Source organism: Patagioenas fasciata, chromosome Z, assembly GCF_037038585.1.
Source record: "Patagioenas fasciata isolate bPatFas1 chromosome Z, bPatFas1.hap1, whole genome shotgun sequence".
Classification (NCBI taxonomy): domain Eukaryota; kingdom Metazoa; phylum Chordata; class Aves; order Columbiformes; family Columbidae; genus Patagioenas; species Patagioenas fasciata.
Window position 1 is genome coordinate 34,706,039 of NC_092560.1, and position 72,089 is coordinate 34,778,127.

At 41.7% G+C, this 72,089-nt stretch overlaps 1 protein-coding gene and 1 long non-coding RNA gene across 17 annotated transcripts; one reads left to right on the forward strand and one right to left on the reverse strand.

Annotated features, from left to right (window-relative positions):
* Nucleotides 1-21,349: 21,349 nt before the first annotated feature.
* Nucleotides 21,350-50,370, reverse strand: LOC139826395 (uncharacterized). Of its 13 annotated transcripts, XR_011736421.1 has the most exons (9): nucleotides 50,016-50,370; nucleotides 46,756-47,113; nucleotides 46,396-46,429; nucleotides 46,193-46,277; nucleotides 43,930-44,041; nucleotides 37,416-37,477; nucleotides 37,144-37,264; nucleotides 29,787-31,934; nucleotides 21,350-24,046 (listed from the first exon to the last, which is right to left on the reverse strand). It is a non-coding gene; the product is annotated as an uncharacterized lncRNA (long non-coding RNA). The 13 variants fall into 13 exon arrangements; XR_011736414.1 differs by having other exon boundaries at nucleotides 46,193-46,429; XR_011736422.1 differs by adding an exon at nucleotides 40,746-40,867 and having other exon boundaries at nucleotides 46,193-47,113.
* A 9,702-nt stretch (nucleotides 50,371-60,072) lies between these two features.
* On the forward strand, nucleotides 60,073-70,941 carry S1PR3 (sphingosine-1-phosphate receptor 3). 4 transcript variants are annotated; one of them, XM_071802093.1, is made up of 3 exons: nucleotides 60,467-60,573; nucleotides 64,172-64,415; nucleotides 65,968-70,941. In XM_071802093.1, exon 3 carries the CDS (start codon nucleotides 66,146-66,148, stop codon nucleotides 67,289-67,291), a length of 1,146 nt encoding a protein of 381 aa, XP_071658194.1. In that variant the 5' UTR covers nucleotides 60,467-60,573; nucleotides 64,172-64,415; nucleotides 65,968-66,145; the 3' UTR covers nucleotides 67,292-70,941. The 4 variants fall into 4 exon arrangements, with proteins under 4 accessions (XP_065717278.1, XP_065717277.1, XP_065717276.1 ...); XM_065861206.2 differs by lacking the exons at nucleotides 60,467-60,573; nucleotides 64,172-64,415 and adding an exon at nucleotides 60,073-60,178; XM_065861205.2 differs by lacking the exons at nucleotides 60,467-60,573; nucleotides 64,172-64,415 and adding an exon at nucleotides 60,203-60,300.
* Nucleotides 70,942-72,089: the final 1,148 nt, after the last annotated feature.

Here is a 72,089-nt window from a genome sequence, read left to right on the forward strand (position 1 = left end):
ACAATCCTTCAGCCACAGGCAGAACTGCCATCGATCCCAAGCCAGGACAATTACTTCTGTACACAAAACGGCACATCCTTCCCAAACTGCTCCACTTGCAGGACTGCCAAGTGCTTTCTGTGGGATCTGCATGCAAGGGGGTTTCCTGCGTGATTGTGTCTATAACTGCACTCTGAAGGTTCAAAGGGAATTTGATTTTTTTCTAGAGTTTCTCCGTCTGAACTCAGTAATTGAGATGTTCCTTTGGCTGCAGTGGGACACACTACAGAGTATCATTAGGTTTATTCTTGTGTCGGAAATATAGGAAATTGAGCTGTTCAGGCCAACAGCCAGTGTAAACAAATATCGACATATGCTGCAGAAAGAGCCAAGCAATCAAGTTGCTTTCCTTCTAGGGAAATAACAGAAATATGTAAGAAACTACCCCAATCCCTTTAATGGACTTTTAAAAATTATTCCCTCAAGCTACATATGGGTGACTTTGAATCCATTGTTAACATCTTTAGAATGTGTTTGGTTTCCTGGTACAGGAAGTAATAACAGTAAAGCAAACAAATGCTTTAATTAAATCAGCACGTGAGAAGAGGCAAGGGTAACGTCATAGTATTGCATTCGATGGCACTAGTAATAGTAATGAAGCAATAGTCAGTAATAAGTAGTTTTAAGATGTGGCAACAACTCATATGTAATCAGCCAGGTTTTCTACTAGAAAAAGCACATTAAAAGGTAACACTGTAAAGTTCCCCAGCGTGTACAGGGCTCAGAGTGCCAGATGTCTTAGTTGAATAGCATGTTGGTAGAGGGACAGGGACATAAAAGAAATTCCTGCTCTGTGTGAAAAGTATAAAAGAAAAGACATGAGGGGTTTCCAGAGAAGTGAACTACTGACTGCTATGTATAGCTCTGCTGTGCTACTCTCTGTCATAGGAGCATGCACAAGGGATCAGGGGATAACATATTAATGTTGGTATGTTATACTGTCTATTATACCTTAGTATACACTGTATATATGCTATGCTGTCATACACAGAGTCTCTGACCTTGGCCCAAAGTGAGAAGTACTTCTTTTAGACTCAGCACTTTCTCAGTCATAAGCCATCCGTCAGTTTGTGACCATAGTTAAGAAACTGTCTGCAAAAACCAAACAACCAACCAAAACAAAAACATGCAAACAAACAAATTGGGGGAGAGAAGGAGGGGAGGCAAAATGAGATCAAATTCAGATTTCCGAAAGGAAGAGACAGCCATGTCCTAATGTCCTACTTAACATTTGTTTGGGCTATGACCTTCGGCACAGCTCCCTGGGTCCTGTGCCAGGCTTGTTTCACGGGCTGGATCTACTGTTGCCATGCTTGTTCCTACACAAACAATTGCAACAACATAAAACCACAATTCTTTTCATTACGCTGTGTAGAGATATACCACTTACTGTGGTTTTTTTCATAGCTGGTTGTCAGGACCTTAGGAAAATAGTCATTTGTGGGAATGTAACCTAAAAATGTAGCAGCAGCACTGAGAATGAGATCACAACAGGAGGCTGGCAGTTCCTCTCTCTCCCCACACTTTGGGAGGACGTGAATCGTGGAGCATCGCCTCGGGCAGCCACAGCCGCCGTCCCCTTGCTGCTGCCCTCCGCCCGCCCCTGCTGGGTTACAGGGGTGCAAGTCTGTTTTGGGCTGAAAGCATCACAGACAAAACCTGGAGTTTTATCTGGCCGTAGTGCTTGTTTCATGATGCAAGGGCAGCAGAAGTGTTTCCGTGTATTGAAACTGTTCCTCTGCTATGAAGGAAAGTAGGAAGTAATGTAAAAAAAGTGAATCTATCTAATGATATGGTGAATCTCTGTATGTTTCCTTGAATCAATGAGAAGTATAACAGATATGTTGGAGGAAACACTAGAGCTTGATCTATTTCCACATTTTTTGGATACTGTTCTCTATTTCAATTAAGCTTTATGTGTTAAGTTGAAAGAATATTTATTCTTATTGTTTGTATCTCTAATGGAAACTGGAACTTAATCAAAACTACATCACATTACATCTACACACACAGTCGATATTTCTCCCATAGCAGTCTGAAAAGTTCAGCAAAATATTTATTTTTTCTTTTTTTTTTTTCGGTTGGCTCTGGCCGTTAGAAGATCAGAAAGATGTGATAAAATGCAGATGCAGGCAACTTTGTTTTAATCCAGACCACATGAGCCACTAGCAGACAGCACCACATAGCTATTTCGAAATGTATGATTTGTAAGCAGCTTTAGAGACAATGTATACGAGATTGCACTATATGGCTGGCCATTTTTCTCTTGCTAAATGATACAGTTCTGAACTTGTCCTCTCTACTTAAACTAGGAATTATAGTGTGTACTTGCACTGTCTCAGTGGCTGGTGCAGCATTGGAGAAAAAAGGCTGGATCACTTGAGTTGCTCATTTTATTTTCTTTCTTCAATAGAAATTTTCTCTGACAGTTTGTCTCTTGAAATAGTTCTTCAAAATATGAAACAATATCCTCAAGGTTTTTTTATACACTCAGGTGGAGATCTTGCCATTGCAGAAATGCTATCAGCAAGAATATCACAAATCTTGGAAATACCATGGCTGTTGCCACTCTGATTTTTTTTTTTTTTTTCCATAATACAAGATCAGTTAGTGTTTTGCTACTGTTTTTTCACCTTAAAAGAAAGTTTAGGTCCAATTTTCAGAAGCAGACTTTGCACAGTTTTTCAAGCTCAGATACAGGTCAGAAATAACATCACAGGAATTTGCTGCCTATGTTTGTGTGTCTTTGTGCATACATAAGATGGCGAGAGTTGCATTATATGGCTGACCATTGATTTCAAGGTTGTAATGCAAGGCTTTAATTTCTTCTATGCTGAACAAATTGACTGGTAACAGCACTCGCAGATTCCATAAGTAGGAGCAAGACAGTCCTCCAAAGCAGTGCTGATTCATTTCAAGCAAAGCAAACACTACAATATAGCTTTTCTGTTCCTTCACACTGATGATATAAAAATGCAAGAAGAATAATAGTTGTTAGAATACAATTTTGAAAAGAAAAAAAAGGAAAAAAGGCTGAAAAAAATAGATGTTGTGTCCATAGAAGCAAGTGCTAAGACCTTTATTCTGGCAAAGAGCTTCCCAGAGCTGATGTATAGATATGAAAGAAAAGGAAATGGGAAAGTCCTGATGACGTTTACACCACTCAACTTCACTGGACTTGTTTTGAGTACATTGATAGAAACAAAAACTATGTGTTTCTCTGTGTAGACATGTCATATGCAAGAAAAAATATGCCAGTTAGAGTCTTTGGTAGACTGTAAGGTCTTTTGATCAAAGTAGGGGAAGAAATTCATGCCCTTAGATTTGAAGGTCTTCCAGTAGTGGATAACAAGGCAGTCGTCACTGCAGAATGCAGAACACTTTTTCAGTGGTTCAACACTCCCACCTCAAAATACATTTAAAGACAGTTTAAAGTAACCATCAGAATAGAAAGAGCTGTCAAAATGGCCAAAGGTGTCCTTGCTGTGATGTGACAAACTGGTACTTATTTAGGCCACAGAAGACTAGGGTTGTCCACCAGTTTATTGCTGTGTGTGTCTATGCCACGTGATGCAGAAACTTTAATCTCATGCGGTATGACACCAAACAAGGTCTTGTAGAAATGCTCTTTCATGATTATAGCAAATACAGAAGGATGCTGGTGGTACACTGTAATAATTTGGATTGATGTCACCACTGTGAGGACTCAGCTAAAGTGCTCTTGGGGAGAGTGCAGCAAAACTGAGCTTGCTGGACTGAGTGGTACATAGGGGATGGGGACTCCCTCTGCACTGCTTCTGGCTTCACACCAAGACTGCGCATCTTCTTCCCATTAATACCTCCATTACTAATCATCCCTTATCTATGCACTCGATACCTGCCAAAACCTTTTCACTCCAGTCACTGTACTGCTGAGGTCTGGCAGAGCCTTCTGTGTGGAGGGGAGGCATGAAATGGGTGCTCGGGCTGCACCATCAGGCTGGTGCATTTTCATTCTTTCACCAGAAGCTCTGCTTTAACTTTGACTGACAATGAGAGTAGTTCATTTATTCCTGCAGAACAAATGAGCATTTCTTCAGAGAGCCAGCGCAGCAATGCTGCTGGTGCTGACCGAAGGGAAGCGTCAAGCACCAGGGCAAGTTCAGCTGCCTCGCAGGGCTGGAGTGCGTCATCCCCCATGACGCACACTTCCTCTAGAGCCCACTCCACCTCGGAGCATCCTTTCAGAAAGGCTGTGTGAACTCCACCAACACAGGCAGGGGGCTGCCAGAAAAAAGCCACGAACTTCTCACTTAGGGACAGAAACGGCATCTGCGAAGTATGTTCTTGATTCTGAACACCGCAAGGTCTGCAGTTTTTCAACAACTGCTTTATTAGAGGAAGGGAAAAGTCTTCAAATCTTCTGGGAAATTTCTGGACAACTATTTCCATTAATATTCTTTTAGGAAGGCTTGAATCCCTCATTGACTAGGATAACACTCCCATAGTGTGTTCCAACTTCTGCATAAGCCATTAACACAGACTTCTTTGAGCAACACAGCTCTGTTGGCTAGAATACAACATCAACCATGCAGAGCTTTTAATTGACTCCATGTAACTTGAAAGTGTCATAGAAGAGCTGGAAAGGGATGGAAATATTTTACCATGCTCCACTTTACGTTTAGTTATGAGATCAATGTGGGATTTGTTTTAATACAAAAGGCTGTTTTCTTATCTCATATTTCTGCAAGTATCTCAAATGCTATAGACAAAGCAAAATCAAAACCAAAAAGAAAGTGTTGCATGTCCTGTATTCCCCACAGTGAAACAGCATATAGACAATATGCAATTAGAGCTGAGTCACAGCCTTTGCAGTACACAGGGTGTTAGGCAGGCAGTAGGTGGGCTTTCAAGTACTGCAGCCAGGTTTTCCTGAATCAGCTGTAATTTGGTGGCAAAAATTCTTAGACTATCACAGATACCTGAGAAAAATCAACCAGACACTGTAGTATCTAAAAGAAGGGGCCTACTTTTAAAAAAATCTGAGTGTGCTTGGTTGATTTTTCAAGCTATGATGGTATCAGAGTTGAGAAGGGAAAGGGATGATGTCGTCTCTCTGATCACCTCCACACCCTCACATCTTAGCAAGACAGGAAAGGCAGTAGAATAACACACAAGGGAGTTCTGGGACCATGTGAGCAACTGTTATTCTCGAAGGGCCCTGTCAGAGGGAAGGGAACAAAAATATACATGTTTCTATTTATAAACACACTATGAATGCTGCAATTGTTAAGAACTTTCCCTTACAACAAAAAATCATTGCCTTTGAAAATATTTTGTGTTACCTTAGATACATCAGTTGTTTCTGAAATTCAGTACAGATTTATTGGATTCCCAGGAGCCTCTGCAAGAAGTAACCCTGATGTAAATGTACTAAGGGGTATTACAAAGGCCTTTGATCTGGAGCTCCTCCATAGCAATGCCGCTCATCTGTGATTACCATCACTGCAGTGAACCTAACACTGCAACACACCATTTAACAGTGGTTTTTGACAAAGGCATGACTTAATTGACCCCACTAGAATCTACTCATTCTATCTTTTATAATGCCTTGGCTATTAAATGTATTACAGAGAGAGAGCAAACCCTTCAGTTTCCAGAGGGTAGAATTTGCCTGCTATCTACAATATGGAGGTACGGTATTTCAAAAAGTATTTTTGGTGCTCTAAACGCTGTTCCCATATTTGTTCTTAAACTCTGCACACTGATGCTGAATGTGCTGTGGAGTACACACAGCCTACCTATGTAACTTCATTCATTCCACCTGTATATATCTATAAACATGTAGGCTTTACTTAAACCAACTAGTCTGATGAAACTCATTAAAAAGAAATTAAACTGTTGTCAACTAGTTTACTTGCTTTTCCATTCCAAACATGCTAGTAAGAAAGGGACAAACTCAGATCAGATACAGTTTCCAGAGGGGTTTCCAAACCAGTTTTAAGAGCAACAGAAAATAAAAATATAAACAAGAATGGCATAAATAGTATTCATTTTGCTTGCTTCTTAATGATAAGATCTGATTCAGTCTGGGTCTCACATGCCTAAATCCAGAGAAGTTTTATTAAGTCAAAAAACTAGCAGAATTTTATTGTTCTTTCATCAGTTGTGCTTTAGAGTTGAACTGTTTCCTTTAAGTACAAAACAGCATAAATGTTATCAGTAAGCGCTTGCTTTGCACAAGCAGTGAGGATAATGTCTGGAGGTGCTCTTAAAGGCCACATTCGTCTCTTGGAGAAATTCATTTAGGTCATTAACATCAGTGTGTTGAAATCTATGAAACAATGAACTGGATATTCTGTATTCTCCAGCAGTCTGCAAAAAGATTGCATTTCCATGAAGGAATTATGTGCGGTGATTTAGCTTTCCACAAGTTATACTTTCAGGAGCAGTAATTTCTCAATTTCAGAGTAATGTAATATGTCATCAGCACTGTACTCACTTCGCACAGCTCTACTTCTTTCTGTTGCCCATCTCTGGTTAATTTCTGGACAGGGCTGCTGACAGTGTCTGACACATGCACCTCCACATTACCATGGATTTTATGCTTACAAAATATCTTCTTCTCTCTTGGGACAGGGAGGTACAAGCAGTGAACCACAAAATCTTCCAGGACTATTTCATGGACCATTCCTCTGAAAGGCTGTAATTCCAGAAAACTGCCAGTATGTGTGAAAAATTTGTGTGTATTCAAATATAGCGTGATTAGTCAGTCACAGTTTTAATCAAATCCTTCTGTCTCTACTCTGAACTGTTTCTCTTATAGGTGGTCTTGGTTTTTTGCTCTTCTAAACTTCTGTGAACTAGATTGGTAGGTGCTGCAACAGGCACAACTGGACACAAGACTGGTGGACACAAGTGGACATGAGACCACTTAAATATAAGAGCAGCTTGCCAAGAAAGGAACAGGTACAAGGTGAAGCTGTGGCTCATTTACCATGAAGAATACAACCAAGAGCAGTAATTTGTCCTGTAAGGCATCACTGATGAGCTCTAAGGGAGATTTTGGGACCTGGCCACGCTGGTGCTTTCACTGCTCTTTCTTCACAGCTACTGGAGAGAGAGGCAGAGCACCGAACTTCAGTGCCTCCTTGCCTTCTGGGATGACCTCTCTCCATGCATTACACTCTGAATTAAATGAAGGCACGGGCAAAAAAACCCATGTTTGCATCACATTGTTACATACAAGGAGGAAGCAAATTAGAAAGAAAAGATGACAAAAAAGTGTATGAGAGGGCTCTGGTTGGGAATTCCAGGTGTGCTGTCTGAAAGGCAAGATCATATATTTTAAAATTAAATATAGGCAATAACAGCTTAGATACAAGTGGTCAGGGAGAGAAAATGGACTACAGGTCCAGCCATATATTATGTTAACATCGATGGCCAGAATGAGGGAGAAGAAGCAAGGAATCAGAAAAATGTCAGGAGTTTTATGCAATTTATGCTAAGCATGATTTGATAGCTGGGTATTAAGGAAAACGAGTTAAACAGAGAGACCAAAATGGAGGGATGATGTCAAAGGTTATGAGTGAGGGGAAAAGGGAAAACTTGTGAGTCACTGATAGACACTAGGTAATCATGTAAGCAGACTAATCAATTCAAAGAAAGAAGGGGAAAGTCATGAATCTTAATGGGAAAAATATTAAAGGAGTGTCCAGAATATTGTGGGATTGGAACTAAATTATCTCTAATAATCCAAACCATTCTGTGTATAGATACTTCGTAGTTAGTTCACAGCAGAATCAAGAAGAGCCAAAAGAAGACTCATATTTAGAGTGAAAACTGTGCTGGAAGATGCCAGTGCTCCCTATCACATCCACTTGGGCAGACCATATTATCAAGTATGCAAAAAACCCACATGTCTTCCTGCCTCATTTATCTTGTACTTGTTTCCCCAAAACACTGCAAGTTTTGTCTGCTGGCAGCCCTATAGTGTTTGGTAGAAGTGGATTTTTTTCCACTGTATTCGTTGGTAGCTGAAAATGCTTGACAATTGTTGATATCAATGACAAAACGTTTATCAATGGAGTGGGGATAGTTCTGTCAACATGGAGGAGTGTTACAAGTCCAAGCTGATATATTTCTATTTCATTATCACAGAAACAGCAAACTGAATTATATTACTGGACTTTCCAAATCGTTCTGGCATGAAGAATATGAAGCAATACAACCCTACTGTGCTAGTTAGACTAACAGAACCATACAGACCTTGTAAGCTTTTCAGGGACAGATGATATATTTACATGCCTAGTGGGTCCCTGTCCCTTCTAATAGAGACCTGTGGTGTCTAAGGGAACAACTCAAAGCCTGTGAAAATCAAGATGAATCTTTCTGCTGGCTCTAACTCAAACCTTGGTTTCACCGATGAAAATGCAGCAGCTGGAAAGCATATGGAAACTCATGTAAATTTTCAAGGTTTGCAAGCTAGCTCACAAGAAACCCAGGTGATTTATAATGTGCACTGAAATACTTTGTGCTGATGTGTAGATATGAAACAGTCAAGGATGTGTGTGTGTCATTGCTCACCAGGGAAAAACTAAAAATCAGCTGCAGCATTTGCTGAACTCTGTTACCAAAAGCTAGTGCTTTTATTTCTCAGCATGTCCTGCCTTTATGGGAAGAAATTATTCTAAACAGGAAAGTATTTTTTCTCACATAATTATGGTGACAGTGAAATATGTTTAGTTTTGTTTGCTTCTGAAATCTCTAATATTAATGTTCTAAATACTGCAATTTCTTCCAGTCTTTCCAAAGGTGTTAGTAAATCATTTGTTCCAAAGTCAAAAATCATGAATATCAGCTAGTACTTTAAGCTTGACACACTAACTTCCAGTTCACACAATCAAAAAAAACTGTTCCAGTTCCCACCAACTAGAAATAAGCTGTGTGGTTATTAAAGGACAAAAAGCCATCTGTCTCTTAGGAAGTTCTTCTCTTCATCATAATGACGAGCACTCGGGTCTATTGTCTGTTGGGAAAACTGGTATTTCTCACACAGTATATATCTTGCAATGTTTACAGTGCCACCTCAGCTGAAAAATTAAATGATGTGTCATTGAATCCACAGGACTTCAAATATTGTACCTTTGTTGTGTTGAGCTCTGTTTCAGTGTGATGAAAATTTCAGTATTGGCCTTTAATTGGCATTAGTGTCCTTTGATACAGACAGATTCTGGAAAGACATGGTGCTGAGAAGTAGACAGCCTTCATAACCTCCATATAAAATACCAGTCAGCAACAGGTAGACTGGTGTCATTTAGAGTGTAAGTGTATTTTGTGCTGAAATGTCCCCAGAATGCTTACAAGATCCTACTGTTTTGAGAAGTTCCTAACAGCAGGAGGTTGATGTTAAAATATGGATTCTTCCTTGAGCTAAACTGAAATTTGTCCAAAACATCCATGCACTGACTGGTCCTTATCCCAGCTCTTCCTGTACTGACCTTCTCTGATGTTCTCCAAAGCCCCAGATGTTTTTTTCCAATTCTGCCTTAAGCCACCATATCAGCTCCATCACCCACTATTACTGCTCATTTCTTTTCCTGGATGTTTATACTGCAAACCCTTCCACATAGCCCTCCTCTGTCAAGCCCTTTCCTTCCTTTCATTATTTGAAGCATGTCAGAATGCCTTCAGACCCAGGCACTGTAAGGGTAATTTTGCAGAAAAAAGATAATTATCATTTTATTTCAAGCTCATTCCTCTGAAGACTTAATAAGGAAGCAAAATGAAGTACAGATTAAATGTTGATTTTTGTTTAATACAGTCACAATGGTGAGATCCTGAATGAATAGTACTGTAAAAGTAGAACTGGATCTTAAGTTGCAGGATATTAAACACTCCAAAATATTTAGGCAAGATACTTCCAGTCCATTTCATAACTGACAACTGATGACTGAAAACAGGAAGATTTTTATTATCAAATAGGACACTGTGCTGGTTTGACTGAAATTGAGTTGATTTTCTTCATGCAATTAGAAACTTTTCCTATTAGCAGCTAGCACGGTCTTTTGTTTTGAATTTAGTATGAGAATACCATGATAACAGGCTAGGTTTCCCATATTTTGCCTGAGAAGAGCTAACTTATTTCCTTCAGTAGCTAGCTGTGTTTTGTAATTGGTGTGAATAGAATGTAAGAACTCACTGATAATTTGGCTATTGTCAGGAAGACCAAGGACTTTTGTACTGTTCAGCTGCAGTTGCAAAATAGCAGCTGGGGGACAGCATAAAGGGACAGCACCTACTGACATCCAGGTTGGTCAATGAAATACTCCCCACCATTAGCATCATGCCTTTTATGTAACTGGAGTCAGCTTTCCTGCTGGTTAGACCTATTCCATTCCATTGAAATTTGGTTTTTTGCTATTCTGACATTGTGTGTTTGGCCTTTGGTCTTTTTGTCTTTTGCGTTTTTGCTCTCTCGCTGTGACTGGCTGTCTGGGACCAGAGTGTTCTTCTCTCTGGGACTGGCTGTTTAGTGTAGATGAGGTTTATGAGGAATTGTGTTGAGTATTACTTACTTCACATAGTAGTAGTAGGAGGAGTAGCAGTATATTATTATCATTTTTGTTGTCTTATTAAACCATTCTTAACTTAAACCATTAGTTTCTTCCTTCCTTTTTGGTTTTCTCCTCCATCACACTTCAGGAATGGGGGGGTGAGCAAGCACTTGCCTTGGTCCCAGTTGTGGGTTGGGCTTAGACCACAACAGACACTCAAACTCTTTTCTCCAAATGTAAAATAATTACATTTCACCTGAAACACAACTATATCTTATAACAAGTCACCTTAAATTAAATAATTACCCTGTCATGAAACAGAAGATTGAAACTCAGGCCCATGTTTGTCCTTTGACTTTCAGACTCTCAGACTTACGGTGATAATGTAGCACCTGGAATTTATGTATTCAAAAGTTTTGGAGAAGATGCATATACAATACGTAGATTACAGAAAATATAGTCCAGCTGTCAGATTTCAAGAAAGACACATAGTATTCTCAGTGAATAAGTCAGCACCATTTTAAGATTCAAAATTTTGTTTCCAATGACCACACAAATCTTCCAAGAATAAGGTTATTGGACTTGTAGGATCAGTATAAATTTATGTGTAGATTTATGTTATGTAGCATAAATGTATATTAATGCAGAGTTTCTGTCAGATTATTAACATCAGTTCTTTAATTTTATATTATATTTGCATATTTTAATCTAACATATTTTAGTAATAGCTGGCATTACAGAATCTCCCTTCTTAATTACTGTTGAAAATGCAACCTACTAGTCACTGGATGTTAAACACCCCTTTTCCCAAGTTACAATATGTTTTAAATTCTGCTTAATACCAGAGACATACCCATTAGTTTTAGCTGTAAGTCTTTCAAAAGTCTATAACAGCTTCTGATTCAGTTCTCTATGAAGGCAGCAAATATCCCAAATGTCCCAGAAGCAGCAGAAGTGACAGCTGACCGTAGGTTAAAAGACTGCTTAGCTAGAAGGGGTGCCATCTTGCATCTAAGTCTTTGAGGCACAATAATATGGTTCATTTAGAAAAAATCTGAATTGGAAGAAACAGACAGCTCAGTCCTACAATAGGGCAGATTGCAGACTGCCATGTCTATCTCCTTTATTGTCAAGTTCCAAAACCATTCAGTAGTTCCACATTTTTCTACCTCAGCTGTTTTTGAAAACACAGAATTTATATCTGCAAATTATTTCTTTTCCTTCAGACTTTAGAAAAATGTGAAAGTACACTTAGCCACTCCCATCAACAGGTGATGTGCAGGACTTGTAACCTAAGTGCACTTTTCTACAAACGCCCAAGGTATGCTGTGAACATGAGGCAGACACTGCTATTTAGAAGGATAAAAAATCCTCTCTGTACAAAAAAAAAAAAAACAACAAAAAACATGCTAAAAGGCTGTTGAGTCACTTCTCTACTTGATGAACTATGGGGAAAACTCCCCTTACACTGCATCTCAATATCTGTCGATGGTGGCTTGCCATGCAAAGACATCCTGGCTGCCTTGGCCATCTCTCTGTCCCTTGGCTCTCTGAAGGGAGAACAGTGAACTGCAGCTTTGGTGGCACTGGAGCTGCTTTTCTTCTGTTCCCACCTTTCAGTGCAAATAGTCTGAGTTAATACAGTCACCCTTGTAAAGCTGCTAATGTCACTAGGTGAGGAGATGTTGAAATATGCATGTTTCATCATCAGTTAAATTCAGAAGCCCCTACTGACTCCTTCTAGGCAGTGGAAGAAGACAAGATCTACTGCAGGGAAAATCAGATGCTGTTGTTCTAAGTGCTCTGAACTGTGACTTTCTCCCCCCAGGGGACTTAGCAGTCATGGTCTTGCACTTCTTCTCACACACACATCACAAGTGATTTTCTCATAAACCTACAGCAACTGTACCAACCATTTCTCAGTGCTTCGGGTTTCATTGTGCCAGTTCTTCAGCCCACGATCCCTCTCTTCAGGGACTGTGCTGTTTCTGTGCTTCTGCTTGGCTCCTTGACATGCTGGAGTTTTCTCTCCATAATCCTGGGAAACTACAAGAAATGTTTTACATCTGCAAAATACTTCACAGGCAGTCTCCAGGCACAGGAGCTTCAGTCTTGTTTTCGAAATTTGTGAATTTCTGCTTCCTCGGGAAACAAAACAAAACAAAACAAAACAAAACAAAACAAAACAAAACAAAACAAAACAAAACAAAACAATAGGGTGATATTTGCTGCAAAAGAAAGTTTTCCAAAGTCAGATTGAACATAATGTCTGAATTTCAATCACATCTTCTGTATTAAAACAAACAAAACACAACCAATGACAACAACACAGCAGCCAACTAGGTTTCTCAAAAAAACAATTCATTTTGGTTAATGCAATGGGATGTCTTTTTTTAAAGTTCATCTGTGATTAGAAGTGGTGTGTGGACAAGTAGAGTAAGGATCTTGGCTGCCCAGAGCAGCAAAAACTGCTCAGATTTTTTATATGCATGCATGTAGGTAACAGGCTGAATAATTTTATACATTTTAATCTTCTTGCATAGATGCATAGAGAACAGAGAAAAAGAGAAGCTCTTTTCTAAAAGTTTAAAGAGAAACCTGTAAAATGATCTCTTTAGACACTATTCCTGCAAAATAATCATGCCTTCAATGCACTTAAAAAGAGACAATAGCAAGCACACATACAACAAAAAGGATGCTCTGAAAAAATGAGAACTTGGACATTCTCTTCCCTTACCTACCTTTTCTGCAGCCTCTCTTCAAACAATCATATTTATTTAGGAAGACAGTAAAAAAAGGAGCTTTTTCACCGCTTTTACAGAAAGAATATTTCCAGTTCTTAAGACAGATCAGAGAGAAGATACAGATAGAAACATGGAAAATCCAAAGGTTGCAAAGACAGACTTTTGAAAAGGGCTGTTGCAGTTAAAATTGAGTCAGAATCAATTCTGCTCCTTAATTCTTACAAAACTCGTGGAAATCAGTGACCATTTTCCTGAGGACTTCATGACAGTCATTGGCAAATTACACTTTTAAAGTTCAAATCATTACAGCAAATAAGTAGACTGACCACTATTGACAGCAAGTGTTAGAAAGACTAGTTGAATTCTGTTCTCATCTGGGCACTACTCAAGATGATGTACATCTGTGTGTCCCTACACATTTTTGCCCAGAAATTATGCTTACATAGTACACTTCACTAAAGATGCGCAGACCTAAGAATTTCTGAGTCATTCAGGAATGTTACAGACACAAATCAAGGTAGAAGAAAGCTGAAGTTGAAGTTGAGCTCTTTTGCATACATTCTAGTAGCTCCTCTCACCATTGCCCTATTACTCAGCATTCATTGATAACCATTATGATAGTAACCATATTTCCTTTGCTTTTAAACCAGCATTGAGGAAATCTTCAGCAATCTTTATTGAAGAAACTGTCTCTCTAGGCAGATGAAATTATTTTTTCCAAAGAATGTGATAAATCTGACAAAAGCCTCACCATAAGAAGTTTTGGAGGTTGTAAGTAGCAGATGACTCAACCTGATTTGTTATTGACTAAGTGCATCTATGGATTCTAAGGTATCTATAAAAACACATGGCACTTTGTTTAAAGCACCAATATAACCAATGAACTTATCTCACTGCACAAGAAATCTGTAATGTCTGCTAAACAACAGATGTTGAAACATATGGAGACATAGCCAAAGGCAGTAAAAATACGAATAATCCTCAAACTTCCCTGTTATCATTTAACTATTTTGGTTCCATCTAACATCCTGAAAACATCTGCTTGGCCATCATAGAGATACCTGCCTCCCAGGTAAGTTTCAACCACGTGAACAGATCACAGTATAAATTGTCAGTATGGGGAAGAAGTAAAGCAAGGACTTATGAATGAAAAGGGAATAGGAATCAAACGCTTGAGAAGAAAAGATGTGACTTCAGCCTTGAGAAGGATAAACAAGAAACAGGTTGAACAGGGAAAGAACCATAACAAAAGATTGTGAGAACAAAAGTTTTTAAGACCAGGCACTTCCCTCTGTAGCACCTCATTTCTAGTAAGGAGAAATGTAGCAGTACTTTTCTAGGAAGGAGAAATGTAGGGCAACACATCTATTCTGTTTGCCTCTGCTTCCATCGCATTTTGTTTCTTTGCTGCTTTTGCAATGGAGTGGAGAAGGGAACAGGATTTTGCTGCTGTGTATAGTATTTCTGTTTGATTTGGTTTGTTTTTACCTTTTTTTTTTTTTAATTGTCTTGGGTTCTTTTCTGCATTCTTGGTTTCTAGCTGTCCTTTCTCTTTTCTCTGATCAGCAGCAGAGTGCTTGTTTCTCAGGGATCAAACATTTCCTCATTCACATTTGCTGGCTGTGTTGTGTTCCTTACTAAGACAGAAAAGATGATTAAGCTCACAGGCCTGCACATGCAAGTGACTGCCCTGAAAGTTCTGTGCTGCGATAGTTAGTGGTTGCCTTCAGGGTACCAGGTCCTTCAAAATATTTGGCTGGTTTTGACTCTGTGAGGGAATCTAAGATGTGAGGTAGGATCACACCACTATCTCCATACATGTAATGACCTTATTTGCATTGAATAGCGGGAGCTGAGACAAGCCCAGTAAGGTCTGGGCACCATCTGGCAGCCTGTTTTGATGTTTCAACCTTGCCCACACAAGTTCTTACTGGTTGATGTTTCTCACAGTTCGTGTGATGTGGTATGGGCCACAGACATAAAAATTAAAAGAAGCTCACTTTTTTTTCTTTCTTACTGTATTTAGGTGCCATATGCTACATTGATCCCCAGGGTGAGTTTATTCAGAGCAGTGGCAGTTAAGAACAAGACTTGTGGACAGCATCTATGAGAAAACGCTAAAATCAAACCACAAAAAAACACCTATGTTCACTTCAAAGAAATACACCCTCATTTTACAACCACATATAGAACTATTGTGATCCAGCATAGTTTTACAGGAATAATGCTTTTCTCTCCTTTGTATCCCCAAACAGGTGAGCAAGTAATGCCCAGCACAAGATTCAACCCTCTGTCCATATCTCCAAAGCTCTTCAGAGCATTGATCCCACACTGAAAACAAGAGCAATGCAAACTTGACCCATGGTTGGATTTTTTGGAGGAATTTCTGGCTGTGTTCTTAGAAGGAGCTATTTAGGAGGATAATCCAGCAACATTTATTTCTACTGAGCTCCATGGTTTTCTGTTCCAAATGAGAAATATGAACATCCACATACATTTTCATTCACAGAAATTGTGAGGAACTGCTTCCTGCTTCTCATTATCTTACAGCTCCCTGTGTCTTCATTTGTTACCACTAGTATGAAATCTATGTGTATTCATTAACTACAAGCCAGAAAAATCACAGATGCACAGGGAGTGGGAGAGAAGTTTCTCACAGAGATCTAATGGTTGAAATGTAAATCTGCCTCCTGCTGAGATGTAAATTCAAACCCAAGTGCAGCCAATATCCTGGAAGGCATTTGGAGTCAAAGCCACTGCTGCTAGTCTTATTATTTTGCCTCATCTTTGGTGGACTGGCAGTGTCAGCAACACAAATGTGTAAGTGCCATGCACAGGAAGGAATAATTGAATTTTTCCGTTTGCCTTCATTTTTGAAGTCTTGTATGAATATGAGGAAATATCAGAGATTTACATACCTCAAAATATATTTTGAGACTCTATATTTTATAAAGACTTCTTGTTTATAGTATGAGACTAAAGAGAGATAACTGAAGTAGAGGCCAAGGTGTTAACAATAGGAGATATTTAGCCTGAGTCATTAAAACAGTATAGAATATATTAAATGTTGAAGGCAAGCTGGAGAAAGTCTGGAGAAACCAGTGGGAGTGATAAGAAAGTAAGAGACATGTCCTATGAGAAAAGGTTGAGGAGGAAAAATGTTCATTTTGTCTAGAAGGCACAAGGACATGATAACTGCTGTCTGATACTTAAAGGTTTGTTGTTCCGAGTCTGGTGACCTACTATTCTCTTCTGACCATGGAGGAAGGCAAGAAGTACATTTGAATTGTTACAGTAGAGATATATAATAGATGTTACATTTTTGTTCTGGCGTCAGGATGATAGAACATGGGAATGAGCTAACTAGTTCAGCAGAGAAACCTGGGCATATTTAGGGCATAATTAATGTAATCTGATTTTAGACAACTACTTTAGAATAAGATGAATCGTGCCCTGGAAATACCCTTTTCTCTCTGTGGGCTCTGAAGAAAGTCTGGAGTGTCTAACTTCAATGTAGTCACCCTCACGTCAGATGAATCCTCATCCCAGATGTACAGCTTGACTTGATAGTTCCAGAGCACAGGGGCCATCTTGGCACTCTGACAAAATATAAGGATGTTATTTTTTTCCTCAAGTTTTGTCAGGACACCAGATTTTCCCTGTCTCTTCCTGTCAAGCTGCAACCCTGAGAACAAACTGATTCCCAGCACCGTAGCAAGGGAGATGTCAGGACCTCTCACGTCCCAGTTCTTGACCCAGTCACACAGCCTGCGGCAGGATGGGGGCATTTCCACCTACCTTACACCCTTTTAAGAAAAACAACACTGAGTATTTTTAAGAGATTATCAGAGACGTGTTCCTTGTGGTTGGCCTAGGTATGATTCATCCTGCTTCTGTTCTGGTCCTCCAACTCAGCTCATCAACCAAGATTTCAATTTTTTTGCAGTCATACAGTTACTAAGAGGAATTTTATGGAAAAGACAACAGAATACTGAATTTCTAAAACACAGGAAGTTTACTAATAGTAAGATCTGTTAGACTAGGGATAGATAACTATCTCAAGGTTAGAGGAGGAATGTCAATGAGTCACTTAAAAATGGATTTGGAGGATGTTGGAATATAGACTGTGAGTAATGTTCCAAAGATGACCTTGAGGGACTGGACTAGAAGTAATCTAACAGGTCTTTTTGACCATTAACATCTACAAGTTTCAGACTACACTAGCACAAAGTAGATCAGAAAAAGAAAAAAGACCTTCTTTGAAACAATTCTATCCAACTGATTAAAATTCCTAGAGGTAACTATCTGTATCTATTCAAAAGAGGATGTTACTATCTGTTCAGTAATGTGACAAATTTTCATTGCTTCGGTTGCTGCAACATTACAGGTTGAATACTCCGAGGCACCTGCAGATAAAATCTTCACATCTACAAGCCTTTCATTTAAAACAGTTTCTCCCTACATATGAAAAGCTATTTTCCAAACCTGGTTTCAAGACACACCTTTATTTTTTTCAGTTTTTCTGAGCTCCTGGTGGAAACTAAATTGTTATTGTCCTACAGCTTTACAGAACACGGCCAAGCACTTGAAGAACTACGGTCTAAATCAGTGCAAGTTAAGGTGGGCTCTGATCTGAGTGCAGGAAACCCTGATTAAAATGTCACCTCCTCTTCTTCTTCCCCCTTATTCACTGTCCATTCTCCAGACACTATTGCTTACATGACTAAAAAAAGGTACAGTTTCTTCTCAAACTGATTTTGACAAATTATCCTTGTCAATATAGGTGCTGTAAGAGAAAGAGCCATGAGGGTTTGCAGGGGGGGACTGCAGATGGTAAGCTTTCAATGCTGCTCAGTCAGAGGTGGAAAAAATACAGTTAATTCAGTATAACTAAGTGCACATTCATGGACTGAGCATGGAAGAAACGGGACTGAGCAGAAACACGGAAATTATGTCAGCATCCTTTTCCTCCTTAGGAGATCACTCGTGCTACACCTGCACGCTGCCAGGAGCTGCGTCCTGAGCCTCCCAGTCACTCTGGGGACAGCTGCCTCCAGATGTAAGACAGTTTGCTTGAAGAAGACTGTTGGGGTGAGGTCTGCCAGAGACGGTGGTGCTGGTTGGTGTGGCCTATTCTCAGAAACAGCACCCAACACAGCTGTCCCAAAGAGTGATGGTGAGCCTTTCTGGAAGCTGTGGATTTGTGTGTAGGGGCTATTTCTGACCATTCACACTGACACTGACAACTTTCACTTAGTAATGAACATTCAGTTTCTCTCAATTCCTAACTGTTTGGTGTGCTACATAGATCTGGAGCAGCTCCTTAAGCTCCTGCCAGCTTCAGGAGATGCTGAGATATGTTCTGCAGAAATGAACAGTTGGAGTAACTGGATGTAATATTACCTTAAATTTTTTGTCCAGAGTTGCTCCCGTGTTCACCTCATGAGAGTTTGTGAACTGGTGGCTCAAAAGAGCAGTGCTCCCTTGTTGTTCAGAGATGTCCGTGGGGAGATTCAGGTGTCCTGAGATGAGTATGAGCTTAAGTGGTTTGGTGGACGGAAGCCAGTTTGCTCAGCAGCATCCCTATTGGATAAAGCACCCACAAAGTAGACTGAGAAGGTAGATGGAAAATCCATCAGTCATACATCGCACATTTCACCTATTCAGGATCCTACTCAGTAGCACTGAGGATATATTTTGATTTCTCAAATGCAAAGTCATTCTGCTTTTAGCTATTTCAAAACCACAGAGGACAATATGCTTTCAGAGAAACTCTTAGTGAGCATGAGATGCTATCAGTGCACATGATGGTATACAATCAGTAAGTTATGGAAATATTAAGCATGTTGGGTCTGAATCAGAACTCAGAAAGGGGTTTACAGAGGCATAAAGCTTCGGTCCTGACTCATACAAATGAATATCAGATGAGAACTGCAATGTTTGTATTTGGTGTACAAACACTTCAATAAAGTGGCAGCTAATGCAGTCATGACAGCAACTAGAAAAGGTCTCAAAGTAAACAGTAGCAGCACTTTGTACTAAGATGCACTCCTACTTGTCACTGAAGTCCTGGGTTAAACTTTGCATTTGTTTTTCTTTGTGTTGACCTTGGATTATTAACCACTTTCCTGTGGTCTTTCTCAGATGTCCTGATTAATGCTACATTAACATAAGGAGGCTTTTTGGCAACGTAGCACTCATTATCAGGATTTTCACAGTAATTCTGTGCAACAGGAAAAATGTAGATCTTATTAAAAAGTTATTCCATCAGACTTCTGATTCCATAGCCTCACTCTTATTTCTATTGCCCTAGTCACTTGAGGCACTAAAATTAAAAAGTTAAACTTTTGAAATGTGATGCTTCTACCACCTTCCTTCTTCCTTCTGGCAGAAGCTGCTAGAAGCTTCCCTTGTAGGTCCCCCCCAACCCTACTACCAAAACCTTGCCATGCAAACCAAATACAGACATCAGAGAGTTTTGGAGATAATTCAGAAATGTTCTTGGATTCATGTGAGTTACAATGAGACAAACATTATTGTAATGCTTTTGCAATAGGAAAAATGGAAGTGGAAATAGGTACAGCAACACAGAAACAGAAGCAATTTTGGAGTAAATTGAATAACACACTAGTATTTCACCAAGGTGATTTTTTTTACTCCAAGTACAATTGAACTGAAAACCTGGGAAACTCCATCACTTTCATTACCCACCAAATAAAACTCTCCATAATTTCATAGAAGCTATAGAGGACTTTGCATGGAAATGTGAGTTGCTAATCCATGAAAATTTGTCACAGTCAGACTAGAGGTACAAACCTGAAAAGGTAGCAGGAAACATTTAAAACCTAGAAAACACCCACAACAAGCAGAAATTAATCAGATCTCCAATTGCAGCTGAATGTTGGGCAATGAAGAAGATAAAGTGGACAGGGAGCTAGTTGAGATGTACCATTCCGCCTGCACATAACGGTGGAACCTGACAATAAGGTAGAGCAGGCAGTGAAATGACTTCATTTGGTAGGTGGGTGACTTAGACATTAATTTTGTAATGCTAAAGCCAGGTGATGTTCCCAGTTCAAAACAGACTTCTGTGGTGTTCCTTCCTGATCCGACAGATCTAACAGGAGTAAAAATTTGAAGAAACACTGGGTGTCAGAGTATGCAGTAATAGCAGTATGCTATTCCTTTACCCTATTTCCCATTTCTCATACCTTGCCTTGAGCTGCAGGAGGTGCTGGGATAGGTTACTAAGAAAAAAATGCATAAAATAGAGTGCTTCCACAGAGGAGTAGGAACCATCAGATGTTTTACTTCTTTTCGTCAGAGGGATATTAAACTTTTAATCATAGGTTCTTTTTCTTTATATATGAAGCAATATATTCCAAATCTATGAAAACCGGGTCCCAGACTCTCCCAGGGGCTGTGTGTAACAAGCCAACTGCACAGTCAGAAACTGCGTAGCTGTAGCAGTTTACAGCCTCTTAACACTCAGTGATCATCACTGTTGTCAGTTAAGGAACAGATTATTTGAACTATAGCAGTTCTAGATTCCTAGAAATCTTTTCTGAAATTTCCTAGGACTGCCAAATATGAACTATAAACTGGCATCAGATAAAACCCCTCAAGCTAGCCTCAGCCTATGTGGGGTTGTTTATCTACTAGGCATACCAAATTTGAGGGAAAGGATGAGCTTGTGATGTATGTGCATATAGGGAGTTTTGCCCTAGCTTTAGCTTTCCAAATAAAAAGAATTTAAAACCATTCTCCTTACTGCTTCTGGAGAAATATGGACAGTGCTGGGGACTGGTATAAATCAAAGATCAACCTTCACTACATGCAAACTTTACAGCCCACTAAGTAGGGCCTTATTACAAAATTAATGCTGCTACACATCTCTTCTCCCTTTTCTGCCTTGCAGTAACACAGTGACGCACATGGGAAATATAAATTGACAGAGACTACAAACACCAATGTGTCTGCACACTGAAATGCTAACTTTTATAGGCTGTAAAAAGAGTTACTGCTCTTCTATGGAATTATAAGACATGGGACCCCCCTAATCCAAAGAAGAATAGCTTAATAAAGCTAAATAATGAAAATAGCACAAAGAAAACATAAGTCTTCTCGTTAGCAATCAGAGAATTTTTATAAGGTATGAGAAGGCAAAAGTCCTTGCAAAAGCAGTCACTACCAGTTGCATCCAGATAAACCATTCAAGACGTGGGGTGACTCTGGCGATGCCATGCCCACTGTAGGCAGGTAATACTCTTTCCAGATGCACCTGCATCTGATGGGCTGCAAGCCTCATCCCCATGGTTAGTGTTTGCAAAGCAGAAACCCACAAAGCAGATATTTGGACCAGCTGCTTATTTTGCACCACGTTGAGGTTTTAAAACATGCAGAGTGGCAGTATTTTATGTGAGACAAAAAATAAAGAGGTTCTTGTGGTGCTGGGGAGAGGAAGGTATCAGACTGAGGCATGCCAGGTGATAAGGACACAGGGTCAATTTTATTTGGAAGGCATCGGTGGAATATAAGTATACAGAATGAAGAATATCATCAACATCTACCCAAAAAGGGTCCGCAGGACTACCTTTGTGGATGAGATCAGCACAAAGCAAATCTTGCCAACAGCTCAAGTTGTGTTGTATTTATTGACTGAGACAAAGGCAAGGCATATTGAGCTACTGAAGATGTGTCAAGACATTGTATGCACAACTCTAGCTGTCTCCAAAGGGACCAGATCAGAAGAAGCAAAGAATTGTATCCCCACTACTTAGAATAAAAGGAGTAACACAGAGGAAAAACAAAACGAACAAAAAAACACACAAAAACCCCCAGAAGTGGAATTAGCTACATCTCTTCATTATTTAAGAGTCATAGAAATGCTTTTAGCTGCTTAGAAAAGGTGCCAGTTACAATTGTGCCAGCCCCACAGAAGGAGTTTGCATTTGAGTAGATAACTGAAAAAAAAGGATGGTAGTGAAAGAAGATAGTAGGGAAATGTGGAATCTGCCAAAACTGTATTTAGAGGAAAATCCTCTAGTAAAGCTAAATTTCATGAGATATTGAGAGAGTCATCATCAGTCATTAGCCACAAGAGACCTATGAATATTAAACTGACTATACAGCACATTTCACACATCTCAAATTCATTTTTCCACTCCATTTTTTTTCCAGCTTGTGGATGTTTGTATCTCCAGTGCTAGACAATTACTTGAGAAAATATTTAATAACACCCTTCCATTTTTAATTTTGATGAGCTTGTTTACCACCTGAGCAATTAATTTTGCACAGAATTTATTTACAGGCTTTATAGAAATTTTCCAAGGAGTAGCTGGTAATAAAAATCACAATAATTAGTTTAGATCAAGTACTTCTCAGTGGTGTTTGCTTCTTTAAATGGGAAATTGAAGATTTATCATACGGGACTAGATGCAATTTTCTCCTTTAAGTGTTTGATATTTCCAAAAGATTACATCACTGTTGTTTGTGTCTGAACCTTCAAGTCTTCAGTAAAATTGATTTGTCCCATTTTGTATCGTAAGTTCATTTCATGTAGCCTTGTGTATGTTAAAAGCTTGGGCTGTTCTCATGTTCAGCAAGCAAATGTAAGTCAAAGCACAGCTTCTCCACTGAGCACTTTTTCTGCTTCAGATCTCTGTGTATACAAAGTGAAGTAAAAGGATGAATCTCAGAAAACTTCCTTGTGAAGACTTGTCTCTGCCTTTGACTGAGGAAACATGTTTATTTATGCTTCAAGAGATTTCACAATCTGGTGATACTTTTGGATGCAAAAAGCTCTAGATATTAATGTAGCAACAAAGATCAGGATGTTTTTTAATGTATGTCAGACTGGAAGACTGTGACCGTTTCACATGACCCACGTCTCAGCTTGAGACTGGATTACTTGTCTGCACCCTGAATTAACCTAGCCATTAAATCAGCTAGGAAACTGTAGTTTGTATATAATGGAAAGATTCTCTTTTTTATAGAATGCATCAGTCTATTGTGGGTTGGCTCCCTGGACTCTTTCAGCCTATAAGAGCAACAAAACATTTACAGATTTGGCTTGATGTTTATTTTAAGAGCAGCAAATCCATTATGGATATTTTGGGAATCCCCAAACATGTATCATAGTTTGGATCTGAAATTTGTTGCAGATTCAATGCAATTGAGGCCTTTTAACTGTGATGGTAAAACATTGATTTACATCATGGACTGCAGTTCCTTCAGAAACCATACTCCTTGAGGCCAATTAGAATGACTGACCAAAACATCAGCAATAAAACAAAACTTTATTGTTTGGAAAAATCTCACCCAGTTTTTCCTTTTTCTTTTTCCTTTATCTGCTTTTACAAAATGTGGGCTTATACTTAGCACCACAGTTCTCTAGGTTTTCCACAAAGCGATCTGCTGTTAAGATGAAGTTTCCTACAGGGAGATGCTCTCAGTCCTTGGTTTAAGGACAATCATGTTCCCAAACCCTGAAAAAATTTCCTGGGCCACCAGTAATTTCTCAGATATGAGATATAGCTAGATGAAGTTTTTGATAAAATCCCACCAAAAACTCTTCCTGAAACAGCTTCAATGTGGCAGGAACACAAAGAGAGCTGCCATGTCGCAGCTACAGCTCCTCATCCTGAAGCACATCCAAGGCACCGGCTTTGGGGCAGTTCTGGCACAGCCACACTCTTCTCTTCCTCATATAAGGTTTATTATCAAGGCCTGAAGAAGAAAGAAAAAAATAATCTGTAGCCTAGTGTATAGTATGTATTCCCTGAGTAAACAGGTCCTGGCTGTCTGTGAATGACCATGATTACTGAACACAAAATGGTTTGGTTTTAAAAACATTCAGGTCTTCTGCTTCTCATGTAGGACAGAAGTGCTATTTTCTAAGGCTGACAATATTCAGGTGTTAAAGGAGCTCCCAGAAATAAAAGCTCCTGACTTATGGGAGACAAATGTAAAGACAGATGTCAGTGTCAGGGAAAAAAAACAGGTTTCTAAGCCTCATGACCACCCTCTTCCACCACTGTGATGTCACACAGCTGTATGTTGCTGGGGTGGAAAAAAAAAAAGGTTTGTTTTTTACATTCTTCCTCTCTCTCTGCATGAACAGTAGGCAACAGTATTTTCCACAACTGTTCAGCAGTGGCTTTCCACTCAGAAGGTCACACACAGGGCTGTTCTCAGGTAGCTGAGAAGCTGCAATAGCAATAGAAGAGTCCTGTTTAATTGCACTGTTTCTGACACAGAGCAAATTGCAAGTGATTCTTGCCCACTTTCCACCTGGAGGCAAGGCATGGGCACAGTTCACACCCACATGGTGGGATGATGGCATGACGAAGACTTCTTTGTGTTGGGTCAAGTCCATTAAAGGCAGATTGCAAGTACCTAAGAGAAGCATGAATATATGCCTTGGACTATGTTTTGTGAAATTCTGACCTACTGAACTGGGTCTTAACTAGAAGTGGCATTTTATTTACATGCCAGGAACCCATCTCAAGACTTCTTCTGATATTAAATTTTTTACTTTCAATCCATTACTTTTATTTGCCAGGCTGGCTCCTGAGAGAGAGAATGAGCACTTCAAAAACTCCAAGCAAGAGCATCAGAGCAAAGCAGGCTCTCAACATATGGGAATCCAAGGCAAGACTCTATTCTATGGAGTATCAGTGTCGAAGTAAAACTCTTTGATCCCCTACTTCCACTGCACGTGAACTGCCATGGACTCAGCAGACAGCAGATGCACTTGCTAATGACTACTAATTACTGCTGTCTAGACACAATGTGAAGACTAAACTGCCAACCTTGTTTACAAACCACCAAATACGTGCATAGTCTTCTGGTATTATTCTGGATCACTGTGTGCTAAGTCACCAGTGCTGAGTTTGCATACAGAAATGCCAGAGAGAATAACTGTTTTCACCATTTTTGCAGTAATCTGGACAACTGCATGGCATGAACTGGAGAGTCAAGCCCTCTATTGCTAGCAACATTAATTTTCCTTCAACAAATCTTCACAGTGTTTTTATTAGTTTGTACCACAGGAGCAAGTAAATTTCGGCATTAAACTCTCAATGTCTATTAATGAGAAATATTCACAAAGAAGGCTTCCATCATATAAAAGTCTCACAGAGATCTTGTGTTACAAAATATTTCATTCAACCTCTTTAAAAAGTGGATCATTGAACTTTGTTTGTTTTCTTTTGAACTCATACCAGTTGAAGTAGAAAATATTAGTACCTTCTGGTGATTACTTTCACAAATTAAAAAACACAACATGGACTTTCACAAAGCTGAATTTTTTTTTTTGCCATGCCTTTCTGGAGATAGTTTGTGATTGTTTCGAAGATGTGATATTGTAGCCATTCAACCTCACCTCATCTTTCCTACAGAGACTAATATACCAATGCAAGCATTACAAAGCAGCAACATCAGTTCAGACATTGTGTACACATAGTGTCTACCATTTTACCTCCACTGTGAGTTAGTGCACCTGCCATTTTTCTGCTTCATGATGTTTTCTCCCTCTTTAGATGCCATGAAAATGAAATGCAATATTCCATGCATCAGATGGACAACATTTTAAAACATCTATTAATGGCACATGTGCAGGAATTTCCTACCTATCACACTGGTCTTGCACAAGAAAACCTGTTGAATGAGACTGCAGATCAGATAAGAGTTAAACTGAGTAATAGGAATAGCAAATAAAAATACAATAATGTGGCAGTATGTGGAAATGAAAGACACAGAAAATTAATTTGGAACAGTAAAAATGGTTATCTCGATGGGGCAGGTTAATGTATTGTTCTTTACATGGAATTAGGGATTTTTTACATCATTCTTCTCACCTAAATGGGAGAAAAGTTGTCCTCAAGAAAGCGTACCAGAAGCTAAAATGAACCCGAATTTAAATTTGAAGTATTTGAACAAAAGTCTGTATTAAAGTGTTAGACTGTTAATTTTTTCATTTCTGTAGATTGTGCACAAGCCTTAGACAAGGGCTAAAAAGGAGATACTAAGGTCTGGAGAACAGTGTGTGATACTACTGTTGATCACAGTTGTGAACTGAATTGGCTGACCCAAAATTGAAATTATCTGAGTCAAAATAGCTTGAGGCAGACCATGTCCAGCAACCAGCCAGGCAAGAACAGATAAATCCTGCTTTGGGAAATCATGCAAGCTGAGCTGTTAGGTTTTGGGTAGTTTCTTTTCAAATCACCCAAGAGACCCAGGAGAAGTAACAAACTGATATAACCAGTGACAACCTTCTCTGTCAGTACCCCTCAGCCAAAATACCCTCATTGCACAGTGTCTCTACGGTGTCTTGCCTTGTCAACGCATCTGGCAGCCCTTGGCTTTGGCCATGGGTGGAGGCAGAGTCTGGGCTGCAGGTTGGCACACAGCATTTCTGTGCAAACACACACCATGTGGAGAGGGGGGCAGGAGGTGTCCAAGGAGTCAGATCCCTATATGTGCTTTCCCTCCCCACTGTTACACATTCTCTACTTCTTTCATTTTTCCGCTGCTCTTATCTGCAGTACAATTATCGTAAAACATTAGTATTACTTCTTTTCATTTCCCTGACAAGCTCAGCATTTGGAGTTATTTGAGTTAGAAAGACAACTTATTTGAGTTAGAAAGAAAAACTGGTGAAAGGACATGGGACTTTTGGACACAAAACCTCTTCTATTTACAAGAATAAACAAAGTAATGCTTTCCAGGGCACACAGGAGACCCAATGTCCAGGAACAGATTTCCAGCTGATAGCTTCCTGCCTCCTTAAGAGAAATATGACCTAAATGTCCTTTTTTTAATGCCAAAGTCTTTTTTTAATGCCAAAGTGGTGTTTTTCCAGAAGTTTGGAAAATCTTCTCTCTAATTTTGAAACTTTGTGACTTTCTCATTTCTATCCTTCTCCCTTCTTCAAAATGCCTTGTCAAATCTCTTCTGCACAGACCATCTGAATTTGTGAACAACTTCCTATTCAACATTTGTTTTGATTGGAATTATGTATTTTATTCTCTCCTACAATTCTCTGAAATGCAGAACAGAAAAAGAAACGTAGCAGTTCCAAATAAATTCAACCTGCTCTGTCATTCTCGAAACCCTTCTACTTCAGAACAAAGTGCATTTTCTCTTGTTTTGTTTCCAAATGTTAGCCCACATTCCCTAGAACATGGATTGATATTCAAGTTCACACAGTCCCTCTGTTCACAGATGGCTTCTCTCCAGCTCTCACAAGTCCCAAGACACATCTTACTCTTGTTCTTAATGTTTCCACTGATGCCAGGTGGCTGCTCTCTTCTCCTATGTGTCTCCCTGGGAGAACTGGGCTTTCCAATACACCATTACATCCCTTCAAAGCAAAAACTTTCCTCAGCAGGAATCATAAAGAACAATAAGTCAGAGACAAAATAGAGGTCACAAGCTGTACTCAGGGTCTGAAAGGGTAGAGAAAAACTCATTACGAAGGACAGAAAAAAAGGAAAATAGGCAAACTCTGTTTGGTTAGTTATGTAATACTTGGTCATTTTCTTATGAATAAAGGTTTTATTGTGTTTCAGTAAAACTCAGTATTTCCTCATGAATTTCATCAAGGCCATTAATTGCTCTATAATTCTTGAGGTATCCTGATAGTCCTGGAGGCTGAAGAACCCCTGAGTGTTTGCTCACACAAGCATAGAAGGCAGATGGGGTTACAGGGTATAGGAAAACATAAAACAAAACATACTGGAATATTGTGAAGAAAATTAATAAAGCAGGCAAGGCTAGTAGACCAGAAGTAATACCAATTTTCTGCCTTTGTTTTAGCACTACGAAAAGACTTCCCTTGACTGAAAAGTATTGTCCCTTGCTGGCTGGAAAAGGAGTGTGTATTGAACTTTCAGAAGGGCTTGATATGGGAGAAGTAATAGCAAAACCAAATTAGCTCTGTGGAAGAAAAGAACGGAGAGCAATGCTGATGGGAAGTCCTAAAGACTTTTGACTGAGCTCTTGCCTTGAAGTCAAGAGTCAGCCACAAGAAGACTTGCTGAAGCTGAATTTCCAGCCAAGCTTGTGGAAATGTCTTCTTGTGACTTTCTTGGCTGAAACTGTCCGCAGTCACAACTCATTGCTGTAGGATCCAAAGCTGAGGTTGCAACAGCCGTGATAACTTAGGGCAGCCACTGACAGAGGACAGAGGGTGGTTGTGTCTGCTTTGGCACTCCTTTTCTTCACCCTACTATGTCCAAACTACTGCTGTAATTCACGATTGTACCAGGGTAGACATGGTTTCCATTACAAACATGTCATTTGGAGTTCAGTTTTGCAAACAGTTCAAGCAGCACCAGCAGTGACACTGAGTCAGCTCAGATCAGATTCCTTCTCTGAGAGACCCCCCAAGCACCTTTTCTCAAATCCCATGGTAAGTAACATCCCTTCTTCTAGCCTTTTGATTTCTAATTTTCTTCAAAAGAGAATGCTGATGTCCTTGTAAGAGGTAGCTGAAACATACATTGACCCAGAGTACATCCCAAAGGGGTATCAGCTCCTTCTATCTCTTCCTGTTCTCAACACACAGTAGAGGTCTGTAGATGTCTCTCTCTCTCTCCACTGCCTATCTTGGGAAATTACATTCTTGCTTTAGGAATGTCCCCCAGGGGCCTGCAAAGCATAAGACTATCTATTAAGGTACTTAATCATCAACAGAAAAATTTTGGTCTAATTAATTAGTGAGAGTTGAGCCTAGGTTTTCAATACTTCATTGACACTTCTATCTTATATCTTGGTTCCTTCTGGAAAAAAGCGTTTTGCAGTCCTGCGCCATTTTCTTCTACAGTCCCCAAAGCAAACAGGCATTTTGCCCTGCTGCAGTTTCTAAACACAATGCCGGTGTCACTCAAGGGACATGAGGTTAACTAGTTGTTCTGCTTATTATGCTGATATACATCCCCAGACCATGCCTGCAGCACGTGCTCACAGCCAGTACAAGCAGCAGCAAGGCAGCTGCTGTGTGAAGCATAGGACACAGCAGGAAACTTTTTTTTTTGGCTCACTTCGTCTTGAGTGATCAAACATGAGGCATTTCAAAGCAACACTCAGTCCCCGGGGCATCAGGGCTGGCATGGCATGCGCCTTGCACCTGGGCGCTGCAGGATGCTCAGCCCTCTCCTCTGGGAACTGTGGGCAGTATGTGCTGTAAGAATGGATCTGACTCCTGGGACCAACAGATGTTAGTGTTTATGAAGGAAATTTTTCTTGGCAGAAATAACTTCCAAGGGACTGTGGCTAATGTTTTAGCAGCAACTTTTTACCCAGGGAAAACTGAAGTGCCTTACAGTCTAAATAAGTGGAGAGCAGGCTAGCGTCACAACGATGCATAGGCAGGAGGAATTAGTGCCCAATTCCCATCTCCAGTCCCACTCCTGGGAGTTTTTACAGAAGCACTAGCTGCCCAGAGGTGGACCAAGCTTACCTGACACTTAAGCTGGTGTTGAGGGGAGGAGGGAGCCACCAAAGAAGCAGGCACAGTTCTTGACCCAGAACAAATGACTCCTTAGTTGCATAGATACAACTGAGGATGCACAAATCCACTCTATCCCAGATGCTCACTTCAAGAGGGTCCATTAGTGGGAAATATTCTTCGTTCTTAATTTTATTTTGGCCCCTGTGACCTGCTCTGGACACCAATGCAAAATGCAGAGCTTATACAGTCCATGGAGCACAGCGATGAGCACTGCACATGCCCACAGAATGATATGGTCGTGAGTGCTGTTCCCACCATGATGTTAGCCAGCTGGCCTAGATGTAGCCTAGTGTAGATACACAGATTCAGAGAAAGCAGTAAATCAGGATGTGCTGTAGCTAACCCCAGACATGCAGAAATCATGAGTCATGCCCAGAATAACCCAGAGATTAGCTTGAAAATTTGTGTTTTTTGAAAAGCATAATGAATGTTGTGCTGCTTTTATTTTCCTGCCATTCTTTACTATTTCACATGCACTTTGACTGGATACCAAGTAGCCACATGGCTTAAAACTGTGATTTTTTTTTTAAGATAGATCAGGAAAGACCCTATAATAACCTGACTGACAGGGCTAAGTCTTTCAAGAAGAAATCTCTATTAACATTGGGAACTTCCATACAATTGCAAAGGTTGGTAACACCGAAATGCCCCCAAGCTTTCCCTTAACTGAGATTATGATAGGAACAGCCTCCCTGACTGGTAAATACCCATGGAGAAGTCACTACATCGCAGCTATCTCCCTGCAGCACAGTAACTCCTAATACGTCAGCAACTTGAAAACAACCTTTCTTCTCCAGGCAGCCTTTACCCCTTTATCTTAAAATAGGGCTGGGTGTTCCTGCATTCCTGGCTTTTTAGGAAACATCAGCCTGGACTTTTTAACCTCCATGTCCCAAGTCTCCTGACAGTTTAAGTGACATAAATAAACTACATGCTTTTAACTCATGGCTCCAACTGCTTGGTTTTTGTCAGTACTGTAGCTAAGCTATGGCTGAGAAAGCTGAGACTTAAATAAATATCCATATATTTACTAAGCTGCTGTTTCACTGATGAAATCTGAACACAAGGAAAACTTACTTGGACAACCTTTGAACTGCTGTTGCACCACTACAGTGAAATGAGATACAGCAGCTGATTTGCCTGGGGCAGCCATAAAATAACTGGCATCCCATCCATTTGTGGTTCAACGTAATGGGTCTTCGGGTTTAGCCACTTTAGCCAAACCAGTCCCTTTCTAAATTTCCCACGTTTTTGTATTTAAACAAAGTCTAACTCTCCCAGGCCCTGTGAGGAGCAGCAAACCCGGTGGTCTTCATTCTCTGTTTTCTTTTAAAAGCTGGGACATATTGCTGTATTTCTCCCCCTACCACCTTTCCCTGTACGTACTTTGCAGTCCTGGCTACCTCAGCTGTTGATCCCAGGGAAACTTCCTCTGCTAATACTCCCAGGAACAGATGACATTTGTAGCCAAATTGGTAGTAAAACTGTGGTTGCATGCATGTTTGTGAAGTTTGTTTTGTATAGATGTAATCTGAGGCAAAGCAACTGGATGGAAGTTTCTGCTACTTGGGGCCACGCACAGACGTTTTGTCTGAGGTCTCCTTATCTTTGCCTGCAAATCCAGGCTCACGCGACTTTCTGTTCTGAATCAATGTGATATTCACAAGCTGAATATTCAAAAGAAGAAGAAATGTTTAACTATTCTTCGCACATTTCAGACTCTGTAAATCTTCATCAAAAATAAAATTTAAAAAGCTGATGTGGGCCTCAAAGAGAAAGAGCTCGTTCACTCCCTCCCTCCTCCTCTCCCCACCAGCTTGGCCTGGAGGAGAGGACCTCTCTGTCCACATCTGGCAGAGAGTGACATGGCTGAAAGGAACCAACAACCAGGCCCAAAACTTGTTTATTTTGCAGAAGCTGCTGAGCTGAGGTCAGGAGGCACTTATAGCAAATAAAAGGCAGAGAAGCACATCACCAGCCAGTGGGAAGTTCACAGCAGCCACGATCAGAAACCTGGGCCACAAGCAGATGTGTCCCACATTAGCGGTTCCCCTCTCCAAGGAAGAGCTCCCTGCCTTGAGGCCCACGGGCTAAAACCTAAAAGAAAAAAAGAAAAAAAAAAATCTATTTAGGAGTCTTCAGAAGACTGGAAAGAGAAAGAGACTCGCTCCTATGGGGATTTTTGTGGAAGAGCTGAAATAGTGGGACAAACAAAGACTCTGCTAAAGCATCTGAGTAGGGCAGCTGAGTGGTGTGTGGGCCAGGGTCCCCTGTCCTGGCCACTGGCACCATGTGGCACTGCTTCTCTGGATGCAGCCAGGCCGCTGCCTCACAGGAACCAAAGAGGAGAAGAGGACTAGGAGCAGCTACAACTATACTTTGGATGAGGAACAATCCAGTGCTGCTATATTCACTCCTTTATCTTCACACTGCTTTGGCCTCATCATTTTTAGTAAAATACTATTTGGCAAGGCAATTGATTCTTCTTGTAGAGGGGAGAAATTAACTAACTAAGCAGCAAGCAGTTTAATTTAATTTTCCTAAATATCTGGATGAAAGCTTGAACTAGTATTTTAGAGTGATCCCTTGAATCTGATCCTGGTCCATGGAAACCCAGCAGCTGAGTTGGGTCATGGGTTTATTACATCTGTGAAGATGTAGCTAGCATCCGTGAATTCTGAACAAACAGTTTCCAGCTGAGCACTGCTTGCTTAGTATGCTGTTCTCCATCTGTATACTCTGTGATAGATGGTGATGCAGCACTCTGGTACTTCAAGAAACTTTCCCCATTGCAGATAACACATTAGTGCTTTTTTTTTTCCCACATCATGTATTTTTCTTGCTGATTTGAGTAAAGCTCCCAGTTCTGTAAGTCTTCCACTGCCAGCATATAATAGCTATTTAAGGGAGTTCTGCTCCTTTCCGATGTGCTGTGAATAAAAGGAAGCTATCAACTTCTCATTTTGGTCAGGGTCTGCTCAGAGGACAATTTCCTCTCATCTTTAATTTTATGTATTACGATGGTGCTTTCCATTTTTAACCTCTCACATAGCAGTGCCACTTTTGTGTAAATGTTCATCTGTATGTTCCCCCAAGAAATGAGAAAATTTAGATGGCATGGCATGTCACCCATTCAAAGCAGTAATATCATGGTAAATTTCATACATACACCCCAACCAGCTTTGTACCTCCTTCTTATATAATACTCTTTGTATTTCCATAGATTTCTCAGTGTAATTCCTTTGACCTCAGCCTTATTGCAAAATTGAATCCAATTTCTTATTGCACAGCTTTCACTGGGAAAAAAAAAAAAAGTAATGCATGTAAATACCTCACTCAGTCTCTCTCCTCCTCGGTATGTGGTCATTACATATTCATTATGGTATCTGGACACTTGTATTAGCTGTAGATCTATAGGAAATGTATGAGGACATAATAAAGTGGATAGAGGATGGCAAAGCAGTGATGTGGTCTATCTCGATTTCAGTAAAGCGTTTGACAGTTTTCCACAGCATCCTTATAGTGAAACTGAGGAAGTGTGGTCTGGAGGATCGGGTAGTGAGGTGAACTGTGAACTGGCTAAAGGGAAGAAGCCAGAGAGTCGTGGTCAATGGGGCAGAGTCCAGCTGGAGGCCTGTATCTAGTGGAGTGCCTCAGGGGTCAGTACTGGGACCAGTACTATTCAATATATTCATCAGTGTCTTGGACGAGGGGATAGAGTGTACTGTCAGCAAGTTTGCTGGTGACACCAAGCTGGGAGGAGTGGCTGACACACCAGAAGGCTGTGCTGCCATCCAGTGAGACCTGGACAGGCTGGAGAGTTGGGCAGCAAAAAAATTAATGTCTTACATTTGGGCAGGTACAACCACAGATTCCAGCTTAAGTTGGGGAATGACCTGTTAGTGAGCAGTGTAGGGGAAAGGGACCTGGGGGTCCTGGTGGACAGCAGGATGACCATGAGCCAGCACTGTGCCCTTGTGGCCAGGAAGGACAATGGCATCCTGGGGTGTATTAGAAGGGGAGGAGAGGTTCTTCTCCCCTTCTACTCTGCCGTGGTGAGACCACACCTGGAATATTGTGTCCAGTTCTGGGTCCCTCAGTTCAAGAAGGACAGGGCACTGCTGGAGAGGGTCCAGCGTAGGGCAACAAAGATGATTAAGGGAGTGGAGCAACTCCCTTATGAGGAAAGGCTGAGGGAGCTGGGTCTCTTTAGTTTGGAGGAGACTGAGGGGTGACCTTATTAATGTTTATAAATATGTAAAGGGTGAGTGTCATGAGAATAGAGCCAGGCTCTTCTCAGTGACAACCAACGATAAGACAAGGGCAATAGGTTCAAACTGGAACACGGGAGGTTCCACTTGAATTTGAGAAGAAACTTCTTAATGGTGAGGGTAACAGACACTGGAACAGGCTGCCCAGGGAGGTTGTGGAGTCTCCTACTCTGGAGACATTCAAAGCCCGCCTGGACACCTTCCTGTGTAACCTCATCTAGGAGTTCCTGCTCTGGCAGGGGGATTGTACTAGATGATCTTTCGAGGTCCCTTCCACTCCTAACATTCTGTGATTCTGTGAAATTCTAGTTATATGTGTATCTTAGGTTTTTCTGGACTATCCCACAACGGAATATAATTCATTGCAACCAACAAGCCTTTGCCTACAAGCTGCCCAGACTGCTTGCATGTATCAGAAACACTGAAGCTGAGCTCTCAAAGACCTGTTTCTCTATCAGATGGGAAAAAAGGCAAACAAAAACTCGTTCACCAGGCTTTCAGGCTAAAGACTGAGCCCCTTTTTTTTCTAGTGCAATGGCATCCTCAGTTTGCTTGGAGTCCTTGGGCACTACTGCAACATAAACATTAAGTAATGATAAGAATACAATAAGAGAATAAAAAACAACCACAGATAATATGTTCTTCCCTCCACAACAAAGGCAGTTAATATCCTTGAAATGCTGTGAGAAAGACATTTTCCCACTGAAAGATTCCACAGGAAATAAGAAAAATCATCAACATTTTGACATTATTTTCTAATTGGACTGTTTCTCTTTGTATGGGAATTTAATGAGTACTAAAAGCATTGCAGTTTGTTGGTGTGCAAGAGATGAAACCAAAGACCTTGGTGACCAGAACTCAGAGCAAATATTTGCAAATGTTGAAGCAGTAAATGAGGTGTTACTTAAACAGAGGCACTCTAAAAAGTCTGCCTAGACCATCCAGCTTTCCAAACTCACAGACTGACGATTATCTTGAATTAATTATAAACTTCTCCCATACTTTTTTCTTCCTTGTGTTGGACTTTTGGGAAGACAAAGTCATCTCACACTTGCTCCACTAACTACAGACCCTGCTCACGCCACTGTACACTGGCAATCAGACACAATATTCCAGATCTGTTCTCAGTCCATGAGAGCTCAGGAGACCAGATGGAGAGAGCAGGGTCTAGTTTGCAAAGCAGTGTGAGCCCTTGGGTTTTGGTCACTCTTCCCAGTGTCCTGCTGTAGGTTAGGGTGCTCGTGACTAACATTAGACACCCAAAGATACCTGTAGGACAGAGACCTCTGCGTTGACAACTCCCATGCAGCTCAGTGGAGGAATGCTGTGTTTCCTTTTATGCTTAAAAAACATATAGGACACTGCAAAGAAGGCAGATGGCCCCAGAGTCCAGTTTTAAAACATGGGGATAGATCAATAATGGTATTTATCGACTTACAAACAAGCATTAACACAAACCTCAGATGCAGTAAAAATAATAAATACACTTACACAATCAAAATACAGATGACTTTAAAGCTTTAAAGGTAAGTAAAAAGAAACAAAAACGTCATTATCTATACTTAAGATCAACTCCAGGAGACTTCAGCCCTCTGCCTCTCAAGTCATTTACCTGAACTTGGTGCTTTTTTTCTGCACCCTCTTGCTCTCTGTGCCTCTAAAGAGACAAATCAGATACAGGGAATATTTAACTGTTTTACTAATCTCTCTGACATTGCATTCCTGTTTAAATCTGTCCTCCCTTCCTCTAAATGATCTGTACAAACATAATTCAGTCAAGGTGTTAATTTTAACATTTTGCAAAGCACCAAAGCACCATTCAGCTCTCAGGGCACTGCCTCAGAAAAATGACTGCATTGAAAATAACTCTTTTTTTTTTGTCACGTTCTGTTTTACCTAAATGATTTCCACAGTGGGGTTAACCCCACAGCCACCCAAAGGTGTGCACTGGTGTGTCTGCTGGGCCATGTTGTGGAGGGAGAGAGCAAGCAAGGACCAGCAAGGAGGGGATAGCAAGCGGGAGCTACTCAATCCAGCCCCCCAGCCTGGAGAAAAGTCCATGGACTTCTGGCCGCTGGATGCAAATACTTGAAACATTGCTGCTTCCAAAGGCTGCCATGTGCTCCACAAGAACAGCAAAAGAAGCAAGATCTGCAAATCACTGTTAGCTCTCAACTGACAGCCCACAGCAGTGCTCTGGCACTCTGAGCTAGTTTCTGCGTGTCCCCTGCCCTGTGTTACTTGAGCACCAGGACACTGCCCTTTTCTCCAGCAGAGACCCCAACACCACAGATGCTGTGCCTGAAGCTCAGCTCTGTAGTGAAATGTGTGTGGCCTCTCCACTGACGTAGTATCATGTGTTTGCATTTATTCATCAAAAATATTGATGTTCAAGGCAAGGCCTTGCTGGAAATAGTTTTGGTTAAAGGCAGGGGCTATCTTTAGTCAAGTCATTTGTTAGTCCAGAGTCCCACTGTTTCAGCAAAAGTTTTTATCAACAGAACAAACCTGCAGCCATTACTGAAGACAAATAAGCAACTCCCATCCAAGCACCAAAGCCAAATATGTCAACAGCAGTACAATTACAAGGTCCTATGTATGTATCATAATGTATATTGATTGCTCTGCGCAAAATACCTAACAGAAAAACAGGGATAATGAGAGGAAAGAGATGGACAGTCGTAAGGATGGATGGAAGCCTGGGGCCAACAGAGTTAGGTGAGCTGTTCCCTGACCCTTCTCATGCAGCAGGATACTCACACACAGAAATGTTATGGGAAGTGTTGCCTTGGTTTGGATGCATATGGATTTTCATGGCTGACTTACTTCACTGTCACCCAGTTACAACTTTAGTAAAGCAATAAAGCCAAAGAACTACATTTTGAAAATAAGCATAAGCAGTGTCACAAACTAAAACCTCAGAAAACATATCCAGAAAGGATGTGGTAAACATCTGTCAGTCTGCATTCTTTTTAAAAAATACCCAGGGGAAGTACATTTCATTACTGACTAGGCATATTTACCACAGGCTTAACCTTTTCATTGAATAATTGAGTATCCTTCATATTCTGAACCAGATGAATGGTTTGGGAGAGTTGTTAGGGAGATTAGACTGCTTGTAAATAATCCCGGCATCCATCCATTCTGTTCTTCTCTCTAGAAAAAAAAAACAGAAGTCCATCAATGAAGGAAGATCACTCCAGAGGGAACAGTTTCAGAGCAGTGTTTCATGTAGCCAAAGTTGTTCAGGAGATGTTGAATCACTCATGGAAAACTTAGTTGCTAATTACTGAGAGATTAGACTTACATATATTTCTGAAGATTTTGGAGCAACCCAGCAGCTGTTTCTCCCTTCCAGTGTGACTCACACTGCACATGAAAAAAGGAAAAGCCATTAAAATCAGTAATTAAACATTATTGTATGGATGCTATTAAGCATACCTACAAGAAAGGATTAAGGTTGTTTAGATTTCTCTTAATATTATCTGAAAACTTCCTGTCTACACAAAGCATTATTTTTTTACAGTTATAACATTCCCCAAATATACTTTACCTGAAATTACATGTATATATACTCTCCAACTTGACATCAATTTAACATCATTTGTCTCTGAACACTGAGTGATGCCATATGCCAAGAGGACAGAGGTACAGACCACTGGATGTTTGTAAATTTCAAGGGGGCAAATGTGTCTCTCCAACCCTATTTGGTCTCCATTCAGCCTATTTTTAAAAATCTTCTGCTCTACAGACAGATGAAGTGGTCATTACCTATACATTATAATTTTATAAAATACAACCCTGTTGTACTTTCTACAAAATAAGTGAGAGGATAACAGATATTCCATACAACTAATTTCACCCTTGTGCCTTTTTATTTATTTAGCAAGAGTAGTATCTCTCAAAGCTTTCAAAGTCTCAGAAGCAGCTCCACCATGTAGGACTAAACATTTTATTTATATTGCATAACAGAAATGCTTAAGCTCAGAACAACCTGAAACTGGAAGCAATGTAACCACTTCAGTGATGCTGCTCAATGAGCCTGCTTAGCTTAGCAAAACAGATGCAGTTTTTCAAAACAAGGTAGTATCCATTCAGTGTACATATTCTGACTTAGACTGATGTTAGAGCCAGTATTTGCATCACTTTCATAGGCAAGTATGCCCTAAAGCCTGTAGTCATGCTACCTAGCTTAAGGCACCTAACTGATACATACTCTTAGGAGTATATTTGCCCTAGTCTCTGCATACCAAATGGAGACAAACGCTTCCCATTACCATTGGGATATTTGGTAAATTCTAAGATGCAAGCTCCTATTTTACTTAAGTGTTTTGAAAATACTGTTCTTTCTTTCCAACTTCCTCAGTTTTGAACATAGACTCACAGTGAAAAGATGTTATAATTTCTCCCATTTGCCATAATGCTCACCATTCATTTATCAGTTTATAATATTGTGTACATTAATACAAAATAGCATGTGAAAGCTTTGGAGCATCTATTAATTTCACATGGTTTGGCACAGAAATTCAAGGGCAGTGCATCTAAAACAGAAAGCATATTACAGATGCATACTCCATGGTGCTGCCCAGGACCCAGCTTCCATTTGAAACAATTTGTTTGACTATTTTCATTTCAGGAGCAACAAACAAAATACCAATTGCAGGCAGTTTCACATTTCTGAATCCCAAAGAACAGTGGAAAAAACAGCTACACACAGGAGAGAGGAACAGTGTGTTGGACACAGATTGTGCTGAATATTTTACGCTGAAGTAATCAATGTAACTCATTTAGAGAGCACATCCAGTGCCCAGTGTTTGCATGCTGTGTATGACAGGAGAAGAGGCAGCAGCAGGGTTAATTTCAGAGGGCATTGCTCCCATGAGCTGCCTTGACTCTGACCCCAGTCCTAGGATGTTTGTGTTCATGTGCATCACTTCAGACTGTCACAAATTCAAAAGCTCACACAACACTTGTGGCAGGATGCAAACCCCCCTCTCTCCCCCTCCCTCCTTCAGTATGGAAGGAGTAGGCACATCTCCCTCTCTCTCTGCTGTTTGAGGCTAACAGCTTCTTTTGTTTGGCCCCAGAGCACCCTGGCCAGGGCCGTTAGGAGAAGGGATTGCCGAGGTGCCAGGGAACCGCTGGGCACCTGCGGCCAGTGTGGGGGATGTTTGGAAGCTTCAGGGGCACCCCACAGCCAGTGTGGGGGTGCAGAGAAGCTTCTAGAATGCCTACAGTCAGATCTGATCAGCCAATAAAAAATGGGACTCTCGTCGAGACTCCGCCCATTGTCGCGGGTCTCTTGGAGCACGAGCAAAATGCTGCCGCCGAAAGCCCCCCTCCCCGGGACGGAGACTCCGCTTGCGTTGCCGCCATGGGTGTGGGTAAAACTTCTCGCAGCATTGCGAGTATATTTATACTTTCCATGCACATATGGATGTGTAACTTTCCGTGCTCAATATGAGCACGTGTAAAATTAATCCTCGCAAAATCACGAGTGTATTTTTCTCCCATGCTTCCACATAAGCACGTGTAACTTTCCGTGCACATTTGCACGCGTACTTTCCGTGCTTAGTACAAGCACGTGTACTTTCCGTGCACATTTGCACGTGTAACTTTCCGTGCTCAATACAAGCACGTGTATCAATTATTTCCTCACACAATCGCGGGTGTATTTTCCTCCCGTGCTTCCACATAAGCACATGTAATATTCCGTGCACATCTGCACGTGTAAGTAAATTAACCCTCGCAGGATTGCGAGTGTACTAACTTTCCGTGTTCACTACGAGTACCTGTATCTCTTTAAGAATAATCCCTCACCGTGTTCAGGCAAGTGTGTACTCCTCCCGGAGTCAGGGGTGGCTCCGGCATTGTTTTTGGTGAAGCCATGTGCATGCACTCTGTGGACCGCCTGTTGTATTAGTTGCTGCCCCTTAATAATTTTCCTCAACTGATATCCGAACCTCTATTTAAGTCATTTTTGTAGGGCTAAAACCCTGTTTCTTACCGGTTTAATTAAAGTTGGTTTGGACCCTGTTGTCCCTTAAACTAACCTCGGGGTGCCTCTGTGACAACACTTCATCAAAACATAGATCATAGTATTGAAAAGAGAAAATAAAGGAAATAAGAAAATTTGGAAAAAAAAGCTTCTAATGGGGACTTCTGCACAGGATTGGTTAGTTGAAACTTGATTTCATATTAATAGATTTGTGTGGCCCTTGGTAAATGTAGCATGAACATATCACACAGGCATCCTTGTAGCAGAGTCTGGACTCATTGCGTGAGGTAGGACTGATTTGGGAACTGCATGGCCTGAAGTTATTGCAAATGTGTCCCACAGCTAACAGTGCCCAGACACCAAATCACCACCATGGTCCCAGGGCTGGGACACTGCAGTTGCACGTGTAGCCACTTTAGATCACATTAACTGCAATTTTTCCCAGGGGAAATCCCAAAAGAGAAGGAAGCAGGTCTCCTGTGGGTTTCACTTATGTGTAAGCCATGACAGTTTAAAAAAGGAAATTCTTCTTGCCAGGACACCATGGAAGGAGCAATTCGGGTTTCCTGTTAAGTATTTGCTTGCTAGCCATAAAGCACACTCCAGTAAGTATTTGTGTAACATAAGGGATTTGTATACCTTTTCCCTACTTCTTCTGCGATCCTCTGTAACTTGAGGACATTTTGAGAGTTGGTCCAACCTTCCTGCATCCAGAGCTGTCTCTAGCACAAAGGGGAGGCCTGTAGTATCTGTGGCTCATTCTGAAATCAAATTCCTTAAATATTTATTTTAGGCACATTCCCAGGAAGCAAAAGACTCAGATGTAATTGCATTCTGCCTGAAATTTATCATTGGTTGGCACTTCAGATTGCCTTTTTAATGTCTGAGTTCAGTGCCCATTCAAATCATACTCTGCACACTCATTGCAAGAGCAAAATTTATTTCTCAGAAAAATAACAGAAGTATTTTACAACATGAAAACTTGTATGTCAGGGAAACTTTAGCAAACCTGTCGTACCTGCCCCTCACAGCTCTGTGGCTACTGATAGTTACTTCTTCTTATGCTTTAAGCTGTTTAAAAATGACAATCAAACAATTCCTGATAATGAAAAATTAATATTCTTCTTTAGAGAGGATTTCTTTCCGTGCCAAGGATCACAGCGATGAGCAAAGCGGTATCATTGCATGCCCATACAGGCCTGCCTGCTGCCTTTGGTGCGTGCTAGCTGTATGCAGAATTAAAGATGAGATTAGTACAAAGAAGAGACCTTGAAAGCAAGCCTTAACACAGATTTCCTTGGCTGACTGCTTTTTCCCTGTCCCACCCTTTACGCAGGGTTATGCTGTCAGGTTTGATACCTGTTGGACTGTGTTTGAAGGCGCCCCTGGCTCTTCCTGCATACGAAGGCGCTGGGGCCTGGGCTGGCAGCTCTTTTGGAGCCAGCCCTGGCTCCCTCCTCCCACAGCGGCCAGAGAAGGTGCCCTGGTGTGGAGAGTCTCTGGCTGTGTGCTGTGAACAAGCCAGGGCTTGATGCGGCTGTGTTACACGGAAGGATTTCCCTGAGACACCAGAGACAAAAGGAAAGTAAACAGAAGCTGCTCTGCCCTCAACCCAGGCTGCAGGAGGGGCGTTGCCGCTGCGCATGAACAGTCTGTGAACAGTGCCCTGCAGCCAATCACCATAGTGGGGGGGGATGAGTGACTGTGAGTGTAACCAATTGTAGCCTGCACTTGCCGCATGGCCTTTTGGTATAGAGTATATAAGGCTTGGAAAAACGTGGTCTCGGGGACATTGATATTCAGTGTTGTTTAAGAGTTCATTAAAGAGTACGGATGGTAAATTCACGTTGAATTAGACTCCTTACTCTCGCCCGGCCCGCCCGTTCGATCAAAGAGCTTATGCCGGCGTCTGGATTCGTCGAATTTGCTACCTCTACACCCTGGTTTTGCCACCCTGTTGTTATTCCACCCCAGAATCTTTGGGGCCACCCTTTAGCACCTCACCTCCACAATCCCAGCAGGATGTAATGGATCCAAGAAGCACAGATTTTCTCTCTCCTGCAGCAGCATCCAGGGCTCCCTGCACAGGAAATGTGCCAGGCCAGCAATTGTGCTGCGCTTAATCCTAGTTATTTTTACAGCACTTCTTGTAATTGTCAAAGATGCATTAGATGTTTACCCTTGATTGTGATGGTTTTATGTTGTTTGTGCAAAAGCTGTGCTATGAGAGCTACAGTAAATCAATTTTTTGCATCACATCATAATGAAAACTTCTGTCACATCACCTCAGCCAGTTTGTTGCTAATAAATTAATCATTTTTTAAAACAAAACTAAAAAGGCTGAGTGGAACTGCCTATGCTCTTAGTTTAGACACAAGAGGGACCTAATGGTCACATAGGAAACCACAAAAAGAAAATTAAGTATTCCACAAATAGAAACACCTTGGCACCTTTCAACTATTCAACATAATTTACAACATATTTTGAGTGAACAAAACATCAGTTCGTAAAATATCTTCAGGTAATTTTGCCCTCAGCTTAACAATTTAACAGGAACCACCTCTGATTTACTGTAGACAAGCAGTAATTTAAACAAGTTTCAGAGTTAAGTCTCATTTATACTTTGTTTTCTGTTCAATCTGAGGTGTTCTGCATAAAAATATTTTTACATACAACTTTTTTTTTTTTTTTTAATTTCAAATCAGCTGGTGTTCTAGTGTGTGTTATTAAATGACTTTATAACCGAATTTATGTGGAGGCATATGGTAAAATGGTGTTGATTCCTGCCTGGTCCTATCATGGGGATATCTTCATCATCCCTGTCCTAGCTCACTGGTTTATCCCAGCTGCTCTTCTCCCACTGCCCCTCTCACTCTCCAAACACCCGCTCACTGCTTGAGTGGCAGCAGGCACCAAGACCTGCTCTCTCCCTTGCACACCAACATGTCATCAAGTTTGAGTACCCAAAGTGATGCCACAGTGGCAGCCCTTGTTTGATGACTTTTTGCCTTTCTGAACCTGGTGGTCCCCAGGCACCATGCTCCTCTGAGGGCAGCTGAAAGGCTGTCATATTGGCCCTCCTCGAACTACTCTTTTTAAGCCATTCCTCTCCTCAATCCCCAAAGCAGCAATGGTGTCAGAAATTCTAGGAAGGTGGTCTCCTCTTCCACCTCTAAATACAACCAATTGTAACTCACAGTGAAGTCTGCTACCTTCTCCTCTCTGACTAACCTGCCAAAAGCCAAGATGGCAAAGGGAAAGGATTTGAAGGAAAGTGAAATTCAGAAGATAAAGTGTCAAGATTATAATCCTGTCTGACAGTTGCAGAGACTTTGGCTTTGATCCAGTGCTGGATACCATACACAGAGATGCAAAAAGAGAACTTTCACCCAAAGTGTCCCAGAAACCATACAGCAAGCTCATCTGCTCAGCCTGTTTATGCAGCACAGGATTGACTTTCATTTCTGCAGCTCTCTGTGGTACAAAACCATGGCACATTTGCCTGCTATGATACTTCTCCAAGAAAATTTTCCCTGTCACTGGGCTATTTTCTTCATGGCACTGTTATTCAAGCAAAGCATTTTTTTCTTCTTTGTTACTGTAGTCTGCATTGTTTATGTCAAAATTTTTAAAGCTATCTTTACATCTGCAGTTTTGCATCTTGAGCAATTAACGGTCCCTCAATTTGAACAACATAAACGGTGAATATGCTTTCCACAGAAATCTAACGTGTAATATACTGAAATCCATACAGGCAGGCACACACACACACACACACACACACACACACAAAATAATAATAATAAAAAGGTTGTGTTCTTACACAGGACATGATATGCGCAGTAATCATCACCAAAGCCTGCCAGAGAAGCAAATATCTTGTTCCCGGGTGTTTTCTTTATAGGAAGAATGGCACAGAGCATCAAGGACTTGGCCTGCAGAAGCAAATCAATGTGATTGATGGAACTGCTTAGCAGCCAGCCCACCTCTTCCTGCCACACAGTTTCCCCTGCTTCTGAAAAAGTTTTGAAAACTATAGCAAACAGCACTTATACTAGGCAGATATTTCAGAACAGCACAGAACCCTAGCAGAAACATCTGTCCATCTTCCAAAAGTGTATTTCTTTCTGCACCTACTCAGATGGGAATTACCAGCTCCTTTCCCAGCAAATGGTTCATAAGCTGCAAAAATAAAATATAAGTCTGCTGCCCCAGAATGAATGGAGGAATCTCAATGCCATAGGTGTTTCTGAGTACAGATCTTCCACTTGCAAACACAAAAAGCAGTTCAGACCTATTAAAGCTTCTGGTATCACAGACCTTTTGGGGTATCCTATGTAAACATTAGGACACCTTTCATGGCAATCAAACAGACTTTAAAATAGGGAGGGGTGATAACCTTTTCTGGACATGAACAGATGTTTCTCAGCAAACAATAGTCATATTTTATTTTCTTTTATCGACAGTCCCAATTCTATTCAGTAATACCCACTATGAAAATCTGTTAAGGCCCTGGAGTGAAAGGTTTGTTCTACTATACAGCAGAAGAGCAGTATATACACTTAGCTCCACAGAACCACAATATTGACCACAGTCAGCAACAGATTAATTATAACCAGAAATGGTAAATTTCCAGATGATTATTGTGCTTTCCTTCACCTGAAGCAGTGCTCCTCTGAAAGTGTCCATTGGGACAGTGCTGGGAGCAGCTCTGCACATCACTAATAAAGTGACATTTGACATCCAGCAATCAACCTGCTCTTGCTCTCTGTGCCAGGTCTTCGATTTCATCCTGCCTCAGATGCCATTTATTTTCAGCCAAGCAGAGATGCATCTCTTCAGAAAGTGCAGCCACTCCAGGAAAGACCAAAGAGAATTTTCCCTTTGGTTTCAAGCTCCTCTTCCATGTTACTCATATCACACTGGGCCAGAAGGATCCTGAAAGGATTCACCTGTCTTTGCACTGCTTTCTTAATATAAGACATGAAGGGCTAATAAATGACTGTGATGAAGAAGATCCTCCACGGACAGCAGAAATTATAACCAACACAAAACTCAAGAAGAGTAGAACACAAGAGTCAACAGTGCATGCTGTAGAAAAGGGGAAAAAACCCCAACACCCTTCAAGAGATCTTTTCTACCAACAAATCCTTCTGGCTTTGTCTCTAAGAGAGGGACAATATACTCATGAAAACTGTTGTTGCTTTCTCACACACACACACACATACATCTCCCTCCTGCAATTCTGCCACAGTTCATCCATTAAAGCAGTTACTCTCACCCGAGTCATCCACTCCCTGTATATTTATAGCACTTCTGTTATTATTTCACTCTTTCTGTGGGTGATCTCTTGAGATATGCTTCCCCCTACATCCTGTGATTACTCATGAGAGCTAAAAATACACAACTGAGTGGATCAGCACATCCCCCTCTCTGAAACAGATCTAATCTATCCAGATACTCTGATCGTTGTTCTCAGAGTGGGGACCTCTTCACTGCAATGAGAACACACTTGCAGAGGATAATGCTGGGACTACAGTACCTGATGAAATAAAATTAGCGAGGTACATTTCACCAGTTCTCCTGGGGAACAGAGAGAGAAGGAATAGAAGTTTGTACAAGTATAGGAAGATGCTTTATCTTTACAGCCCCACATGACCCACAGCACAGCATCCATCAGGAAAGCTTCTTGACTCCATTATCTCTAACCAGTGGCCACATAGTTATACCTGGAATCATGCCACATTCAACAGCAACTGCTAAAACACTGTGTAATTTCTTCTCTTTCTGTGCTAGGGAATCCTGCCTGATTCTACACTCTTCTAACAGGAAGAATTCATATCAAACAAACTATTTTAAGCCACACTATTTTAAGCTGGCCATGCATTAGAGGATGTTAACTGATAGGACAAAACCCAAAGTTCAACAGAAAACTCACAAAACATCTGTCAAAACATCTGTCAAAACATCAGCCACTGTCAGCATGACCATTAGTTAGTGCAGGACAGCAATTGTGAATCACAGAAATCCTCCAAAATAAAACCATGAGGCTCTTCAGAGCTAGCAGTGGTAGGTAGCTGCCTCACCTCACACACTTCTGGTATCAGTTATTACAGTCCACCTTCTTATCCTATGCACATTTCTTGAGGACTGCAGGAATATGCTGAACTTCTGAGAGCAAGAAGCAGAATGTCCATCAAGTTAAATTCCAAAGCAAGCAGAATACTTTTTCCTTTCTTCTCTTCAAATGACTGGTAAAAATGGTGTAAATCCTTTGAAATGAACAAACCTGTGTGGAGATCCAGCTGGAGCTCTGACTGGAACTTAAAAAAAAAAATAAATTGTTCACATAAAAACTTCTTCTCTCAGAGATCATAAGCAACTGCTCTTAGGTGACACACACAAACTACTTTTTAGCAACACAACAGTTGGTGCTTTCAGACTCTTCTGAAGACAACCCACTGATTAACCCCAGGGAATGGAAGCTAAGAGAAGAATGGAAAGGGTACTAGATGCACACACAGAAATTCAATAATGTGGCTATTTTCACTGAGACTACAAAATCAACACTTGCAAAAATACATCCACAAATCAGATTCTGAAGTCACCAAACAGTCAAAATAACACAGATTTTGTTTCCAGAGCTCACCTATAAACTGTTGCATGCACAGATTGTAGATGAGATTTCCTAAGTGGAAATACTCTTTCAACAGTATTTCTCCTTGGCCAGAGTCCTTGGAGATATATGTGTTGAAGGAAGGTGTCACAAAGAGCATCAGATCTTTATTTCAGTCTTTCCTGTATCTTGTCCAGCCCTTCAAAACTCATGATTCACAGGATATGCAGGGTCATGCTACCAACAAGATTTCTTTTTTTCTTTCATAAGTAGGCTTCGAAGAGTTAGATGCCAGAGAGTGTGGAAAATTTCTGTCAGTTTCAGTGTCTTCAGGCTGAAGTTTTGACCAGCTGAATATTACTTCAGAGTAGGAATGCATGGCCCATAATTTCTAAACCATAATCAAATTAATAGTTGAGAGAATAAGAACACTTTGTTTCCTGTTTCTAGGAAGTGAGTAAGGAAATTAAGTCAAAATTGTACATTGATTTTAAATGCACAAAACTGACAGGACTAATTTCTTATACAAATCTCCAAAGTCTGCAAATAAAAAGGAATGCTGTAAATTATATTCTACCACAGCCACTATCATGTGTTGTTCCTTTGTCTTGCAGAACAAGGACAACTGTATCTGCAGGCAGCATGAGACAATGACCTATAAAAAAAGGAATGGATATAAACCAGCACTTACAGAGAAAGGGTGACTGCTATAGATACAGCTATATCTGTATACAAGTGTTAGGCGCATGGCCACTGTCCCCTATACCTAGAGTGAGAGTACGTGTGCACATACAGTTTCCATGAGAACTAATAGCAGTGAGGTGCTTTAAGTGAGAACAGAATACAATTACTGACTTTACTGCTCTTTCTTTTAATGCCTGATACAGGTAGTATGTGCCTTTGTAGCCCAAAAGACTATGTTGCTGTTTGACAAAGTATCACAACACAGATCTCCTGATACGCTATTACCAGCACAACATTTTTGATATGTGCAAAACCGCAATGCCGTCTTCATGTGTTGACATCCACACCTAGACACACCGGCCTTTTTCTATTACCTTGTGGTGGTCCAGGTCCCACAGCTCTTGGAGGTACTATAACATCAAATCGCTCCATATTTTTGTGATGGTAGCTTATCCATTGGCCATTGAAAATATATACTAAAACATAAAGATACCCAGAAAAGTGATGTAGTAGTAAAAAAAAAAATAATTCAGTAACTGACTTTTGTCAATGAAATAAAACAATGACAAAAACTTGTGAAAGTATGTCTGTACTTCCCAAAAAATAAATAACACAAGCATCAAACCCTCTCAGAATGATATGCAGACAGCTTATTACATCTTTATCACATCATGTAAAATGTCCTCCTACATGTAAGTTAGGTCATTTTCTTTGGAGACTTTGCTTTGGAGGAAATGGCAGCATCAGCAAGATTCCCCAGACCTTACACAACTCCAGGGAAAGCTGAAAGAGCATCAAGAAAATAAAGAGAAATATTATGGATTTTAAACTGAATCTCATGCTAAGCTACAGATTCTGCTTTCTGGACTTCTCTGACGGGTAACCTGAGCTCCTGGGGTTTTCAGCTGCTTGGGGTTGAGGTATAAATGTAAGAGACATCCTCAGCAAGGTCTCAGCCTTCAGCTCATCCCCTTTCCTATTGACAGTGAGTTGGGTAGATAGGGTGTCTAAACTCAGCGGAGATCTGAAATTTCATGGAGCAGAAATTAATGGATGCTGAGACATTTATTTGTGTCTTTTACACTAATGTCTTACAGCAGCTTCCAGTGTAATAGCAATGATGTCCGCGGTGCCAATGAGGTTGTTTACCTCCCCTTTTCACAACCCTCCCTAGTGCACACAGTTACCCAGTAAAGACTGGAGCTATGCCACTGGTAACAATTCTGTGCCCACATGCTCTGCATGGCCATCAGCAGAGATGTAAATGAAGGATTTGATGTTCCAGAACCACAGAGCTCTGTATTTAAGCTAAATAAGGCTTTGATTATGCCTTTTATACCCAGGCTTGCCAATGGGTGCGGCATAAATAACACTATTCCAAAAGCATTCCAGAAAATAACATGCCCTGGAGACATACATTCCTATTTCCCTTTAGAGGTGGGAGAAATTATTATAAGTAATGGTTCTCCTCAGGTGATACATATCCACCACCTCACATATCAGCTAACCCATGAGCTACATCTGGTTTGACATCCATTTACCTTCAGTGCTGCCAGAGACCTGGGAAACAAAGTTTGATAGACACAGCCACAATTAGGCAAGCTGTTCCTCCTCCAGCAGATGCCTGGGAGCTCATGAGCTGTAGCACTAAAACTGACAAGATGTTAATTTTTCGTAACACTGATGCTTTAAATATTGCTGTCCCAGTGATTCTTCAAAAACTTTTAAAAGAGTAGCAATTAACAACTACAGGAAAGGAAAAGAGCAGGCAGAAGGTGTGGATGGTTTGAATATTGGCAAAAGAAGATCCATGTCTAAGGTTTCAAGTCTAAGAGAAGAAAGCAGAGTTATAGGAATATGTAGGAATAAAGGAATAATTGATACAGGAAATTGAATAGGAGAAGGTTCAGCAGGTGGAGAACCTGATTTTCTGGGAAAGCTAAGGGATAGGAAAAGCTGAAGTGTAAGAGAGAACAGAAAGGTGAAGCTGCAGATAAAGAGGAGTCTTAAGAAATAGGAATAATACAAGGACCATTAATATCAATGGGGAACATTCTGCTGGCTAAAAAAGGGGCCAGTATTTCACGCTATTTGCATTAATCGGTATGCTATATACAAAAGAAAAGGCAGCCAACAGACTTAATCACAGGTCAGTGACTAAGATCTCTGCTAGCAGAACCCAGTCAGTGAATTTATTAAGGTCCTCCTGGCAAAAAGGGTGGAAAACTCTTACGGTACATGGCAATTGCTACTGTGGGTCAGCTGATAGAACAGCTCCAGAAAATGGCTTAATATTAAAACAAACAAACAACAAAAAACAAACAAACCAACAACAAACCGCCATCACAATAACAAAATACCCTTAAGTGTATAGCATTCAGTAAGAACATGACCCTGAAGTACGGCCGAAAATGTGGTAGGATGTCACAAAGAATATGCATTGCTTAACAGAGCTACTGATCTAGGAGTGTCATATGCTGGAGCAGCAATAAGGCTGCCTGTATCTGAGAGAGCCAGTGTGTGTATCACCATACAGCACTGCCTCACACTGCACAGACAGACCCAAGAGGAACAGTGAAAAACACATTCAAAACTTCAAAACAACTTACCACTAGTTTATGTGCAGGTATGGCATCGTGTGGATATGTATGAAGGCACTGGGCAGCCTCACTCACCTTCAGGTCTTCTTCCACTAGAAGTCCCACTCCATCCAGTGACACTATCTGGGACAAGTGACATCCAGTCTGGCCTGCAGGCCATATTGTAAGCTGGGTACTATTTACACAGACCCTTACTGTAACACTTCAATCGTCATGTTCATTGAAACAGCAACAAACACTCCGTCCATTAGCTCCTAAGAAACTCTTAAAATCTGATTCACAGAAGGGGCACATAGTGCTTCTGGGGAACTTCTTGTTTCAATGAGTAAGAACAGTGCTTAGGAATGGTATGTGGTATGGGAGGAATTTATCTCCTGTATAAAGGGAAACAGATGTCGAAGGGAGCGGGACATGAGATCATTAAGGGGCTGCTGTGAGGGGTCAAGGGTTCTTTTCTGAACAGTGATTGGTTTATATTTTTCTAAATCATAATGTTGAGTAATTTTTATAAAGTCTATACACATGCCTGATTTTTCACATTTCTGAGCACTCTCAACCCCTATTAGCTCTGGTAATGGTCAGAATTTTTCAATGGCTTTGAAAAGCAGGCACATTATCTCTTTTAAGATATGCTATTTCTTCTCCTCCTCTTTTCCACTTCCCTTTTCCTTCCTTATACTCATTCTCAGCGTATAAATTACTCATGGCAGAGACAGCTAGCATTCAGTGCATAGACTGACCTTATGCCCAGCCTCTTTAGATGTAAGCCTATGTACAGATTTTAGCCTAGCATGTTACTAATGCAAGTAGTGGTCCCTGTTTGAAGTGCTGTCTCCTGCGGCCATGTCCCATGGCCACTGTGAAATAGGCAACATGGCTTATGAGGAAACGTGTTTTCTAGAATATCCTGGTCTTCCCAAGCAGGTCTTAGCAGGAGTGTAGGTAACCTTAATCTAGGCTGCCTGCACTTGCAGGTTTGCTTCAATGCTTTGCAGACATGGAGAACCTTAACAGCATCTTTCTTGCCAACTCAATGTTACCTGGACAGCTTAGGTCTAGCCAAGGTGCTGTTAAGGGAAGAGGTGTTAGGTTTCCACAACTGAGTTCCAGATGTCCTGCTATGAATATCCTTCTCAGCTCCTGACATATCTCGTCAGCAGTGACTTGTTCCAGATGGTGGTAACCAAGATGTAACTGGCCATGCAGTCCTTGCACACGGCTGGTGAGCCTCAAAACACAAGCTGGATTGCATTTTCCAGAATCGGCTTTGAGAGAATATGGAGACAATTAGAGGGAACTGAATTACTGTGAAGGTTGCTTCTTAATTGAATAAACATGATGTGGGACAGAAACACTTTGTTTCAAAGCACAGCATATCGCAGAGTTCTGACTCAAAACTTCTGTGGGCTCAGCAGAGGTGAATCGCTGTCAGGGACCTGGAGGCACTAATCATTGCAGAGGCTCATCTTCAGCCCCATCTCCTGCTCTCCCCTGGCCATGCCCAGGGTGACCCCCATGACCAGCCCCTGCTCTGCCCCCTGCTCCGACCTGTGGGTGAGGGCCCAGCCACTTGGGGTGGCCCCAGGGAGGGCAGCCCCTCTCCAGGCTCCGGGCCTTAAAGATGTTACTAGCACAGTTTGACCACGCCTGCTTGAACAGCTCTTGCTGCCCTTTGCAAAGCAGACAGCGGGGCTGATGCTAAACTGACCCTAAGCCACGGCACTCTGCAGCCCAGGGTACAACATGGCCACTGAGGGTTTAAAGCAACAAATCAAGCTGCAGACTGTCTTTACGGAGGAGGTAAGCACTCCCAGGAATATCATTGGTAAGACAACTCCGAGCAGCAAGAACTTCAGCTTAATTCAGCAGGGCTATAGAAAGTCAGTGGCCCTAGTATTATGACAGTTAAGTACTATCAGGCATCACAGTGAAACAAACCATTCTTCCAGCATTGCAAAAATATTATTAACATTGTATCAGTACAAACTCAGCTTCTTGATTTGTGCTTCTTTGCTGTCCCAAAAGAGGTCTGTTTTCAGCAAGCCATCCCTGGAACCCAACCATTGCCGAATTCTTTTTTTTCCTGTTGTTGTTGTTTGTTGGGTTTGGTTTTTTTTTTGTGCTTGTCCCAGGCCTTCAAGGCTCCCAATCTAAACAGCTGCATCCTTCCCTGATGCAAAGCAGAAATGCTTTAGTGAATAAAGCCTGCCATGGTACATGATGGTGAACGGCAGTCAGGGAACTAGCTTTGTGTTTTGCTTCAGTGGAAGAAAACTTTCTTGAACTACACTTAAAATGCACTTAATTATGGGAGATCCAATTGTCTCTGAAATTAAAACTGCCCCATTTACCCTGAAGACTTTTTACCATAAGTACCAGTGTCTTAGCAAACATTTTGTCAGCATTTTTTGAAAGCTTTCAAGTTGAAATTCAGAGGCTCAAGGTTGCTGCTTTGGCTAAGTTCTTGACCAGATCTCAGATGGAAGAAACTTCTTTTTCACTGTCTAAAATTCTTGCAAAAACAATAAGCAAAACCCATATCCTGCTATTTAAAAATGGCACTTTGTTATTCTGCTCTTCTGATTATTGAAGTTATTAAAAAAGTTTGAATGTGCTAATTCTGTATTCTGTGGATGTGCCATTTTCATTTGCAAACGTAATTCCTACTTGACCCAAGAGCCTTGTCTGGCAATGAAACTATCCATGTATGTGTCTCCATCTTCATTGGATAATATCTGCTTAGCCTCTGCCTTATCACATTGTCTAATAATTAAAATATGGTTTTTTTACTGTACAATCCATTAAAAAACCTCAAATTTATTTTAATTTTTAATCACACAGCAGTCCTTGCCTAGTTTAAATGGAGTCAAGACAGATCACCTACATTTTCAGTTGTTTTTCCTCTTCAAACAAAAGAATCCTTACTTTTTGCTACATTTGCTGAGAGTTCAATTTTTCCATTCTTTCAGCTGTTTCTGTTTGTTTCCACAGGAAAAAAAATATCACCCTGTGTAACCATACACACCTACTAAGAGACAGACAAAGTGAGGCAGTCTGCTCCAAAGTCTGCAGTCTGCATGTTTACATTTCCATCACATAACGCTGCATTTAAGGGAGGTGTAGCACCCCTCCAGGGATGGCGTTCATGTTGCTATGCCCACGGATTTGGCAGTGGGCACAATGCCTCAGCTGTGTTCTGCTCACCTTTTGGGGCAGGGCAGAGATGTCTATGGCCAGGCTGAGGTCCCGTGGAGGCAGCCTTGGGAGCAGGAGCTCTGCAGGAGCTGTGGGTGACAGGTGATGCTGCGGTGGTAGCTGCCCAGGTCACCCCAGGAGTCTCCCACCAGCACCCTGAGGCTCAGTGCTTATGGGGGGACCACAGCTACTGGGGAAGGGGGGGGAGCAATGTGCAGAAAAAAAAGGAGGGACAAGCCTTCAGAGAGCGTTGTAGGCATATGGTCTTTGTGTCCGGAGTGCTGAAACACAGGATGCAGCTGGGGAAACCCAAGGACCTGTTTCACCAAACTCATTTCCCCTTCTCATTTCTCTGCATTTCACTTTTTACATCATGTCTGTCTTGAAGTGCTGTGATAACTACCTTTTAACATGTGAAATCTGCACATTGCTGTACATTGAGCTGAGTCTGCCTTAACATCGCACTAACGATAAGTATCTGGCCATGAAACTGGTGAAGGGTCTGGAGCACAAGTCTTACAAGGAACAGCTGATGGAACCAGGACTGTTTGGCCTGGAGAACAGGAGGCGGAGGGGAGACCTTATTTCCTGTCTACAGCTACCTGACAGGAGGTTGTAGCACGGAGAGTGTTGGCCTCCTGTCCCAAGTAACAGGCGACAGGACAAGAGGGAATGGCCTCAAGTTGCACCAGGGAAGGTTCAGATTCGATATTAGGAAAAATTTCTTCACAAAAAGGGTTGTGAAGCACTGGAACAGGCTTTGAGTGGTTGAGTCACCATCCCTGCAGGTGTTTAAAATATGCATAGATGAGGTTCTTAGGGACATGGTGGACTTAGTGTTAGGTTAATGGTTCGACTCTATGATCTTGAGGGTCTTTTCCAGCTAAAATGATTCTATGCTCTGAGCATCTGCCCTGTTATCCCTAGAGGAAGGTGTCACTGTCAGACACAGAGAGAGTTCAGCTTACCTAAGCATGTGATGCCAGTAGTTAATATACAGCTGCGGCTGAAATATGTCCTATGGGCATATATTGTATTTATACATGATATGTATAAGACTGCATATCTCAAAAATGCCATTACAGTTATAGAAAATGAAATGAAGAAAAAGGATGTCCAAAGCCATAGCCTTCATATAAGCTTTTATTCAGCTTGTAAATGTCAAATTCTTTCCATTTTCATCATCCCAAATAATGACCTGAGGGAGCAGAAAGTAGAGATGAACATGAGAGGTGTATGTGTTTTATTACTGTGTTTATTGATCATCTCTAAGACAAACTCCAAAATAGTGTACTAAAGCAATGTCAATATTTTAAGGTGCTTTGAATCAGAACAATATTTTCCAAATATACCAAATTTAAATGTATTAATTCAAATACATCATGAGGTGCCATGATTCAAACAACATCGATAAAATGATAGAACTGTTGAAGTAACAGGATTTGCAAGATCTTGGCGTCAGTCATTCCTGTGGCGTATTTATAGAGTTAGTGTGTCAGCTTTACAAATAAACAAATAAAGTCATAAGAATTCAGCAAATACATATCTATGGTAAGTGCATGACGATGTGAAAAAAGTAATAATTTTTTCAAGTTCCCCAAATCTTCTCTGATTATACTTAACAGTAATTGAGACATGCATCCTTTAATGTAGCAATCAAACGTATTTTGATCTCTGCAGATTATTGTTCAACAGCATTCAAAATAAATGTTCTCTTTATTTTGTTTTTATTTGCTTTTATATTAAATCAAAGTATTAATTACTTTTTAAACTTTAAATCATTTCTAAGTTAAACAATATTGCATTCAATATATTCAATACATATTAAAACTGAGTTAGAGGCACAAAAATGTGTTACAAGCAAAAATACATTGCAGCACTTCATCATCTAGACATAATAATGCATAACACATCTTGTTAATGTAAAAAAGATAGCTCAGCAGCAGTAGAAAAGTAGAGAGCTAAAAATGTTATAACATATTCAGATAAATATCATGCTGTTTTGAATTGTAATATGAAAATTGCCCTGCTGCTGTTTTGTTTACACATCAAGACAGTAAAAAGATAAATGAATGATTTTCCAAATGATGGAGCATTCCTTCAGGAACTCCAGGAAAGTGAATAAATGACAGACCTGTAAAGCATTGGATGAATGTCAGTATGAGGAAATTATAACTAAGGCATTAATAAAACATTGCATGAATGATTTGTTAAGCTCAATAGACAGAAATTACAAAACTTTTATCATGCCCTAAACAGTTAACAGAAAAAGGAGGTTCTTCAAGGACTTACTTGTAACCACTATAATACATGAGAAGGGTAATATTAATCTTGAAACCTGATCTGTTTTGTCTGTACAGAAACCACAATATCTTTCATCTGAGGGTAACTTCAGCTTTTATTGCATATTTATATATTTTATCTAACATCTGTAAATAGAAACAACTTTTAACCACTTTTTAAACTTTGAAGTATGTGTTGAAAAAACATTTATATCAATGGTATCCATCTTCCGCTGCATTCATTGGGTCAAATGCCACACATGGAAGTAAAAAAACTTTTTATTAATCAGTTATTCTTCATGTCTTACACGTGACATAAAATCAAAGTCAGGGGCTGTCACAGTGTGCTGTGGGGCTCAGGGCCATTCAGACAACTTCACTAAGTCATTTTTGAGCCCATTGCTTTAGCTGAGCCACTTTCTCCCTGAGTCACTCTGCTGATTCTGCCATATCCAGAGTAAATCCCCTAAACTTCTCTTTTTTTCAGTACCTGCAGAAGTGGTCAATGGTCATACTGTCTCCTGTGCCACAGCTCGTTCTCTTAGCCAAGAGCATGCCTCCTTGTAACGCAGGAGAAAACACCTCGGACAGGATTCGGCCCATGCTATGCATGGAGCTGAAAGTGTGCAGGATACCTACTGCCCCTGCTTGTGTCTCCCAGTCTTTGCACCCACCCTGCCTTCTCCTGGTATTTGACAGTCACTGACGGGCCTTCACTCCATGAGGTTTGTTCAACCACTTTTTCTCTCGAGCAGCAATGCATTTCACAATTCAATGGTACACTGACAGCAATTTGTTCCCTTTTGTTTTAAACTGTCTTGGTTCATAGTATTTTTTTCCTTTCCTCAGATCATTGATTAGACCTAGACAATTCACATTTTCCCAGCAGGGATGATTTTTATAACCATTCCATTGATTTTTGCACCTTTTTGTGGTTTATTGCATTTATGAGGATATGAAGCAACCAGAGGTACCCATGATACTCAAGGTGCAGTGCACACAGAACAGCTTAACCTTGTTGTCCATTTTGTTCTTCATTGCTTTCTTAATTATTCTTAGCATTTAGTTTCCCTCTGACAGTTAATGAATGTAAAGTGTTTTTGAAGAACTATCCACAAAGACATTTCTTTCCAGTGATAATGCTCCATGTACATTTGTACATGTAGCATTAGAGTTGCTTTTCCTATGTTTCACTTAGCAGCATGGAAATGAGCACACTGTATTATCGGCAGGTCACTCAGGACATTCAGGTCTCAGCATCTTCTTATCCTCAGTTTTAGTTTAGCTGTCAGGTACTCCCAGTAACATCAGCAAATGCTGCTGCTTTCCCATTTTTCATTCTGTTTGCCCACTCACTCATGAACTTCCAGGGCAGAATGGACTCCTCATCCCCATGAAATTCAGCTATTAACCTCCCATTGCTATGAAAATTGATCATTGCTTCTAGCATTTACCTTGCATCTCTTACTTGGTTATTAATATTTTTACCCTACAAAACCACAATTTCTTTTAAGAGTACTACAACAAGTTCAAGAGCTTCATGGCAAGCTGAACACCATATGCGAATCTCACAGGCTACTGTGTGATATTCAGAAATGAAGTAGTGGGTTGTATCAGCTATTGATGAACAGGTTGAGCTCCCCAAAGGTTATCGTCAACAGCTGCTTTGGCCTGAGATGCCACCTCAGGCAAATCCCTGGCAGCCTCTGTGCAGGGTTGTGATCAATGGTGCAAAGTCTGTTTGGAGGTCTGTAGCTAGCAGGGTTCCCCAGGGGTCAGTATTAGGTCCTATCTTGTTCAACCTGTTCATCAATGACCTGGATGAAAAGACTGAGTGCACCCTCAGCAAGTTTCCTGATGATACCAAACTGGGAGGAAGGGTTGACACATCAGAAGGCTTTGCTGCCATTCAGTGAGACCTGGACAGGCTGGAGGGCTGGGCAGAGAAGAACCTGATGAAATTCCACAAGGGCAAGTGTAGAGTCCTGCAACTGGGGAAGAATAATCCCAGGCACCAGTATAGGTTAGGAGTGGACCTGCTGGCAAGCAGCATTGCAAAGAAGGACCTGGGACTTCTGGTTGACAAGAGGCTGACCATGAGTCAAGATTGTGGCCAAGAGAGCCAATGGTAGCCTGGGGTGCATTAATAAAAGAGTGACCAGCAGGTCGAGGGAGGTTATCCTCCCACTCTACTCTGCCCTGGTGAGGCTGCACCTGGAGAACTGTGTCCAGTTCTGGACTCTCCAGTTTAAGAAGGACAAGGAATTACTGGAGAGAGTCCAGTGGCAGGCTACAAAGATGATTAGGGGTCTGAAGAACCTTTCTTCTGAGGAGAGACTGCGAGACCTAGGTCTGTTCAGTCTGGAGAAGAGAAGGATGAGAGGGGATCTTATTTATGCTTAAAAATGTCCCAAGGGTGGGTGTCTAGAGGATGGGACCAGACTCCTTTCAGTGGTGCCCAACAATAGGATGAGGGGCGATGGGCACAGACTGAGGCATAGGAGGTTCCGTCTGAATATGAGGAAAAACTTCTTTACTTGGAGAGTGCCAGGGCACTGGAACAGGCTGCTCAGAGAGGTTGTGGAGTCTCCTCCTCTGGAGAAATTCAAAACCCACCTGCATGCATTCCTGTGCTACCTGCTGTAGGCGAACCTGCTTTAGCAGTTGGGTTGGACTAGATGATCTCCAGAGGTCCCATCCAACCCAAATAATTCTGTGATTCTGTGAATGCTCTACCGCACTTTGCTCCTGGGTGGCTTCTCCAGCACGCACTGCAGTGTCCTGCCATTTGCCTCCTCCAATGGCATCAGCAACCACTTCCACCACAGGGGCCAAGAGGCAACCGCAAAAAAGCACTGACCGTTGATGAGATGGACACCCCTCCAGCACAGCCATAGCTGAAGTTTCTTTCCCATGTTGGAGAGGAGACCTTGGGCATGAAATCCCCATGCTCACTGGGGGGACTGCAGTGCTCAAGATGCTTTGCAGCAGAAGAAGGGTTTTCATACACCACCACAACAGACACCACCATCAAAGGTCTCAATCAGAGATAACATCTGATCTGCACCATTAGTACACCATTTCCTATGCACGCCCCCCTGCAGAGGAGAGTAAGGTCTTTGTAAGATAGTGGGGCCTTGCTGTGGACTGCTCCTACAGTGTGGTGGCAAGCCCAACTGAGGAAGGCAAATCAAACCCATCACAGGCAGCAAGGCACAGTTTGTCACCTCCAGGCACCATTGCCAAAAAATCTTTCTGGTGGTGGTACCTTGTCTCTTCATCTACTATAGTCTGATCAGAATGACTATTTCTTTTGGTTCCCCTCTTCAAGTAGCCAAAACACAGTAAAGAAAATACAAGGATACAGGCAAAAGAACAAGGAATAATAGCAGAGCACAGAACAAGGCCAGAGGCTGCTTACTAAACATCTGCTCTGCAAGAACTGGCCTTGACAACAAGTGTCAGCTGACAGGAGGACTTACAGAGCTTCCAGGAGTGTTTTGTAGGGAAACTGTTGTACAAGGCTTTCCTGTGCAATGGGAGAGCACAGATTCACTGATCTGGGCTTCCCTTTGCCAAAAGGCAGTGTGTGCTTTTATGTGGTGTGGAATTTTTCTACTGTTCTTCCTTTCCACAGAAGACAGCAGCTTTCACGCAGCATACCTGATGGGAGGACAAGGAGATAAGGCCAGGACCACCACGCATTGCACTGTAGCTCCATCCATAGCTAACTGGGGCCATATCCATGGGGTCTATCAGCCTCAAAATTATTTTACCAGCATTTTGCTCTGTGTAGTAATTTCCTACCAAGGTCCTAAACCAGAAGATTTTCATTACTCATCTTCAGCAGATAAAAAGAAATCACAGAAACAAATCACTTGTTCTGCTAGATCAGTTTGAATTTATGGCTATAAAAAGCCTAGTTCTGCTTTCTTTCAGGACTTTTCTTCCCTACCAAGTAGCAGTGCAGGCAAGCCTGTGGCATGAGTCCCAGTGTGATGATGCCCAGCTCCAGACAGGAGGCTCCCAAGAAAAACACTGAAAACACTGATTGCAGCAAGACAACTAGGCAACCCTACATGCCTGCCTGTGCTTAGCAAGGCTGTTGTAGTGCTCCTGTTTGCCAGCTCATTGTATCCATTTCTGTCAGAAAGCTTTCATGTACCCACAGGCATCTTACAAGTACTTTTAAATTAGACGGTTGTAGGATCCAGGCTTCAACTTCTTTTCCAGCGTGCTGCTCCCATCATTGAGGCAATCTGCATGCCTACCACTATCCCCAAGTTGCTATTATTCAGTCAATAACTCGATCAAAGGTACCTTACTAAGAACATGCTTTGATTGGCAGGTCAGAGTCAAACCAGTGCATTTTTGCTCAGAGTTTCTGAATGCTTCAGCTTGCGTCACTCCTTTTGAGCTCTCTGAAGATCAAATATTAGACACACTAAAGCAGAGGGGCAGATGCAGGAGAGGTAAACCTCACTCAAGCATGCTCATAGCTCGAGCTCAGTAAGGACTACCCAGAATGTCCTCCCTCCCTCCCTCCCTCGCATTTTTATGGACGTTACAAATACTCGGCGGCGGGCTCTGCCGTCTCACATTTCACCCCTGGCTGCCCATAACTCTTGGTGCTTCCCCCGCCGCCGTGCCCTGACGGCAGCAGGCAGCCCCGACGGAGAACCCCCTCGGGCACGAGTGGGTGTCGAGGGGCGCGGGGGCGGGGTGAAGCGGGGCGGGACGGGGGCAGACACCGGCCGCCGGAGTGGGGAGCGAAGCGTGACCGGGGACGACTGCGGCCTGGGAACAGCGTGCAGGAGGCAGGAGCCGGGGAAACGGACGCGGGGCGAGAGGGGGGCAGAGAAAACCGCGGGGGGGGAGGGGTACGCGGGCGGGGCGGCTCGGGCAGCGGCGCGGAGCTGCGAGGAGCGGCGGCGGGGCAGGGGCAGGGCCAGGTCCATCCCAGCCCCGCCCGGCCTGGCCCGGCCCGGCCCGCCCCAGCGCAGCCGCGGGGGCCGAGCGGCGCCGTGAAGCCGGCAAGATCGGATGCGGCGGCCGCAGAGCGCTGGGGGGACGCGGCGGAGACGCGGCAGGTACTTCTCCTCTTCTCCGGGACAGCCCTGCCTGCACCCCTTGCTCCCTTCTCCGCTGCCGGGGCGGCGGGCTGCGCCCCGCCCGCCCGTCGGTGCGGCCGTGCTGTCCCCGTTCGGCGAGCGGTGTGCCAGGTGTCCCCGGGCGGCTGGTCTGGGCGAGCGGCACCGCTCCGCCTGTCTTGCCGGTTGTCGTGGGAGCGGGAGAGCCACCGTGCTGACCGGTCCTTCGGGGTGTTAGGTAAAGGCGTAGTGGCAGGCAGGGAGCGGAGGCAGGTTGAGTGGAGCCTGAGACTCGAATAATCTTTCCGTGCGGGACTTTGACACCGCGCACACGTCGGGGATATTCTTGAGTAGTTTAGTCACCCCAAAAAGTTCATGTCGCTGCAGTAGTGCAAATTTGTGAACGGAATACAGGAGTTTTGAGTGACAGGAATAGGTCGGGAGCTCTGGGAACCGGTGAGGGGGAAGAAGTAAATGTTCCTTCCTTTAACGTGCAAGAATTAAACCAGCCACGGGCTCCTGTATGAGTTACGCGTGTGTGCTGCTCAGAATTACAAAATACAAACTGATGTCTAAAATCCAGAAGCCAAGAAAAATAACAATTTATTAAAGGCTTTTCTGAGGCTGTAAGCTGCCAGCACATTCACCTCTAAAAACTATTTTGAGGTTTATTTGAGTTGTCCAAGACATTGTTCTGCAGCAGATGTTTGTTGTCTAAACTTCATTTGCAACAAGCACAGCTTAATTTCAGAGTGGAAATGTGTATTCAAATGTGCTCCTGTTCTCAAAAGCCTTTTCTGTTCTTAAATTTAACACTACTAGCGTGTGTCTGATAAATGACACAGGTTTACTTTTCATTTGGAAAGGCTTTCAAAATAAATAATATATACAAAAGTTTGGCTTCAGATAAACATTCTTGGCTTTCTCTTTGCCTGTCTTAAAATTGTCATTGGTGGCCGAAGAATATGACTGTGTGTGGAAGAGAAGGGAGAACTGCCATGTGTGGAGTGAGGGTGGTGGTAAAGGGGGGTCCAGTCTTTTTGGTTATGCCTGTTTGTGAATATTTGAAAGACAGGAAAATACAATTCCAGCTGAATTACAGTGACTGTACTGAACGCGTGGCATCATATATTCTTGTGTAGGCAAAAGCAGGTAGTGCAAAGTCCTGTTCTCGCTTGTGCTTTATTCTCAGTTGTTACTTTGACTTCAGGATATCATGAAAATTGAGTACAGTTTGTTTTGAGTTCTGTTGTGAAAACAGAAATTTCTTATTCTTGCAGCTGTAAAGTACCCAGTGACTTGTGAGATGGTAAAAGCTTTCAGCTCCCCGTGGGACTCTTACCAGAGTGCCTGCTGGGAGCAGAGAGTGGAGATGTACTGGGGATGGTTGCTGGATGGCTTTGACATCTTCATTATCACCAGTTCCCTGTTGTTTCCTGGCACTAGGAATTACACATTCCCAGAGGAATTTTGCAAGAAAATTGCGGGTTGGCTCAAACTGCCTTACCCAGCACGTTATCTGTGGGGAGCTGGTGAAAGGTAAAGCCCTGAGTGGTGGGGCTGGAGATCGCAGTGAGAGTGTACCTTGCCACATGGCAGATCCAGGGGTCCTGGCCTACCACGCTTTTCATGGCACGTGTGGCACAGGGACCGTTTAGACCCTGGTAGACCCTGGGGATGTGAGCCATGCTGGAGGGCCCCTGCTCCAACTTGGAAGGGTGCTCTACCCTATTAGGATCCATGACATCTGCAGCAGACCACACTGATTGCTGTGTAAACCCCAAAGCATAGCAGTGGGCAGGGAGATCTCCCAGGAGCAGCAAATAATGGTGCTTGCTGCTGACCCCAACTGCTTCCTCCATCCTTGGAGCAGGGAGGGCAAAGGTCAGCTGAATAGCTGAAGGAGGTGACTGAATTGTCTTCCACATGACTGTGGTTCTTGACATTGTACCGCTGCTTTTATCTGAGTAATTTAGGAAATGCTGTTTTGGCTGTCACTGGATTCCTCCTGTACTGGTGATAGGTTTATCTTCCTAGTGGTACCTGGTGATGCAGCGATAGGGATCCTCCCGTTTGCTTTAGAGGAAATAAAAGTCATTTCCAGTGGTATCAAGATCTTGGGGTACGGAGTTACCTAACAAAGGCAATGCTCAACACATAACATACCACAGACAGGCTATTTGGGACCTTTCTTTTACTATTTCAAGCTCGAGGTCTGTAATTTGCACCTAGTGGGTAATCCTCTCTATGTGACTGGAACAAAGATATTTTGAGGAGTGAGTTGTAGAGCAGGAAGCAACGAGACATATCCTGAACCTGGCTGCTGCTTTCTTGATGTTATAATATACAACCAACTTTGATTTTTCTAACTTTTAAAAATGAATGTGCTTTTTGAGTTATTGGCTACAAAGCAGGAGGAAAACAAAACAAAACAAAAAGTAGTATGGCTGAAAGATATTACCTGGAAATGTTGCTGCCAGAAGAGAAGTATTATTTACGTCAGCTTTCAAGTGGTTTGTGAGTGATACTCATTGCCTGACAGTCTTGGCAAATAATAATGTTACAGCTCCCATTGCCTTGCCACTAGTTTGTCACAGGCAAAGATTTACTTTTATGATACTAAGTTTGCTGTAATAATCTCAAGAGAAGAAGTAATTACAAACAGTGAAAGAGACCCTGTATGATTTCTGCTGATTGAGTGCATTGTCTATGCCTTCAGCCAGGGGAACTGGTGTAGCACCATTGCCTTTAGTAGAGTCATCACAGTTTACAGCTGCTGAGTTGTGGCTAATGAAGTCCAAAGTCTTGCATACAATTTTCTTCAGAGGAATAAACGTATTTGTCCTTTCATAGACTAGTATGATAACTCTGTTTGGAAAAGACTTACAGAAACATGTATTTTGTTGCATGTGGTCCTCTTAAATGATATTAATTTGATTCTCTCAGGCAGCCACCAGCCAGTCTGGTAGAGCATTGCTAGTACTAGCATTGCAAGTACTTTTCTAGTCAAATGTAATTGTTTATTTTACAGTGGAAACCACTTGCAATTCATACGGACACAGTGGCATTTTGTTATAAGCCAATACAATGAAAGACTGTGATAGTGTCTGTGATAACAGTGTGCAGATTGTAACTGAATTACAATTAAATTGAACCTTAGCTGAGGTGAAGTTGTTCTGTTGAAGAGCTTCACTGTTAAAATGCTTCAGAAAAGAGGTCAACAACTCGAGGGCCCAATTCTGCTCCTGGGAGATGAATGAGACTAGAAAAGACTGAAGTCATCAAGCAACAACTGTGTTTCTTGGATAATATGTCCCTCCCAGTGGGTCTCTTCACCAAAATAGTTTGGACCTAAAAACTAGAATGGGGAAATAATAATAATAGGTAAATAGCAAATTATTTTATCAGAAAAATCATTTTAAAACATCTTGAATGTACTAAAAAATTCAAGACATTCCACTGTAGGCTTTTGTCAGATTACTTCTTTCCTGAAGGATGGAATCCAGGAAAAGGGAGGGTGGGAAAATAGGGCGTGGGTCATCTTTTAAATCATCCTTTAAATTCATCTGGGATGTGGTTTGCTCTTTTTGTCTTCCAGAATGCTGGAACAGCAGTGGCTCACATGTTTTCCTGATCTTAAGAAACCTGTATATAGAATCACAGAATGGTTTGGGTTGGAAGGCACCTTAAAGATTTAGTTCCACCTGCCCTGCTATGGGAAGGGATACCTTCCACTAGACCAGGTTGCTCAAAGCCCCATCCAGCCTCGGCTTCAACATGAACAGGGACGGGGCATCACAGCTTTCCTGCACAACATGTTCCAGTGTCTCACCACTCTCACAGTAAATAATTTCTTCCTTATATCTAATCTAAATCTACCCTTTTTCAGTTTAAAGACATTATGCCTTGTCCTACCACTGCAGCCCCTGATGAAGAATCCCTCCCCATCTTTTCTTTGGGCCCCCTTTATCTACTGGAAGGCTGCCGTTTTCCAGTCAAAGTACAGACACTTTTATGTTAAACCTAAGCCCACTCTGTTACCCAGAGTAAATCAGGTATTTCTTGGGATGTACAGGCTGCAGGTTGAAAACTATGCTGTGTTGGTCTCTAACAGAGGTTGAGATCTCGATTTCTTCCCTTGATACCCATCTTATAAATGTCTCTTTCATGCGTTTCTTACCCTTCCCAGAAAAAAACCCAGAACAACACCTTAACAAATTTGGTTCAGATTGAACCAGTTCTCTCCTCATCCTGTTTTGGTTACCGAGCTGAAAAATTGTCCATCTGTTCATCCTCAATATATATGTTTGGGGCATGCGCACTGATTCTCGTTGGAGTATGCAGCAACTAAACTGTAACATTTCTGGTAAAATAGTAAGTGCTTGTGACATCTTCTGATATTTTTACGAAGCTGTGGAGATCTCTTCCAATACTTATGTATGCCAATGAAAAAAGACAGCTAGGAGGATCTCTGTGAAAATGCAGCCTATCGAAGTCCATGGGAAAACACTGGAGTAATCTAAGTCATAACTTAAAGACAAAACAGAAGTAAATTGAGAAGGACAATTAAAGTGGGTATAACTATTTTTTCTTAAAAAAACCAGAACACATTAAATATATGTCTTGTATACACATGCAAAGGAAAAAAAAGAAGTGAGCCATAAAAAGAAGTAGTACTTACAAAGATATGACTTGCTATGTTTATTTTTTTAAAAGGCAGCAGAAATCCAACTAATTTGAATAGGAATTAGTATTGGGTTTATGATGTCTGGCTTTCAGGGCACCTCCTTAATTGTATTAATAAATTGTATTAATTGTAATAAATAGTGTCATTTTATACCAGTAAGGGTGAGAAGTTATTTTAGACATTGGCAACATACAAACTGGCATCAAGGTCTGACACCAACTTTCTCAGGCTTATTGCTGCCTTAGGTCTGCATAGGGAACAAGCTTTGAAAGCAGTGAGTTTTGCCCTGCAGCTCAAGCAGCAGTGGTTGTGTAGTGTTTTGGTAGCACCACGTACACTTAGGTCCTTTTTGAGGAGTGAGCTCGTTGCTGTGCGCACTGGGGCTCTCTGAGTCCGTTTGCTGATCCTTCTCACTGCTCCTCTGCATTTTTGGGTTTTTTTTAGCATAGAAGTTTGGTAGGGGGAAACACCTATAAGCACATTGCCCTCATATTTCCCTGGCAGAGCTGCATCTGTGCAGAGCATGACCAAGGGCTTACCCACAACTACCTTGATAAGGGCGCAGCAATGCTAGGCCTTGATGCCTCATCATAGCCAGTGTCCCTCTTGGCTCCTGAGTCTATGTTGTGGCTTGAGCACCCGCACGGGCCATGGGAGACAAGGGAAGACAGTGAGATTTACATTGCATTTATTATTTTTATTTTCAGAGCCTGGTTTGCGAGCCATCCTCCCGAATTAATATGCGAGGCTTGCTGCAGCTGGGGATACCCACCGCCTGCCCAGAGGAGTGCTTGGAGGAACGTGGCTTGATCTCCCTCTTGTGGAATATTATCGGAACTAAATTCTTGTGATCCTAAAGAAGGCAAGTCCCATACTGGCAACCTAATGATGGCAGCAGTTACCGTGGCACCTGATGCTCTTGTCAGCCCTCAAGGAAATGAAGAGATGGACTCTCTGATCGTACTGCATTATAATTACACAGGAAAGCTAATTTTAAGGGAAAAGGCAACTGATAGCATAGACCTGTCCACTATTGCATTTCTGATCCTATGTAGTTTCATAGTCCTGGAAAACTTGATGGTGTTGATTGCCATATGGAAAAACAATAAATTTCACAACCGCATGTACTTTTTTATTGGCAATCTAGCTCTCTGTGATCTTTTAGCTGGGATTGTTTACAAAGTAAACATTCTTATGTCCGGGAAGAAAACGCTGAGCTTGTCCTCCACAATCTGGTTCATTAGAGAAGGCAGCATGTTTGTTGCCCTGGGAGCCTCTACTTTCAGCTTACTAGCAATAGCTATTGAGCGGCATTTGACCATGATTAAAATGAGACCTTACGATGCAAATAAAAAATACAGAGTGTTCCTTCTCATTGGTACATGCTGGCTTATTTCAATTTCCTTGGGTGCCTTACCCATCCTCGGCTGGAACTGTATAAACAACTTACCAGATTGCTCAACAATTTTGCCTCTGTACTCCAAGAAGTATGTTGTGTTCTGCATTAGTATCTTCATAGCCATTTTGGTTGCCATTGTCATCCTTTATGCCCGTATCTACATCCTGGTAAAATCCAGCAGTCGTAACGTCACTAACCACAATAACTCGGAGCGGTCCATGGCACTCCTTAGGACTGTTGTGATTGTCGTTAGTGTCTTCATTGCCTGTTGGTCTCCGCTGTTCATCCTGTTCCTCATCGACGTGGCCTGCAAAGTCAAGGAGTGCTCTATCTTGTACAAAGCCAACTGGTTTATTGCTCTGGCAGTCATAAATTCTGCAATGAACCCCATCATCTACACTCTGGCTAGTAAGGAAATGCGCCGGGCTTTCTTTCGCCTTGTTTGTGGCTGCCTGGTGAAATCTAAAGTAGCCAGATCTTTGCCTATTCAGCCCACACCAGATCATAGTCGAAGTAAATCCAGCAGCAGCAATACCCAGAAGCCAAAGGAAGACTTCCCACAGATTAATGTTCCTTCCTGTATCGCTGAGAAAAATGAATCTTCATTTCACAATGGAAACTTCTGTAAGTAAAGGACTCCTTGAGACAAGTACCTTTCTGTGACTTTTAGATTTAAACTACAAGTGTAGTTAAGTGTTCATGCACTTAAATCACAGAGGAAAACACTAACCACTTATTTAACTTTGAGGACTTACTTGTCACCAATCATTTGCTTTGGGTGTTAATTCAGTAACACACCTTATTCAGAAAACACCCTTCATGGTACCCAGCAGCTAGTATGGAGTCCATGCACATCTAATAACATTGTGCACCACAATGGCATTGTATGATGAGGCCGCACTTGGCACTTCCTGATCTTGCAAGACATCAATAAAATCTGTTAACAAACTTCAGCATTCACTATACACTGCTGATGGTTAGAAAATGAGCCTGGTTATTGCCGACTGGGAGAAAAGCTTATTACATATGTTGGTGATTATAGTTCTCTATATGTATCTTGCTGTTATGTTAATGGCCTTATATGTATGTGGTATAAATAGCTGTATATGTGTACAATTCCTTATTAAAAAGTCATAGTTTGGTAAAAGTTTACAATATGCTAAACATTGTATTGCAGTATACAGTGTAAGGTGAGAAACTATACAAATAGATATGTTTCAATGGGGATATTTGGAAATATATGAAGTAGTAGCTTTTATAATAACTGAGAAGAACTTTAAAATGTCATATCAATGCAGTATTTTTATATTTTCCACTGTTATTCAAACTTTTCATGTTTAGCGAGAGACAACATGACAGTTGTCACTGTGACATTGCACAACTTATTTTGAACAAGCAGTAGTAAATAACCATTGAGAGAGGCTATATATGTTTGCTATTTAAAGTAGTTAAAATGTGACCCAACAATACACATGTATCAAGTGTACGTACTGTTTCAATGCATATATTTTTACTTACTATTTCCAATATATTTAAAAACATATGTCAAACTTATGTGAACCTGTGTATATTGTTAATGCACTACCTAAGCTGAGATTTGTCAGTTCTGAAACAGAGATGTACCATTTCAGAAAGCAGTGAACCACAGACTGGTCCAGGTGGAGTTCTTCCTTTTCTCTCCGGGCACTAACACAGCATGGAATTTGTTAGAAATTCTCCCAGGGAAGAAGTCCAGCCGGTGGGACAAGATCCTATTTTGTGGCAGTGGGACCCTACACCCCTGCTGCCTCTGCGCGCTTTCACAGATACAAGAGGGAAGATGCAGTACAACAGGATCATGCTGAAGGGTGTATCTCCGTTTATACCTGACATTGCCTTGGATGTGGAATAAAAGCCTTTTTAGTGTGGAAGACCTTCCAACTTTCCTGGAGCCCCAGACTTACTCTTTCAAGAGGCTGTTCCAGAGAAAAAACCTGTATGAAAACAACTTTGTGGTCTACCACTGCCTTGCCAGCCTCAGTACAGGATGGTGTTCAGCATCAGAGGGATTCACTGGGACCTAAAGCAGTTAAGACTTCATAAACACTTGGTTTCAAATCCCCGTGGGAGTGGCCCGTGGTACTTCCATCAGTAGTACTTTACGGCTGGAGGCTTCAGTAGAGGTTGACAGGAAGTTCTGAAATTAATTCCCTTTGTCTTTCAGTAAGAATGTAAGCATCTAACTTTATTGAGCTCTTTCAAAGTTTTATGTTTAATGTCTCAAACCACATGCTGCCTTATGTACAATCAGAAGTAGTTCAGGCTTTTTTAATACGCAGCCTGAAAGGAGCTCATCCTTAGCTTTACTCTGGTCTTAATCATTTAAAGCAGCAACATAGACTTCTGCCAAGTAGGTACAGTGTATAAGTTGTGTAATGTGTGTAGCAAAAGCCTTTAAAAAATAGAGGTTTGCATTGTTATTATCTTTTACAAGTTAACAGTCTGCTTGTAAATGTTTTATGCCGTTAGAAAAGTGTAAGAACAAAGAAAACTGTATTTTAATTAAATAACTGTGAAAGAGAGTAGTAAATACAAAGTAATTTCTACCAAAAATGTTGAAAAGCAGTGCACTTAGAGAATAAGAGAAAACAAAACTAAGCTAAGCGTGATATAACTATATGAACTGCAGATACAGGCTGGGTCAGCAGCTCTGTAGCTTTTTGAGGAATAGAACTGGTGACATTGCATTGCCATGGCTTGCTCAGGTTTTTAGATAACACAGTTCTATTTGGCTGTATTTTCAGTGTGGAAGTTCCTCCCTGAAGCCGTGTCTTTGAAAACTGCCAGTGAAAATATTTGTATACTTATAAATGTTAGTTCACAAGGTGGTGGAATGTGGCAGCACCCCTTGCTATTGTAGAGCAGAAAGGCCTTCGCAACACAATGGTATGAGAAAACATTGTGGCCAACCCCACACCAAATCTCATGTCAGAGATGTTACATGATTCTCACTATTTAGGTGAAATAAAAATAATATTTTTAATAGGCAAAGTCCAAGAACATGCACAAAAAAGTGAGTTTTCACATCTGTATTCTAGCCTTAGCTATTATGAGGGTACAAGTAATGCAAGCAACTCCCCTGTTGGAGGCCATGTGACTGTGTGTCTGTACAAAACCTTTCACTCTACTTTGATTTCCTTCTCTTACTTTGGAGCTGTGGGGATATTTTGTTAGTTCACTACTGTGTGGGCCGACGCAGGCAGGTTAGAGGAACAACCAAAGACCACAGACGCAATGCAAAGAGCAGATTTATTTGCGTTACCTCGCTACCAGGGAATCTCAGAAACAGCACTTAAAATCCTGGTCAGGGGTGACACAAGCAGAGATGCAGGCACTGCAGAATTCAGCCGTTGGTGCAGACCGATGAGCCTGCGTATTTTGGCCTGTATATAGGGATTCACGCAGGCGCAGTTCACCACACTGCTCTGATCTTTGCCTGCAGAAATCTCAAGGATGTACGATAAGGTGCCTTTATGACTTTTTTTCACAGGCCTGTTATAGAAACAGAGGTTCCGCTTGTGATTTATGTGTTTTTCTACACCACAGCTGCAGTCACTTGAGCGTATTTACAATTCTCCTCACCATTCTTGCGCTATTCCCACACAGTCACCCTTCTGTACTTGAAGTGGGCTCCCAAGATTGATGTGTTCACATGTAACGCTGATAATATAATTTACAAAGTACTTACGACTGAAGAGAAAAAACCTGTGGTGGATAGTCTTCTGTGGCTACATCCCACTGAGACATCTTAGGCAAAGCATGAATTCTGGAAGATTTCAGAGCAAAATTTTAAAGTAGGACAAGCCGAAGGCTTAGCAGCAGTAGACCATAACCAGGAAGATGTCCTATCATTGAAGCTGGAAAAAAGATAAAGAATAGCTTTATTCACCTCAAAATATTAGAAAATCCCTTAAAATACAATTCAGAATCCAAGCTTTTTAACATCCAGGCTGATGTGAGCATATAAGAAACTGAATTATGTCTCCTTTTCCCAATTGGTTTTACATGGAGCAAAAGCTACAAAGGAAATTAACATTTCATTCATATTATTTCATGAATTGGAATATTTATTTTGGTTCTTGATTGCAGAAGCAAAGCAAATCACCTAAGGAAAAAAAAAAAAGCTTTCACAAGATGCTTTCCAAGAGTCTTTTATTGCCAAGCGTTACAGAGTATTTTCAACTCATTAGGTACCATAAACACTTTGAAAACTTTTAATTAAATCTCAAGCATTTGAACCGAAGTTGTTGCGTACCAGTCATTTTTTCAGAGAATCGTAGAAAAGGTTTTGGCTTTCTTTGGAAAACATGCATTTGAACTCTGGGTGTCATGACTGAAAGCAGTGCCTGTGGGCACACTGCACAACCGAAGACAGCGGACTCCCCATCCGTTGCCCTGGAGCCGGAGGGTGGCTTTGCTCCCGCTTTCCCAGGAGCAGGCTGGGTGCCTGGGCTCCCCTGCTCGGAGGGGTGTCTGCTCCCTTGGAAAGGCACACACACACTCGCTTTGGTGGCAGCACAACGCATGGCTGCTCCCTTGGAGAGGCACATTTTTACGAGGAGTGACTGTAATTAGGGTGTCGTGCTGCCTACAAGGTTTGTCATTTCCAGCTGCGCTGGTAATGAAATGGGAAACATACCTGTGTATACAGTGCCAAAATGCTTGGGGCCCTGAGAGCAGCTGATCTGCCCCACTGAGTGGAGCTGTGCTGATGTCCACTCCAGGTGCCATTTAAGCATAACAACCAAGTGCACAGCTTAGCCCCTTGACTTTGGTGGGAACTGCTGGCTGCCCCGGGCCTCGGGACACTCCTCATGCTGAAACTCATAGGGGCCAGGCATGGCAGGGGTCTCAGGGGTGATCAGGGGTTTCTGCTTGACCAGCATTGAGTTGTGAGGCTTTCTGCATCCCTGAGGTCTCCTGGCACCTAAAGTGCTCTGGAGGCACCATGCAGAGCATGCAGAGGCAGGCTGGTGCTGATGCTGCCTTTAGAGCTGCAATTCTTCTCCCCTAGAACAAAGTAACTTCCCAGGGCATCCCTGAGCCCAGCTTTTCTCCACTTGAGTAAGAGGGAATGGCCTTTGCAAGGAGACACTTACGTGGTGAAGGAAGAGGATTGGGGGAGCATCAGCCCAGCTAAGCTTGCTTCTGACGTGAAGCTTTTCTGCTTTGATCAGTACACTAAATAGCTGTTTTTGCACGGACCTTGTCCTTGCAGCCACTCTTCAAGGAAGGACCATGCATGGAGTGAGCTACCCTTGGCTGCTCTCATCTACTCTGTGCCAAGCAGGAAAGATACCTTTTCAGGAGAGGGCATCATCTGGTCCAGAAAGAGGGCCTGTACGAGTGATTACTTGCATTGTGAAAATGACATTTGTCAAAAATGAACTT

Bases quoted from the DNA above. Each gene is read 5' to 3' on its own strand.
- S1PR3 (XM_065861206.2), top strand. From the start codon at position 66,146: ATGATGGCAGCAGTTACCGTGGCACCTGATGCTCTTGTCAGCCCTCAA.